Here is a 72,089-nt window from a genome sequence, read left to right on the forward strand (position 1 = left end):
CAAAACCCTGGTAGAGAGTGAATGCTTTTACTGCACTGAAACCATGTCTCAGTAAATACACAAATCTGAATTGTTTGATTTGCAGGAGGGCCTCAAATTCTGGTATCCTCCTGTTTAGAATACTAGCATTAAGTAATGCCACCATGATGCTGTCTGAATTTGAGTTTGAAAACACAGTCATGTCAGAATGTCTATCCCCATGAGGGTATTTAAGATTAGAAAAACATTTGGGCTATGGACAGATTTAGAGTGTGTAGAACTTTATAACAAGATAAAAAGTATATATTTTTTCAGATTTTGTCCATATTGGTCCACTAATAGAGATTATAAGAATTTTAGCTTTTGTAAAGTCAGGACTTTTTAAATTGCTTTTTTGAGATGTCTAGCCTGGTGAAATGTATTATTGCCACTGCACCAGCTCCTTTGGCTGAATTATCTGTTCTAATTTTGTCAAAGCTTGGTGAAATGATCTTTTATTTGCAGTTTTAGCCAGGTTTCTGTGATTACTAGTATGTCTGTAGGGTAGGTTGCTATCCAGAATTATAGTTCAGTTACTTTATTGCATTAATGTTGCATGTCTTGAGGCCAGCCACGTTCTATATAGGACAGGAAGGATTAGTTGTTGGTAGCTTGCTACTAAACAGAGTTTGGGTTGGGATACAGGATAGATGCTTTTGTAGCAGTAGTATTACAATTTGTTTCTAGTTCATGGTGAGTTTAAGTTTGAATTTAGGAAATATCATTTGGTGTTTGGTTTACAGTTATTTAAACTTTACCAGTTGTACGTAATAAGCTTATACAGCTGGGGGTTTATTGTACTGCTATTATTAGTTTGCATCTTTTTTTTTAAACAAAAAAGACTTTATTAAATTATCATGTATGACATAGGCAATCTTACATTTGTATAAACGAAAAACATACCACTTTAACACAATTTTATTTGCAAACATTATGCATCACAAACCCCTTTGAGACAACTGTAGTTGCAAACATTATATATCCAGTCATTGTCAATTAAGTATTACATAGCTCATTCAAATCCTACCTTCTTTAAAACCTGTTCCTCCGCTGCATATAATGTACACACAATTCCCATTTTTTCCTGTGTAGTTTGCTCCTTCCCTTTTCTAGAGATCCCAATTCCAGCTGCTTTATCTCTGTAACTATATTCACTACTACTTCTAATAAAGTTGGTTTAGACTTTGATTTCTATTTTCTAGTAATTGCTTTTTTTGGCAGCGACCATAACTAAACTCCGCAAGGCCTTACTATATATAGGCAATTCTAATTCGGTATCATAACTCAAAAAGATAATTTCTTAGTTACATCAGCTTGCTCAGCCAGTATCTCTGACAGTCAGAGCTGTCTGCTGGGAATCTTTAAAGTCTGCAAACCCATTACACTCCCAGAAAATATGTTCCCAGTTACCTCTTTCTTCCCCATCATACCTCCAACATTTGCTGTCTACCTGAGGAAAAATTATTTCGACTCTACTTGGGGTATAAAAATACCTATGTAAACACTTAAACGCAAGGATCCTAAACCTTCTAAACTTTGCTGTGTGTGTATATATATATATATATATATATATATATATATATATATATATATATATTGTCTGTCTGTGAATTGTATATCCAATTTCTCTTCCTAATCCTTTCTAAGCTCCTCTGATTGATTTTTATAGTTGTCATACAATATGGTATATGTCCTAATTATTCCTTTTTAATGGCAGCTTCTGTTCTAGGTTCTATTAAAAGCTCTACCACTGCTGGTCTTTCATTTAAGATACCCCAGTTCTTTCTCTTTGCCTATACTCTGATACAATCCTTGATAGGGAAGGCAAGCTCTAGCCTGCAGTCCAAATAAATTCTTGGCCTCTTCCCATTCTATTACCTTTCCCTCTCTAGTTATTTGCTCCCAGTACATTGATTCATTTGCCAATTTTCTCCAGTAAATTCCAGACCCCTCTTGCCTATTGTCTGTATCCCTAATTGCAGTCATCCCTATCGGCAGAATCTCTTTTCTTCATTCTCATGCTGGCTTAATTCATAAAATACTTTCTGCTACATTATGAATACAATATTCTGTATGATTACTGTCATTCTCCTTAAGGGTTTGCATCCCAAATCCCAGTCTCTCTTTGTTTCTTGAGATTTTCCCCATATCATCAGCACCACTTTCCACTTTGAATTGTAGTTTTTTTTGCTTGTACTACATATAAGAGTCGCAATTGTGTTGCTCTAAAATGACCCTTCAAATTGGGTAATTCTAGTTTTCCTTGTTCTATTGGAAGAATCAACGTATCCCACTTTGACTCTTGCCATCTTTCCCTCCCAGATAAAATCCTTCATTTCTTTTTTAATTGCTATCCACAACTTCTCCTCTGGTTGATAAAAATATATCTGATCTGTGTGTAAAACTAAAGGGACTAAAAATTTTTAACTGCTTGTATCTTACTATCCATATCCATATAACAAAGTTTCCAGTTTCTCAGTTTTTGTATTATCTTCTATTTAATCTCCTTCCACATATCCTTACCTGCCACAATGGAGTCATTTTTAATCTTTACTCATAAATACTTCATTCTATCATGTCCCCATAAATATGGATATTGCTGGACCAATTTGTTTCTGGATATGTAATTTACCGTTATTGCGTTTGTTTTAGCTTCATTAATTTTGTATCCCAAGAAGATTGGAAACTGTCTTTAAATGTTCTACAACACTATAATGTCCCTTTCTGGTTTTGTCAGGTATAAAATGATATCATCCACAAATAGAGCCAACTTTTCTTGACTAACATATCAGTTATATCCTTGAATTTCTGAATCGCTTATTTTCTTCGCCAATGGTTCTAAATATAATGCAAACAAAAGGGGAAGAGGACACCCCTGCCTGGTTCCTCTGTTCAAGCAGAAATTACCAGAGAGGAACCCACCCACTTAAATTTTCACCTCCAATTCCTCATATATACTCCTAATAAACCTTATAATTTTATCAGGGAAAGTAACTATTTCCATTGCCCTGCAAACAAAGTCCCAGCTTACTCTGTCAAATGTTTTCTCTGTAAAAAGACCCACCAACAACAGTGGTATCTTCTTACATTCTGCTTCTCTCTGTATCATCAGTGCTCTGTAAATGTTATTAAATGCTTCTCTCCCCTCCACAAAACCACATTGATCTATATCATTTTTGGCATCACATTCTTTTAGCCATTATAGACATAAACACTTTATAATAATGGTTTAGTATTGAAATAGGCCTGTATGAAACTGGATCCGATGGATCTTTACCCTGTTCAGTTAGTACAGCTACCACTGCTTTCTTACAGAATGTAGGTACTTCTCCTCCTCTTAAAATACTGTTAAACAAAACCTTCCAGATCTTTATAAGTTTTTCCCTCCTAGCTTCCAAACTTCCACAGGAATACCAACTATTCCTTGGGGGACTTTCCTGTAAATTGGTTATATATCACCATTTTTATCTCATCTCCACCTATCCTGTTAGTAATTGAGCTTCATCTACTTCTGACCTTGGCATATTTAATATTAGTTTGCATCTTGAGTTATGTGAAGATATGATGATAAGCTGTGTACTAGTACAGACTAGAAAGGTAGTTTGCGAAGTCTGTTAGGAGTAATAGTAAGGTTAATTCTCTTATGATGTGACTGCAGCTCTCCTGTAAAAAACAATGTTTTCTTTTTACTTTTGTTTAAAGATTTTTGTATGCACCAAGACTGATGCTTGGCGCATGCATAGTAGACTGGTGACGTGAGTAGTTTAAATATAACATTCTGCTTGTGTCATTATATAAACCTTAACTGTGTAGCTGTAAAATATCTCTTCATATCAGATAACTCTAAACCACCTTGTTCTATCGAAAGGATCAGCTTACCCCACTTAACTCTAACAACTACTGGAACCTTTATAAGCTTAGCTATGCATCCTGTAAGTTCTTTTTAGCCTTAGATGTTATTTTAAGGGGTATATATAAGTCAGGGTATGATTTACAGACTGTCTCTGTCCATTAGAGACATAGGTGATAGACCTGAGGTGAACTAATTTCCCATCCATTGGTCCAGGTTATGCTTGAATAGGTTTCAGAACTCTGGTCACATGGATGAGAAGCCTGTTTCAGAGGAGAAAATTCTCTGAGACATGTACCCGTCCCTTCAACATGTCCTATTTATGTTGCAAGCAAAGCTCCACTCCCAAGGTCGAGTAGTTCTGTTGCTACTGGTTTTAAAGATGTGCAAAAGGTGCATTATAGTGGGATCCAACAATGGCTTGTATGCCTGGCACAGATCGCTTCTCAACAGTCTGTGGGAAACAGAGTATAGAGACTTGGCTTTGAGGCAATCTGCTTAAGACATGTTGTTTGCACCCTGTATTCTTTTTGTGAAGAATTTCTGTAGATTTTCCAGTTGCTGTATGTGCCTGGTTAGGTACACACCGAATGGGGGTATTGTACTCAATGATGGGTCTGATGAGGGCTGACTAGAGAGGAAAGATGACCTCCTTGGACCTAAATGCCATGCCGTTCTTTATAAGTTGAGCAACTAAGAATGATTTCTTTACTATTTTAGATGCATGTTGTTTGAAATTCAAGTTGCTATCTACATATGATAGAGGTTGGGAGGTTAGCCTAATGGTTAAGGTGTTCACCTTACAGACACAAGGTGCAGGGTTTGACTCTCGCATGAGGTAACTAGATAGGCTTAAAATGGCCCACAAAGACAGTTAGCCTAGTACTAATCTATGAACCTATGAATATATGTCCTCATATCCCTGACTACTGGGTCCATCTTAGGGACATGTTATCAATGAGGTAGTTTCCTAGCATGGCTGACTTTCTAAAGGGTACAAGTATGTATTTCTTGGCACTGAGTTTTAAGCAGTGGCTTTGGTACCAGTCATTTGTCTGTGTTATGCCTTCCTGTAGGATGTTAGTGTCTTGGGGGATTCTATGACTGCTCTTAGTTTGCAGTCATCTGCAAATGAGATCAGCCAGAGGCCTTTGGCATTGGCTTTGACATACAAGAACTAAACACCAAAAAGGAGTGAGCCCAGCACAGATCCCTGAGGGACTCTGCTAGTGATCGGCCACTTTGTGAATGGGGTCTCCCCATCCTAATTTCCTGGTTCCTATATGAGAGCCAGCTGGTTATATAGCATGTAACATAAGGGTTAATGCTTAATTCCATGAGTTTGTTTACAATGCCTGAGTCGAGTATTGTATCAGCTGCCTTAGCCATGTCAAAGTATGCAGTATGCACCACCTTGCCCTCATCCATTGCCTTAGTAATACTTTAAAAGAAGTTCTCCAGGTTGAGTAGGCATGATCTGCCTTTGATGAAGCAAACCTGCACTGGATCCAGTGTCTGAATGTTTCCCATGTCATTAATAATCAAATCCATGATAATTTATTCCATGGCTTTGCATATGAGACTAGTCAAGACATATGGGTCTTTAGTTCCCAGGGTCCATTGCTGGACCGCCCTGATGACTGTTGTGGTCCTCCATTTACCTGGCACAAATCCTGTCTGAAAGCTGTGGCTAAATAGTGACTCTATTAGGTCATACTTCAAGCTATTTAGGAAACATCCTGAGATATTATTGGGGCCCATCGATGAGGTGGTGTTAATCTTAGCAGATGTAGGACCTAGTCTCTAATGATAGCTGGGGATTATGTTTGAAGGTATTACTGGGGGATGGGAGAAGGGGGTAAAATTATGGGGGGGGTAATTTTAGGGGATAAAGTTAAGAGGATAAAAACTCTACCAGAGCGGGTCTTTAACTTAGGATTACCATATACTTTTTTCTTTGCCTCTACTCTATCAGCCCTTGGTAGGGAAGCCATTTTGTAGCCTTCAGTCCAGATGTCTTCTTGGCCTCATCCCATTCTATTAACTTTCTACTCTAGTTATTTGCTCCCAGTATCTTAGTCCCTTTGTCAGTTTTCTCCAGTAAATTTCACCCCCCTTGCCTATTCTTTGTACCTCTACTTGCAGCCATCCCTATTGACAAAATCTCCTATCTCCATTCTTGTATTGGCTTAGTTTATAGAATATGTTCTGCTACTTGATGAATATAATATTCTGTATGGCTGCTGTTATTCTTCTTCTTAAGGATCTGCTTACAAAAACTGGCAAAATGAACCAAGATACTGGGAGCAAATAATTAGAGAGGGAAAGGTAATAGAATGGGAAGAGGCCAAGAATTTATTTGGTCTGTAGGATAGAGATTACCTTCCCTATCAAATATTGATGTCAGAGTATAGCCAAAGAGAAATAAATAGGTGGATCCTAAGTGAAAGCTGAGTACTGGTAGAGTTTTTAATAGAATCTAAAGCAGAAGTTGCTGTTAAAATGGGATATATAGTAGATCATCTAAAATATTGCATGATAACTATAAAGAATCAATCAGAGGTAGTCTGAAAGGATTGGGAAATGAGACTGGGTAAGTAATTCACAAAAAAACAATGGGGATATATGGATGATTCCCTAATATGCAACAAAGTCTAGAAGATTTAGGATCTTTGCTTGGATGTGTTTACAAAGTTTTTTTTATACCCCAAGTAGACTCCAAACATTTTTTCTCAGGTAGATAGCAAATGTTGGAAGTATGATGGGGAAGAAAGATATAATTGGGAACATATTTTTGGGGAGTGTACTGAGTTGGCAAACTTTAAAAATACCATGCAGACTACTCTATCAGAAATACTAGGTAAGCAAATTGGTATAAGTAGGGAAATGTTTTGTTGAGCTATGATACAGAATCAGAACTGCCTACACATAGTAAGGCCTAGCTGAGTCCAGTTATGGTGGCTACCAAAAAAGCAATTACTAGAAAATGGAAATCAAAGTCTAAATCAGCTGTACTATAAGTAGTGAATGTAATAACAGAATGAAAACCAACTGGAAACTGGATCTTTAGAAAAGGGTGGGAGCAAATTACATAGAAAAAATGGGAATTGTGGGAAGAATACATGCAGAATAATGTTTTGGAGGAGGAATGAGGTTTAAAAGAAGGCAGGATTTGAATGGGCTATGTAATGTTTGACTGGCAATGACTAGATTATAAGTGATGTATAATGTTTGCAACTACAATATGTCAACATGGGTTGTTTTCATTTCTATAAATGCATGGTTGACTGTCATTGGTGATAATTTAATAAAGATGTTTCTTGTTTAAAAAAGGATCTGCTTACAAAATGCCACTCTCCATATTTCTTGAATTCTGCTCAGCTTCATCATCATTCCTTTGCATTTTGAATTATAACTTTCTGCTTATGTTATGTATATGAGCCTTAATAGTGCAACTCAAACATATCCTTTCAAATCAGGTAATCCTACTATACTTTCTTGTATTGGAAGAATCAACTTATCCCGCTTAACCCTTGCCCTCTTCCCCTCCCAGATAAATTCCTTCAAGTCTTTATTAATTATTGTCCACAACTTCTCCTATAGTTGATAAAAATATGCCTGACCTGTATATAAAACTAAAGGGACTAAAACATTTTCACTGATTGTATTCTACTATCCATATTCATAAATAAGAAATTCCATTTTCTCAGCTCTTGTATTATTTTTTGTTTTTTCTCATCCTACATATCCTTAGCTGCCAGAACAGAAGCCTTTAACAAAACACCTTTATTGAGTTATTGAGTTATCACTTGTGACATAGACAGGCTTACATTTATATGAGTAATTAAACCATATTAACAAGTTTACATTTAAAAACCTACATCATATATATTGTTCTATGCAATATAATAAAATCAACATTACATAACTTGTTCAATTCCTGCCTTCTCTTAAACCTCATTCCTTCTTCAAATAATTTTTCGCCATGCATTGTTCCCACAATTTCCATTTTTCTATGTTATTTATTCCTACCCTTTTCTAAACATCCCACTTCATGATCTTTTATCTCTATTACAATATTCACAATTTCAAGTATAGCTGGTTTAGACTTTGATTTATATGTTTTAGTATAACAAAGCCCTTTTTAATCCATACTCCTAAATACTTCCTCTTCCCGTGTTCCCATAGAGATGGATATTGTTGAACCAGTTCATTTGTGGGTAAATAAGTTATAGCTATAGCCTCTGTTTTATCTTCATTAGTTTTTGTACCCCAAAAGATTTGAAATTGTCTAAAAATGCTCCACAGTATTGAAATCTCCTTTTCTGGATTTATCAGGTACAAAATAATATCACCTGTAAATAAAGCCAGCTTTTCTTAATTACAATACCAATTATATCCTCAAATTTCTGAGTCCTTTATTTTCTTTGGCAGTGACTCTAAATGTAAAGCAAGTAACAAAGGGGAAAAAGGATACCCCACATGGTTCCTCTTTTGTGACACAACTTATCAGAGAAGAACCCTTCTACTTTAGTTATTGCCTCTGATTCCTCACATTACCTCCTAATTAACCTTATTATTGTATTAGGGAATACAAATGCTTCCAATGACCTACTCATAGCATTGCAGTTTACTCTGTCAAGTGGTTTCACTGCATTAAGACCCACAACCAACAGCAGCATTTTCCTAAATTTTTCTTCCCTCTGGATCATAATTTTTTTAGTTAATATTGTCAAATGTTTACCTCCAGGCATCAAAACCACATTGATCCATATCTATCAGTTTTGGCAACATCTTTGCCATTCTTTTCACTAGTATAGATATGAACACTTTGTAATCATGGTTTAAAATTTAAATGGGTCTAAATGAAGAAGGTCTGATCAGTTATTACCCTCCTTGAGTAAAACAGCCACCACAGCTTTCTTCCCTCCTGCTCCTAACTTCCACACTTCAGCAGGAGTAGCATTTATTCCTCAAGATTGATTATACATCATTTTATTTTATCTCCTCCTATCTTAACTATTAGTTGTTGATCCTCAATTTTTTCTAATCTTGTCATAATTAAGTCTTCCATGAATATGTTTGTATTCTTTCTTGGTTTCCACATTTCACTGCTTTATACATATTTTTATAAAATTTCCAAAATATCTTATTTTTCTTGTCATAGGGTCCCTAAACTTAGTGACAGCCTTCTGTTGCACAAGTCACTATGTTAAAAGTTTTGTGCTCTGGAGTTATCAAAATATTTCTTAACAGTAATCCTTCTAAACTCCTGCATATTATCCAAATACTCCCTTATTTTTAAGACCAACAACCTATTAAAAACTGAAGACTTAAAACAGCAAAAGTATTCGGAAGATAAAACACCACTCCTTTTCAACGATAAATTACTGAAGTTTTTTAATGTGAACGCTTTCGTCCTTTGCAATGAAGGAACTTCATCAGGCACTTTGTAAAAACACTATGCAGTTTAAATAGTCATGAATAAGCAATGACATCATAACCCCTCCCACTTGCATTTATAAAATGTAAAATATAAAGAATAAAACGTTCTATATGTATAAATTCAAACCTATCCATATATGTAACATGTTTATATAATATGCAACAAAGGTAAAAATAAATGTAAGAATAAAATGTTTTTCATCTCAGTAAAGCTTTCAATTTCAGGACACATTTCAGTGAGCGACATTCATTAAGTCCTGGATAGGCAAATGCATTTGTTTTCAGTTGCCATAGTAACTCTCTCTCTTCAAGTTTTAAAGCCCAAGGGCCCCCTCTTGGGTCAACTTCCAACTTTTCAATAATTATAAAATGGAAAGAATGGTAAACACATTCCAGGGTATGTTTTGCCAGTGCATTATTTTTTTCATGTCTCATCATGCTGTAATGATGTTCATGAATTCTTTGTTTTAATGGCCTTTCCATATTTCCTATATAGAATACGGAACATGATTTACATTTTATTTTCCCTAAGAGAAAGAGGAACCTACAGAAATGTATTTACAATAAGGGCATCTGCCACACTTTCTCATGCCCTTATTTGGAACATAAGGTTTTATGTCCTTTAAATTAGGGCCTCTTCTGAAAGTAATTTTAGGCTCCAAACCCAACTTGTCTTTCAAATTCACTCTTTCATTCATTCTTGTAATAGGAAGCAATATATAAAAAACTTTACACACCCAGAATTTCAGAATATTTCAGAATATTATGGATTTGAGAATGTCTGGCACCAGGGTAATGCACCCAGATAAAGGGGTCAGTTTTGTATTTATGAACCAAGGTGATTATAATGTAAAAATGAAAGTTTTGCTAGATAATGTGACATATGAACATGTGTCTTTGAACGAGATGAATGGGGCCTATCAGAGATTTAAAAATGCTATAAATGACTTGTTCCTGGAAGGATATATTAATACTGATGAGTTCAACTATCAGAACATGCCTGCACCCATTACACCTATGCTTTTTGGGATTCCCAAAATACATAAAAATATTAATAATCCACCTTTTAGGCCTATTATTGATGGAAGAAATTCCATATCTTATGCTTGTGCTAAATTTGTGGATTGTAAACTAAAGAAATATCTTATTACAGAGGGGCAAATATGTAAAGACTCTTGGGGGGTTTTGCAAGCGGTTAACAACCAGGAGTTTAACCAAGACTACAACTTTTTGATGACTGACGTCAAAGACGTCTATACATTAATTCCACAAAGCACAGGACTGGATTAGACAAGGGTGCACCAGGAGAAGAGATTGACTTGACATTAAATCTATTAGATCTCATTTTGAGTAATAATTATTTTCTTTTCAATGGTGAGTTATTTCTTCAAAAAACAGGGGTAGCGATGGGGTCCCCTTGTGGGGGCACTTTTGCAAATTGTGTTATGGCTCACTGGGAATCAAATCCTATTTAAACAAGAATTTTTCAGCTCAAGAGTCCAATGGTACACAAGGTACCTGGACAATATGTTCTTACTTTTTAAAGGTTATTTATCAGAGGTTGAAAATGTCATGAGCATACTAACTAACTTGACACCTTTTTTGGAATTTACATACCAATTTGAAACAAAAACTATCGCCTACTTAGACGTTTTGCTGGATAGAGATGTTCTGAATAATAGATATATTGCCAAGATTTTCCAGAAGCCAACATATTCCAATAACTTCCTTCATTTCAGTAGTAATCACCCCCTTCAGCAGAAGAGAGCCATTGTGAAAGCACAGGTAGTCAGGGCAGCAAAAATTATTACAATGGATTCAGATTTTGAGGGGGAGTGTATGAATCTGAAAGAAATGTTCTCAAATAGAGAGTACCCAACCCCTCTAGTGGATGAGATCATTATAGAAGTAGGGAGAAAAAAGCAAACAGATAATTTCCAACCAATTTTACATAAAGGAGTAGAAAGGCCTGAACAACTTTTGGATTTAAATAGAAACCTTACAGTAAATAATGCTAAGTCAAATTTTAGTACAAGCTTTACTACAGTATTTTCAAATGATGCTAGAGAATTAAGGGTTATTTTGATAAAGAAATTGGACCTTTATTAATGAAGATGTGAATTTGAGAGACAAGTTGGGTTTGGAGCCTAAAATTACTTTCAGAAGAGGCCCTAATTTAAAGGATTTACTGAATAGGAACATAAAACCTTATGTTCCGAATAAGGTCATGAGAAAGTGTGGCAGATGCCCTTATTATAAATACATTACTGTAGGTTCCTCTTTCTCTTTAGGGAAAATAAATTATATTCTGACAGGGAAATATGATTGCCACACTAAGAGGGTTGTCTATTTACCAGATGTAAATCATGCCCAATATTCTATATAGAAAAGACGGAAAGGCCATTAAAACAAAGAATTTATGAACATCATTTAGCATGATGAGATAAGATAAAAATAATGCATTGCCACACTAAGAGAGTTGTCTATTTACTAGATGTAAATCATGCCCAATATTCTGTATAGAAAAGACGGAAAGGCCATCAAAACAAAGAATTTATGAACATCATTTAGCATGATGAGACAAGATAAAAATAATGCACTGGCAAAACATACCCTGAAATGTGTTGACAATTTTATTTATTTTTATTTATTTTATTTGAGGTTTGGTTGCCAGGATGGTCCATTGGGCCGAATGAGCCCGTTTCAATGGAGTCCTGGGGAGAAAAGCTCCAAGGATACAATAAAAACATAGTGAAATACAATATCTAAAAACATAGTAGAATGCAAGGAGAGTACATTTAAGCCAAAGTAAATCAAAGCAGAAATAGAAGGTAAAGGATTTTTTTTTTTTTTTTTAAGTCACTATAATCACTAAGATAGATATTTAGATTAAGACAATAGTGTGAAGGTGTGTACACGGAATTAAATGTAAGTGTTTATTTACTGTATGTAAGTTCCTGTAGAGGTGATCTGGTTATTGGCTAAGGGATAAGATAGTGGCTGGGAAAGTTAAGCAGGATGGGAACATGAGCAATCCCACAGTGTTTGTAAGTGTGAGTGAAGGAGAGTTTTAAAGGAGGGGAGACTGCAGGTGCTACGAATATGAGGTGGGAGGGAGTTCCAGAGACGGGCTAGGGAAAAAGAGAGTAGGAGTTTGCCTGCTGGACGGGTTGGTTTGTGGAGTTTGATTAAGTTGTGAGTGTTGGTTCTTAGGGATTGGCTGGGTATGTGAATAGTGAAGGTTGAGGCAAGAGAAGGGCAGAGGGAGGGCTTGAATATGAGCTTGTGGGCATGAGTTAGTTGAGTGTAGATGAGGTAATTGGGAAGTTCTAGCCAATTTAGCTTGTGAAGAGCAATGTAGTGATGAGAGGAGGATCTGTGGCCAGTGATGAATTTGGCGATTTTATTATAGCAGGAGGAGAGTTTTGTTTTGGTAAAGGTTGTAGATTGGTAAAGAGTGGGGCACCATAAATGAGGGAAGGGATGAGATATGTGGAAGCAAGGAGGAATCTAGTGGATGGGGTGAGGAAGCAAATATGGTGATAGAACATACCAAGTTTCTGGTAAGTTTTTTTTATGTTACTTTGTATATGGGTGTCAAATTTAAGCTGATTATCAATATGAATGCCTAATAGTTTAGCACTGGGAACAATTTCAAGGGTAGTATTGTTGTGACTGGTTATGGAGAATGAATTTATGTTGATAGTTAAGGTTTTGGATGAGGTAAATATCATGAGTTTAGTTTTTGATGGATTAAGAGCTAGATGATTATTTAGCATCCATTGTTCTTCGGTAGAGAAGGCATCTTGTGTTAGCTGTATCAGGGTGGGAATGGAGTTAGCAGCACAGATAATTGTTGAATTGTCTGCATATTGGATGATTTTAGTATTAGGAATAGTGTGGTGGAAGTCGTTGATGAAAATGGTAAACAGTAAGAGACCTAATATAGAACCGTGGGGTACACCAGTGGCAGTGTTAAGAAATAAGGAAGTGGATTTCTTCCATTTGACAACTTGTTGCCTATTGGAAAGGTAGCTAGTAAACCAGTTAATAGAATTGGGTGAGAGTTGTAAATTAGAGAGTTTAGTCAGAAGGAGATAGTATTGAAAGCCTTAGAAAGATCCAAGAGGAGTGTGGAAACGATACAGTTAGAGTCACATGCTTTATTTATGGTTTCAATGAAGGAGAGTAGAGCAGTAGTAGTGCTGTGACCAAGTCTGAATCCATGCTGTGTGGGAGTAAGTAGGTGATTGTTGATGAGGTGGGGTAGAAATTGAATATGAATACATTTCTCAAGTAGTTTAGAGATGGGGGATAGGATGGCAATAGGTCTAAAGTTGGAGATATTATTATTGTTTCCACCTTTGTGGAGGGGAATAATATATGCTTTCTTCCAGATATGGGGTACATAGCCTTCTTGAATAGACCGGTTTATAAGAATACAGATGGGGAAGGCAATGGCATCAGCAGCTGTTTTTAGGAAAAAGGAAGGGATATTATCAGGGGCATTAGAGCATGGTTTTAATTTTAGGAGGAGTTTTTTAATAGTTGACACGGGGATGGGTTTGAGAGAGAAGAGAGATTGGTGGGAGGTGGAAGTATCTGAGGAGGGGGGGATTGTGGGAAGTGAAGTTGGATGAGTAGAATTATTTTTGAAAGATGATGTTAATTTGCTTATGGAGTTGATGAAAAAGCTGTTAAATTGGGAGGCTAGGTCAATTTCAGAAGCATTATGTTCTGGTTGAGGGTTTTCCTTTTTCCCAGGGTTGAAGAGGGTGGAAATGGTATCCCAGAATTTTTTAGGGTTGGTTTTGTGATCATTTTGGAGGGTAATATAGTAGTATTTGCAGTCGGAAGTAATGAGTTTTTTTACTCTGTTACGGAGTGTTTTGTATTCATTCAGGGTGTCAGGGGTTCTGCTTTTGTAGTGGTTCTTTAAGGCTTTATCACGGAGGCGCATGACAGCTAAGGTATTTTTAGTTAGCCAGGGGATGGTTTTGCTCTTAATTCTCTTAGTTCTCAAAGGGGCCAAGTTGTCCAGTAGGTTTAGAAATGTTGTATTAAAATAATTGACAGCTTCGTCTAAGGGAAGAGTTTTTAGAGGATTCCAGTTTAATTTTTTAAGTAAGTCAGAGAAGGAGTTGGGGTTGAAGTTCTTTAAGGAACGCAAAGAGATGGTGGTTTGTGGTAGTTGCAGTGAGGGAGAGTGACGACGAGCGAAAGTAGGAAAGTGGTCGCTGAAGGAGTCTGGGAGGGTGCCACTGCTGGTAATAAGATGAGGGTGTGATACTAGGATCCAGTCAATAGTGCTCCCAGAGGAAAGGTCTTTTGATGGTCTGGTTATGGAGTTGATGAGCTGTTGGAAGTTATAAAGGTTTATATTTAGGGATTTTGTGGGGGATTGGACAGAGGGCCAGTTAATGTTAACGTCACCTAGGATATAAGTCTCGTTTGTAATATTGGAGGAGAGCCAAGAGAGTATGTCTTCGAGAATAGGTAGGTTGTCACCAGTAGGGATGTAGAGGGAGGCTATGCATATGGTTTTATGCTTGTTTAGGTGAAGTAAGGCTATAAGTAGTTCGGCATTGGCAAATTGGGGAATAGGCTTAGAGTATGATGTAACTGAAAGGGAGGAGCAATAGAGTAGAGCAACTCCACCTCCTTTTTTATGGGTTCTATCTTTCCTGATGATATTGTAGTTGGGGGGAGCTATTTCAGAATCTTTTATGGAGGGTTTTAGCCATGTTTCAGAGATAGAGAGTATGTCGGGATGGTTATGGAGAAGCCAGGCATGAAGGTTGGGGATTTTGTTGCATATACATTGAGTGTTTAATGCTGAGAAGGAGAGGGTTTTTACAGATGGAGGGGTGTAAGATGGTGTATATGAGGAGTTGATGGGAGAGGGACCTGGGTTGGGGTGAATGTCACCAGAAAGAAGGGTGTTGATTAAATGGTGAAGTTGGAAATAAAGGTCATTGGATAGTTTTGTGTATAGATTGTGGGTTGTATATTTGGTGCTAGTTAGGGTTAAGGTGGTGTGTTTGTGGATGGGGAAGAGTCTGAATGGGAAGAGAAGGGAGGGGTTATTGAAGTAAAGATGGGGGCTGATGAATGTTGAAGAGTGTTGGTTTTCTTCAGTGATTGAACTAGTAGTGTGAAAGTGGGGTGAATGGATAGTATTGAAGGGTATGGTAAGGTAGGTTAGATAGGATAGAACAAGAAGTCGTAGATGGGTTATAAATGAGGATGATTTTGCTAGCATAGTTGTAATTTAGGGTTTTAGTTGGGAGGAGGGCTTAAAAAGAGTGGAGTGTATGGTGTAGGTGTAAAAGGGTTGTGGTATGAGTTGATTGGGGAGTGGCTAGGAGGGTGAGGTGGTATGAGTTGTTAGGGGAGGAGCTAGGAGGGTGAGAGGTGGGACAAGAGCTAAGTAGGGTGTGGTCAATGGGCTATAAAGCTAGAGGTAGTGGGGGCGGGTGGGAATAAGGGGCAGGGTAGGGGAGTGGAGTGAGCCCATAGGGCGAACGGAGCGGGAAGAGCTAAGAAAGGAAAACCAAGAGATGAGTGAGCTATGAAAAACAATCAGTGAGGGCAGGAGTAGAAACACAAGGTAAGTAGCCACAGAGGGTAGGAGTAGGGCACTGAGTCTAAGAGTGGAATGCAGACATAGAATTCATAAGGGTACAGAGGTAGGATAGGCAGCTGGAGGATTAGTCAGAAAGTTCAGAGCTAAGTAAGAATGAGATGTAAGTTAGTTAGTGGGTGGATGCTGTCACCTGCAGACTAAAGTGGGTAATTTGCAGATGTTTGGGGCAGCACAGGGGGGAAAGGATAGAGTATATGGAGCAACAGGTGACTGGGTCAGTGTTGGGCTGCTGGCTAGCGCACGCTGGGTCAAAAACATCAACCAGTGGCACAAAAGACTATGCAGTTTGGTACATACACACGTTAGATGGTTTAGATTCTTGTGGGGAGGCAGAACAGTTTTCCGAATGCACCGCACGATGTCTGAGATAGTTCTTGCTGGTAGGGAACCAGGGTGCTATGCAGCACAGTTGGGATGCCTGGGGTATTGCAGGTATAGACCACAAGCTATAAAAGGAAGCATGTATTATTACTACTATGATGACACAGCCAATTATTAGGGAAAGGCTACAGTGGGATAGAATGGATTATGCAGTATGGGTGGCCTAGGGATAGTATGTAGTGAGGGTGTGAGTTTATAGGAGGTATAGAGTAAGGGAAGACTAAGTGGGAGAGTAGGTATAATTACATTAGCGATTAGGAGCAAAGGAGTAACAGTACCACAATACATTAAAACTTCATTTTATAATTATTGAAAAGTTGGACGTTGACCCTAGAGGGGAACCCTGGGCTTTAAAACCTGACGAGAGAGAGTTACTATGGCAACTGAAAACAAATGCATTTGTCTATCCAGGACTTAATGAATGTTGCTCACCGAAATGTGTCCTGAAATTGAAAGCTTTACAGAGATGAAAAACATGTTATCCTTACATTTATTTTTACCTTTGTTACATATTGTATAAACATGTTGCATATATGTATAGGTTTGAATTTATACATGCAGAAAGTTTTATACATTATATTTTATATTTTATAAAAGCAAGTGGGAGGGGTTATTATGTCATTGCTTATTCATGACTATTTAAACTGCTAGTGTTTTTACAATGTGTCTGATGAAGTTCCTTCATTGCAAGTGGATGAAAGCACTCACATTAAAAAACTTCATTAATTTATCATTGAAAAGGAATGGTGTTTTATCTTCTAAATACTTTTGCTGTTTTGACTCCCTTATTTTTATCTTTTGCACTCTGCAGTTGCTCCCCCTCTTGTTCAGTGAGACTCCCCTATACTGCAATACTGTAACTTTTGTCAGCCCCTCTAAATAATTCCTATTATTTCTTAATTATCTCGCTTTCTGTTTCATTTCTACCCTATTTTAAACTCAGTTTTCATTTCATCCTGCTCACTAACTATCCCTAATACCTCTCAAATAATGTTCACTACCTTTTCCTTAAATTCCTCTCTTTTTAATGTGTAGATGGGAAAGCACCATGTCTTATTTTTACTGTATTACCCTATATTTTTATCTTAGTTTTATTGGTACATGATCTGAAATAGTTATTGGATGCATGTTGAAGCTTCCAGTTTAATGCATGTGTTCCTGTGAAAAATATTTTTTATCCAGTCTAGCCCATTTATTGTACTGTGGTGAATAATATGTAAATTCTGAGTTCTTACTACTGAATTCATGTTTTCCATACCAAATATTTTCACAAATGTCTTGAGAAATCTACCCTTCCCTTTTTGGTATATTTCCATTCTAGGTCCCCGATACATCCAGACTATTCAAATCAAGTTTCAGTCCCAACCCATAAGTAACATCCCCTGCTAAGAGCTTATTATTTCTCCCAACATTTTATAGTTAATAACAGTTTTTAGTGGAATATAACTACATGCCAGTGTAATCTTCCTCCCTTGCCAATAGCCCTTTACTGCCACAAATCTACCATTATTGTCTTTTATTTCCTCGTCTATCATTGTTAGAGGTCCTCTAGCAACCAGTATTATTTATTATTCCCTTTTTCTTTGTACCTAAAATTTTGCTAAATATCTGTCCTGAAATCCTTTTGTTGTCAAACTGACGTGCTCATTTCTTTCCATATGTGCCTCCTGCAGCATTGCTATTTGCACTTTGCATTTCTTAATGTAATTCAATACTCTTTCATTTTTGCTTATACTTGTTAGGCCATTTACATTGCAAGATAATATGGATAGCATAGCCCTTTATGATCAAAAGTAATTGTTCCAACCTATTGTACATGACAGTTGTTTTTTAAATGTGTATTTCCCAATTTTTGTCGTACATCCACTCATTAATGTTTGGCAGGCTGATATTTTATACATTTGTTTCTTCTCATCTCCATTTAAACCTATGCCACATTTCACAAGAATGTTTGCTTTAATGAAAACCCTAATTTTTGTCTTAGCACCTGGAAGCTTCTATGGTCAGAGCAGTGCCCCAAGGCTTTCCCTTGCATGCATCTTGTACTGATACCACCAAACCAATTTAGATGTGTGTCCAAATAGCTTTAAGCTAATCAAGCCAGCAGGTCGAGCTCTGAGCTTAACATAGATCTTAAGAGATTTTTATTTTTCAAAATGCTGCAATTCTCCTGTACAATAAAAAAAATGACACAGTGACTTAGTCACTCTTGGATGTTCATCGTGCATACAGCTGCAGTCACCACACTTGGGTTATCCTGCCGTCAGGCGGGTCCTCGGTCGGCTGAATTCCAAAGTCTAGGTCCAGCGTCAGTTGTTGTCGCTTCTTCCCTGACATCAGTGCGGCAGGGGTATAAAAGAGGCAGCTGACACCATTTTCTTCAGTCTTTCTTGCCGCGTGGTGCCCGAAGCAGAAGCAGTTCGCAAGTGCCGGTCGGCCAGCTCCTGAGATTTACGAACAGTATTTCAGCTGAAGTCTTCTTTAAAGCTAAGTACCCCATTGGGGAAACTTTTCTTGCCTCAGACCGATGTCAGACAAAGTTAATAATTGCATTTCTTATGGGAAGCAAATACCGCATAAGGATTTTCACTCTTTCTGTATACCTTGCTTAGGGCCAGACCACGACGTCTCGGCCTGCCATTTTTGTGCTAGGTTCAACAAACGCACTATTAAGCGCCGGGCGGAGTTCGCCCTTCATTATTTTGGCAAAAAATTTAATTATATCATGTCATCGGATATACCGACGCCAGTTTTAGGCAAAAGACGCAAAGACAAGGACCGACATCCGAGGTCTGCACCGAGTACTGAGACCACGCTTAGGCCGACTACCGGTTCCCCAGTTCTCAGTGAGGCACCTACGCAGCCCCTGACTACCGATGAAACTATTTTACCAGTGACTTCAGTACCCGAGGTCGCAGGTTCCTCGGTCTCCATTCCCACTGTGGATACCGATGCCACTCTTGGCGGGGAAACCGAAAATTTAGTGAGGCCTGCCATTTCTGAAGGCGTCTTCAGGCCTACCACCTTCTCTATTAAATCCTTTACTAAATCTAAAGCTGCAGTGAAAACTAAAAAACAGGGTCCTCAGACCTCCTCTCAAGGCCCCATGCCTAAAAAACAGATGCTTAAAATGGCTGAGGATTTGATAACCCTCATCAGGGGTTCTCAACCCCCCTCAGACAAAAGACCCAGACTGGAGGAAGACTACCCTTCCTCAGACCAGGCTTCTATTACCTCAGACCATTCTGAGGACCAGGATTACGCTTATTCCCCTTTTGAAGACTCTGATGCTGAGGAGTCTATTCCCTCGGTCTCCCCCCTGAGGACTACTCTTTTGGGGAAACCCTGCATACAATGAGAGAGCACTTCCACTGGGAAGGCCAAGATTACTCAGATTCCAAGAAAAGGCTCAGGGAATTTCTACGGCTCCCCCAGCATAGGCCCCTGGGTATCCCTCCTGTTTTAGATATTTTGGATGATGTGTACGCAGAAGCCAGTCTTAATCCAGACTCTTTACCTCCAGCCCCTGTTAAACCAGACAGGTATTACCGGGTTCCTGATTCTCACCAGTTCCTTTATAAAAGCCATACTGCTGACCCAGAAACAATTTCACAGGGTCCCAAGGGGATTAAGGCCTCTACTGCTAAAAACCCTTTACCTTCAGAGAGAGATTCCAGAGCATTAGAAAGGTGGGGGAAAAAGGTGTATACATCAGTCACTTTAACCATGAGGGCATTAAACTGTCAATTTCATATGTTAAAGTACCAATAGTTTTTGTTATCTTAGCTGAAAAGCAAAATGACACAAACAGAACAACCAGATTTGAAAGAGTTGCAGGATTTGTTGCATGGAGCAGAGCAAGTGGGTAAACATACCTTGCAGTGTGGTTTTGATGCTTTAGAGGCCTCATGTAGAGCTGCTGTCACGGGGTCTGTCATACGTAGACATGCTTGGCTCAAAGAGCAAATCTTACCAGATCATGTCAAAGCAAAGTTATTAGATGCACCACTTCAAAAAGATGTATTGTTCGGTGTTAAAGCTGAGGAGGTACTAAAGAAAATGGAGGAAAAAGCGAAATCGATGCAAACAGTTAAAGATTTCTTGCAGGTGCAACCTCCATGCTTCAGCAGAAACTGGCCTTCAAAAATTGGTCCTTTCCAGCCACGGACAGACCTCAAAGGGGCAGATACAGATGCCCAAGGGGTAGAGGACAACCTCAAGGATCTTACAGAGCTAGACAGTGGCAAGCACCAACCCCAAGAGGTGGAGAAGATAGACCACAGTCATTTAGAAAACAGACACAATGACTTCCCCCTATGCCTGCCAAACAAAGCTATAATGGCAACACCTTTGGGCGGAAAACTGGCCTTATTTTCAAAAAACTGGCACATTGTTACAAAAGACAAATGGATTCTGGAAATTATAGACAGAGGCTACAGGTTCCACTTTCACACCCTTCCAAAAATGAGAGGCATGCCAAACCTGCCACAAAATCAATGGGCAGAGGCACAAAGACAAATTTCCACTCTCATGGATATGAAAGCAATTCAAGAGGTACCTGCAAAAGAACAAGGTCAAGGTTTTTATTCCAGACTATTTCCGGTACCAAGGAAGGACAAAGATTGGAGACCCATCTTAGACCTATCTATCCTAAACACATACCTAGAGGTACCAAAATTCAAGATGCTCACATTACAGCAGCTTCTTCCCACACTGGGCAAGGACTCTTGGCTGGTAACGTTGGACCTCAAGGAGGCATACCTGCATGTCCCTATCAGACAAGATTGCAGAAGATACCTCAGATTTTTTGCAGGTTCAACCCAATATCAATTCTCTGCATTGCCCTTTGGCTTATCTACTGCACCCAGAGTGTTTACGAAATGCCTGGCATCAGTAATTGCCTTCTGCAGACAACAAGGAATACAAATCTACCCATATCTGGACGACTGCCTGATCCAAGCGGACAGCAAGGACATTCTATTGCAGCATCTGGCGTTTGTAATAAAACTGTTAAACTACCTGGGATACACAGTGAACAAAAAGAAATCAAAACTAATACCTTCTCAACAGATAATTTTCCTGGGTGCCAGCTTAAATGCAACAACCCAGATGGCCTACCTCACGCCAGACAAATAAGGGCAACTGTCTCAATACTTCAACAAAATGGCAACTTTAACCAGACTAACTGCAAGGAACGTCCTGCAGGCTCTGGGGTTCATGGCATCTTGCATCCTACTAATACCATGTGCAAAGCTGCATATGAGGAAACTACAATGGTACCTAAAAAACTTATGGTCTCAACACAGCCACAGCTTGGAAACAATTATACCACTCATTCCATGCCTTCAAAAGGAATTCTTGTGGTGGGCTCAAGCATGCCAAAGAAATACAGGTCTCCCTTTCAGTTTACCTCAAGCAACTCAAATCATCACAACAGATGCCTCAGACTACGCCTGGGGAGCACACATGGCAAATCAGTACATACAGGGAAAATGGTCCCATAAAGAGAAGCACCTACACATCAACCAGAAGGAGATGCTAGCCATGCAAAATGCTCTTATGACCTTCAAAGACCTACTGCATCCAGGCCAGCTATTAATAAGGACAGACAACACCACAGTCATGTGGTACATAAACAAACAGGGAGGGACTCATTCATACCCCCTGTGCAGGTAAGCTATGACACTGTGGAACACAGCACTGGAATTACAAATTCAACTACAGGCTCAATTCCTGCCAGGGAAGGAAAACTCACTGGCAGACAATTTAAGCAGAAATATGACAGACCCACACGAATGGAAGTTGCATCCTCAAGTCTTCTCAAAGATAACTCAGGCATGGGGACAGCCAGACATAGATCTATTTGCTACCCACAGAAATTACCAGTTGGAAAAATTCTGTTCAAGGACCTATCATCCACAGTCCTGGAAAGTGGACACACTCTCTTTCAATTGGACAACATTGACAGTCTATGCCTTCCCGCCTCTTCCTCTACTGACCAAAGTTCTACTAAAAGCCAGAGCAGAGAGGCCACAAATGATTCTCATTGCTCCAGACTGGCCACGACAACACTGGTATCCTCTCCTAAAGAGCTTGTCACACTCACCACCCTGGATCCTACCTCTAGTTCCTCTTCTGTTGTCCCAGCACAACTACAAAACCCTTCACAGCCAGCTCAAAACCTTAAATCTAGCTGCATGGAGAATACCTTAATTTCCCAACAGACTCTTCTCTCCAAGGAAGTGCAGGATGTCATCTTGGAGGCCAGGAGACCCTCTACGAGAAAAACCTACTCCGCCAAATGGAAACGATTTTGCTCCTGGAATCAAGAAAAGGGCCAGAATCCTTAGGTAATAAATATACCTCAAATTTTACAGTACCTAGATGAGATGTTAAACAGTGGCCTTTCCTTCTCCTCCATCAAGATCCACGCTTTAGCCATTTTAGCACAATACAATACAGATCCTCCTTTATTCTCATATCCTTTATTAAGGCAGTTCCTCAGAGGGGCAAAAAATATAAAACCCCCACGGAAACCACCAGTCCCAGCTTGGGACCTCAACTTTGTATTGGAAAAACTGACCCTGCCTCCCTTTGAGCCGGCTTCTTCAACAGAGCTACAATACTTGTCATGGAAAACAGCCTTCCTTCTGGCTATTACCTCAGCATGCAGGGTTTTGGAGCTACAGGCCCTCATGGCTGTGCAACCATTCCTCATTTTCCATCAGGACAGGGTTTCCTTACGAACCAACCCTACCTTCATGCCGAAGGTAGTATCCAGTGTAGCTATGAATCAGACTATTCATTTACCTTCCTTTTATCCAAATCCACAGAACAAAGGAGAGAGGCTACTACATTCCTTGGACATTCACAGGCAACTTCGTTACTACTTGGACAGAACAAAGTCATTCAGGAAATCTGAGCAGCTCTTTGTGTCCTATGCTACAGGTGCTCAAGGAAAGGCTATTTCCAAACAGACTATTTCAAAATGGATAGCCCACTGCATACGCTTTTGTTATTCATTTCATGGAAAATCAGTGCCTGTATACATCAGATCCCACTCCACCAGGGCTACAGCTACCTCTGCAGCTTTCCTCAGGGGGGTCCCTACCAAGGACATTTTGGAAGCAGCTACTTGGAGTTCAGTGCACACTTTCTCCAAGCACTACCACCTTCCACTATACTCAAAATCTAGAGCAGGCTTTGCCACAGCAGTCCTGCAGGGCATCCTAGCCCCTCCTAGTTCCACTTAGTACCTACCACCCTTACTTAGCTTTGGGAATCTACCCAAGTGTGATGACTGCAGCTGTATGCACGATGAACAAAGTGCAGTTTTGTACCTACCATAAATGTAGATGTTCGAGTGCTCATACAGCTGCAGTCCAGGTTACCCTCCCTCCATCCCCTCTTAGGACAGGGCTTATGACAAACACCTTTATCATACAACCTTTTTGGGGTATTCCTTTATGGTGTATTTGCTTGCAACTATTGTTTTGATTTATCTAAATTGCATGTTTGCATAATATTATGTTTTGCCATCCTTCTGGGGGCACCTGACATCTGGGGCAAGAAAAACTGAAGAAAATGGCGTCGGCTGCCTCTTTTATACCCCTGCCGCACTGACGTCAGGGAAGAAGCGACGACAACCGACGCTGGACCTATACTTTGGAATTCGGCCGACTGAGGACCCGCCTGACGGCAGGATAACCCAAGTGTGATGACTGCAGCTGTATGAGCACTCGAACATCTACATTTATGGTAGGTACAAAACTGTACATTCTTCTTCTTCAAGTGAGAAGAACCACCACCAAGAGTCGCCATATCATTTGTTTTGATTGCACAGGAGAATCCTAGAATCCTTTGCAGCATTTTGAAAAATAAAAATCTCTTAAGCTCTGTGTTAACCTCAGAGCTCGACCTACTGGTTTGATTAGCTTAAAACTATGCAGACACACATCTAAACTGGTTTAATGAAAAGCCTCAAGAAAAAAAACATGCACACACACACACACACACACACACACACACACACACACACACACACCTCCCCACTCAGAGATACATACAAAAACTGTGTACATTTTCAACAAATAAAGTTTAACTCTCTACATAAGAACAGTTGTCCCAAATCAACAGTGCACAAGCATAACCCAAACTAAAATTAAGATTACCCATGCTAAAACATAAGTTACCGCCTGCGTTCTAACATTGATTGCTGTCTGTTCTTTTCTTAACTCTTTTTCCCCTCCCAAGATGTGAAAAATAGCTTGTATAATTCCAGAAAACATTGTTTTACTCTAAGAAAAAGTACACTGGCTACATGTAAATAAAATGAATCTGTGCATAGTTCCAGGGGCGGCTCGTGGCATAGGGCTGCCGGACTGCAGCCCCCTCAAAAATAAGAAAAGAAAGAAAACTGAAAAATAAAAAAAAATATTTTTTTCAAAATTCGCGGACTTCGCGCATAGACCGAGTCCCGACTACTGTCGGTCTATGCGCATGCTCAAGGCAGTCCGGCCGTCCCCATAGGGGGACACAAGGAGACGTCTGTGCACTTTTACAGTGCACAGACTCGCCAGGATTATGGGTCGGGTCCGGACTGCAAGAGGAGCAGCAGGGACTCGGGACAGAGCATCTCGTCGGGAAGGAGCATTGGGATCTCGCGTCGGGAAGGAGCATTGGGATCTCGCGGGTCTTCAGTATTGCACGGGAAGGATGTACGTTAGCTGGATGTATTCAGGTAAGGTGCCTTTTAATTTACAATGTTTATTTGTATGGAGTTTGTGCTTTTTAATTTACAATGTTTATTTGTGTGTGTATGGTGCTTGTGCTTTACTGAGTTTGTGTATGGTGCTTGTGCTTTACTGAGTTTGTGTATGGTGCTTGTGCTGTACTGAGTTTGTGTATGGTGCTTGTGCTTTACTGAGTTTGTGTATGGTGCTTGTGCTTTACTGAGTTTGTGTATGGTGCTTGTGCTTTACTGAGTTTGTGTATGGTGCTTGTGCTTTACTGAGTTTGTGTATGGTGCTTGTGCTTTACTGAGTTTGTGTATGGTGCTTGTGCTTTACTGAGTTTGTGTATGGTGCTTGTGCTTTACTGAGTTTGTGTATGGTGCTTGTGCTTTACTGAGTTTGTGTATGGTGCTTGTGCTTTACTGAGTTTGTGTATGGTGCTTGTGCTTTACTGAGTTTGTGTATGGTGCTTGTGCTTTACTGAGTTTGTGTATGGTGCTTGTGCTTTACTGAGTTTGTGTATGGTGCTTGTGCTTTACTGAGTTTGTGTATGGTGCTTGTGCTTTACTGAGTTGTGTGTGTGTGTGTGTGTGTGTGTGTGTGTGTGTGTGTGTGTGTGTGTGTGTGTGTGTGTGTGTGTGTGTGTGTGTGTGTGTGTGTGTGTGTGTGTGTGTGTGTGTGTGTGTGTGTGTGTGTGTGTGTGTGTGTGTGTGTGTGTGTGTGTGTGTGTGTGTGTGTGTGAAAATGCCCCAGGTGCTTATGGTGGTGTGGTAGGGAATGCCTCAGGCTTGAACCCTGTACCCTGTATGCAGGTGTTAAAGACTTGAGTTCCCTACCCACCACCATTTGTAAAAAATTTCAGATTTTTGCCTCATATTCGATCTGATCTGTTCCTCATAATATCTGTGGTTTGTAAATGTTGCAATGCTTGATATTTGATGGTGTAGTAGTAGCATTGTTGCCTCACAGCTGCAGATTCTTGGGTTTGATTCTTGGCTGGGGTTCCTTCTTTGTGGGGTCTGTATCTTTTCCCTGTGTTTGTGTGGGTTTGCTTTTGTGTCCTCCCATGTTACAAAGACATGTCTGCATTATTTCTTCCTGGGCCTCTGCTGAAAATTGTTTATTTGTTCCAAGTCAGACTGTCCTGATTTAAAAAATGTTAAATAAAATTGACAGGCATTTGAATTTCAGACTTGAGGGTTTCTGAATGTTTAATTCCTTGCGTATTTGGTGGTGCAGTGGTAGTATTGTTGCCTCACAGCTATAGGTTTTCTGGTTTGATTCTTGGTTGGGGTGGCTTCTGTGTGGAGTCTGCATCTCCTCCATGTGTTTGTGTGGATTTGCTCTGGTGCCCTGCCATTTTACAAAGACGTGTCTGCAGTTTTAATCCCTGCTGAAAATTGTTTTTGTTCTGTCCGCAGTAAAATTGACAGGCATTTGAATTTCAGACTTCAGGTTTCTGAATGTTTAATTCCTTGCATAATTGATGGTGCGGTGGTAGTATTGTTGCCTCACAGCTATAGGTTTTCTGGTTTGATTCTTGGTTGGGGTGGCTTCTGTGTGGAGTGTGCATCTCCTGCCTGTGTTTGTGTGGATTTGCTCTGGTGCCCTGCCATTTTACAAAGATGTGTCTGCAGTTTTAATCCCTCGTCTCTGCTGAAAATTGTTTTTGTTCTGTCCGCAGTAAAATTGACCGGCATTTGAATTTCCAACTTCATGTTCTTCAGAATACATAGTAGCACAACCTTTTTTTTTTTTAGAAATTTTCAAAGTTTATAAGAAGAATATTTTAAATATGTCCCTATTTTTGGGACTGTATTCCCCATTATTGGCTTCGTCCAGGTTTTTGTGCTAAGGTTGACAGCTATGGCAAGAACTGAATTCACTGAATATGTTTGAGGGCTGTATTCCCTCATTACTGGGTTTGTCCAGGTGTTTTGTACTAAGAGGTTGACAGCTATGGTGAGAACTGAATTCACTAAATGATAGCCATTTAAGTTTCAGTCTTCCTCTTTTACAAAGCAGCTGATGTGGCGTAGTGGTATGTTACTCTGACTGTTTTTGCTCAGGGACCTTGGCAGTAAAATATATGGTGGCAACACAACATTTTATTCTAGCAACTTTCCAAGATTATACAAGCAATGTTTAATGTGTCCCTGTTTTTGGGCTTTTGACCCCCAATACATTTTGGCTTTTCCAGTTTTCTTGAGCTGCGAAGTTGAGATGCAGTTGAGTATTGAGTAGATTTTACAAGGAACTGAGAGCTGCAGGGGAATAGAAGTTTAGTGCTTTGCCAAGTTAATACTATAGCACAACAGGCTGTGTACTTGCTTTTGATGCAGAAGGTTGTGGGTTCTACGCCCACAAGGGGTAGATGCTGCCGTACTGAGAATGTTCTCCTTGGTGAAGATACTAACTATGAGTTCGTTATCAGTTTGCCATCCATTTCCTCTTGCAATATTATTACTAGCTTATCATTTTTTTAATGTAATATAGACAATTTATTCCTGTGGGGCAACAGACACTTTATTTTTCGATGAAACCATGAAATATAAAGGTGATTGCTAGCAGCAACCACTTCATTAGTTACAGATTTCTTTAATGTGGAATTATTTAGATGACTGACTTCAGAGATTGTGCATATTTACTGATAATGGACTGTAGAATTGTGCATATTTACTGATAATGGAGGACTGTAGAATTGTGCATATTTGCTGATAATGGTGGACTGTGGAATTGTGCATATTTACTAATAATGGTGGACTGTGGAATTGTGTATATTTACTAATAATGGTGGACTGTGGAAGTCTGAGTAGACTTTTTATGATAAATGTTCTCAACTGGGCAGTTTTGCCATTATGGGTGCATATGGTTTGTTTCATTGCTTACTGGAAAAAATGTTCAAAACAAATTTAAAACATCCTGTAACAAGTGTACTGTATTGTACAAGGAATATAATTTTAGTACAATGAGGAAGGTGTATCAAAGAGCACATGTATGTTTCATATGCAAGGAGCCTATGATTCGAAAACAGCCCAAAATTAATCTTTATCTGCCACTGGCAAAATGTATTTTCTTTGAATGTGGGTTTCAATGCTGTTTCAATGAATGTGAGTTTCAAGGGCAGAGAAGTTTTAATGCTAAGTTTTCATTGTGAGACTGCATTGCTTTGTTTAACAGATGACTTAGTGTTTGTGCTGTAAAATACAAAATAAAACTTTCAAATGAAGTCCAACTCATCATAGAAGTAAAGCAGTATGCACATTAGTGTTTATGGTAAATGGAGTGAAATAGCCAAGTATAATGGTTCATTGGAATGGCTGCAGAGGCTCCATTCAACCATTATTTTGTCAGGGGAAGGGCAGCAAACTCAGACAGGCCCAGCTGAACTATACCTCCCAACTGTCCAGATTTTCAAAGAATGAATAGATTTTTGCTTCTTATTTTTGGTTTGTTCATAAAATTTGTAGTTTTAATTCCTAAATGATTTGCCAGAAGTCACTCTAAGTTTCAGACTTCATAACCTTCAGAAAAATGCATGTTAAAGTAAGAGCTGTTCTATCAACTGTCTCAATTTATACAAGAGCAATTTTTAGTACTGTTTATATGTGCCCCCAATATATTTGGCCTTGTTCAGATTTACTGCATTAACAGGTTGAGAGGTACATGCAAATAAATTGCTTTATAGAATTAGGCATAGCCAACCTCTCAACTGTCCCCAATTTTTGGCTCAAAATGTTGCTCTTCCCCCTTATAATCCCTCCGCAAAATAGCAATTTTGGAAGAAAACATGGAGGGTTTACAATTAAGAAATAACTGTAATAATCAAAGTTATAGATTACTTGAAATGCATGTAGATTCTCTTATACTTTGTCAGCTGCTCAAGGTAGCAGTACTAATATTAAAGTGTCCCTTCTTTTGACAGGTAGCAGCTGTATTGTGTGTCTATTTTATATTTTTGCATCACGTTTTTGTCCATTTTTCATAAAATTGTGTTTTTTGGCAAATTAGTGACATCACTAAAGACTGAAGTTAGAAAATGACAGACATTTGAGTTTCAGATTTTATACCCTTCAGAAAATTCATACTAATGCAAGACCTATTCTATTATCTTTCTAAGTTTATTAGAGCAATATTTAAAAATTGTCCTTATTGTTGGGCCTTTGTCCCGCTTCTGTGTATGGCTTTGTCCAGATTTCTTGCTCTTGAGGTTGAGAGGTATGACAAATGTGTCAGGGCCATCACAGTCAGCCAGTGAGATTTCAAATTGTGACATGCTTGTTGCACCCCACTCCCCCATGTAGTGACTGGATGTGTCCAAGCAAGGCAAGGAGTAGTTGTATCTACCTTGGATGGGGAGGACACACTGCATAAGTACTACAGTGGCTTTTCATCTGTCCTTGATTTTGCAGAATGGTCTGGTTTCTGTCATATTTTTGTACTGTTGATTTATGCTTATTACTGTTGCTCTGTGTTTTTAAGTAGCAATGCTTTAATGACCATAAGGTAAGCTTGTCTGAGATCGTAAGATGCAAGTAAGCTTTAATAAGCATACTGTTAAAGAATTGTCAACATTGAAAGCCTTTCTGTTGTTGCCATGCAGAGAATACTTGACTAGATAATGTATAAGCCTTGGGTATTAAAGGACAGGATTCCATTATTTTAAAAAGCTCATTACACTTGTTGGAGACTTCCAGTCATCTCTACAGACTTTACCCGTAAACTAAACAGAATGCCAATCATGTGTGGTCCATAACCTGTACAGTAATCCTTTAAGCAATGTATCTTGAGCTTGTTTCTTGTTTGCTTTTCATTTTTACTTTTATCATGTTTTCCCCATGAAACAAGTTGTCAGGCAGAAGGTCTTTTTGGATAAGAAACATTTTTACAAGTGGGGGCATCACATAGATTTCTACTTTCAGCATGTTACTTGGTACTTTAATAAAGCTGAATATATTATAATTAGGACTGCAGTGCAAGGAGAAGTGGTTTGAGTTGAGTGCTTCTGGTTTTTCTTATACTTGATTTTGACTGGCATTCCAGTAATGTATTTAAAAAGTAATTTATTTTTTCATGCCTCACAACCTTTTGTTTCCATCTAGATATTAAGTAAGCTGTCATGCAGCCAATGCATTGAAATATTTTTATTCTTCTACACTTATTTTTGTCTTGATTGGACTTTCATAATGATGGTTTGCCACCCAGGGCAGCGTATTTAAAGTTAGTTTTTTGTGGTTTTGTGCATAGCTCCTCCCCTTTCTGGTTGACCACACCCCCCTTGACCCCACCCATTCAGCTGTCTCCTGCAGCCCCCCTGTGATTTGAAGTCACCAGCCGCCACTGCATAGTTCTGTTAAATGCATTAATGCATCATGGCTGCTGGGAAGGCTAATATTTATTTTCTTCACTTGATTTCATACTTTATTTTTTCACTGAACTGCTTGTCATTGTACCTTTAAATTGTCAATTCTCACAGCAAATAATGCTCAGAACTCTCAAGATTAGTTATTTGTTCTTGCAGACAGCTCATTTCCATCTAAATGTAGTAAACAGTGAGAAAAAAAATCTATCAGTTTTGCAGATGCCTGAAATAAACTTTGTAAATTTCATTCTGAATGAAATGTACAGAATTCCTCTGGCCAACTGCTTTCAGATGCAGACTTCTTGCCACCTGTTGAGAGCATTTGCTAATACAAAAATAAAAAAAAAACAAGCTAATATCTTTGCTGATGCAAGAAAATTAGCATTTTTCATGGCCTTTAGCATTTTGTCTCATTTTTCAAACCTATTTGCTTACAAGAAAACTTGTTTATAGCTTAAGCCAAGGAAGTTAATTTATGTATCCACCTTTGTAAAACAATGGAAATTCTTATCTTAATTCTACATATAATATAATCAGTACACTTTTACACCTATCAGATAACAGGATTATATTAACTTAAATCTGCTTCTATTTAGTATTTCTTCTCTTGATATACTGTAAATCCTATATTTTTTACAACTAAAAAATACTTGTTTACTTTATTATCTTTAACTCATACAACAGTCACTAAACATATTCCATCAACATTTGCAATACCTGACTGCACACTATACAGAGCTGCTTTACAGTACACACAGTTTACATCATGAAATACTAATAAGACCATTGTTTTACTTACAGTTACTTCTTTTTTTCTTTTAGTGAATTATCACTTGTAACATAGGCAAATTTACATTTTTTTGTAAAAGCCATCAAACCATATTAACAAGTTTACATTTACAAACATTACACAGCACATCTATTGTTGTATATCATATAATCTAAGTAACATTACATAAATGATTCAATTCTTGCTTTCTCTTAAACCTCATTCCTTTTCTAAAACATTTTTACATGCATTTTCCCACAATTTCCATTTTTACATAATTTAACCATAACCTTTTATAAAGATCCCACTTCCTGTTATTTAATCTCTGTTGCAATAGTCACTACTTCAAGTATAGTTGTTTTAGATTTTGATTTCCTTTTTCTAATACTTTTTTTTGGCAGCCACCAGAATTAAACTTAACAAGAGCTTACTGTGTTTAACGATTCAGATCCTGCATCCCAGCTCAAAAAATAATTTTCTTAGTTACATCATTTGCATGCCCATTTTTCTTGACACTTGTCAGGAATTTTTAAAGTCTGCCAACACTTTACACTCCCAAACATATGCTCCTAGTTACCTCTTTCTTCCCCAATACACCTCCAACATTTTTTTATCTACCTGAGGAAAATTTCTTTGGAGTCTTCTTGGGGTATAAAAGTATCTGTAAAAACACTTCCAGACAAAAATCCTAAATCTTCTAGATTTTTGTTGCATATTTGAGAGCCATGCATAATCCTACCATTGTTTCTTTGTGAATTCTTTGTGAATTACATATCTAGCCTTTTCTGATCTCATCTGATTGATTCATGCAGTTATTGTGCAATGTTTTATATGCCCTACAAATTAACCTTTTTTAAACAGAACCTTCTGTTCTAGATTCAGTTAAAGACTTAACCAATACAGGTCTTTTATTTAGAATTCCCCTTTCCCTGTCTCTTTGTGCTCCAATATCAATCCCTGATAGGGAAGTCAGTCACTAGCCTGAAATCCAAATGTCTTCTTGGCCTCTTCCCTTTCTATTACCTTTCCTTCTGTAATTATTTGTTCCCAATACCTTGGTCCCTTTGCTATTTTCCTCCAATAAATTCCAGCCTGTCTTGTCTGTTCTCTGTACCCCTAATTATAATCATCCCTACAGACAGAATCTCATTTCTCCATTCCTTTGTTGGCTTAGTTCTTAATATACCTTCTGCTACTCATGAATATAATATTCTGTATGATTGTTGTTATTCACCTTAAGGATCTGCATCCAAAACCCCATTTTTTCCCTTATTTCTTGAATTACCCCACTGCTTCATCATCATCCCTTTCCACTTTGAATTGAAGCTTTCTGCTTGTGCTTTTTTACAAGCTTTAACTGTGTAGCTCTAAAATATCCCTTTAAATCAGGTAATCCTAAACCTCCCTGTTCTTTTGGGAAGAACAGCTTATCTTACTTGACTCTTGCGCTCTTCCTCTCTCAAATAATATCCTTCAATTCTCTATTAATTACTATCCACAACTTGTCATCTGGTTGATAAAAATATGCCTGACTTGTGTATAAAACTGAAGGGACTAAAAACATTTTACTGCTTGTATCTTGTTGTCCATATCCATAGGCAAGAGCTTCCATTTTCTTAGTTTTTGTATTATATTTGTTTAATCTCTCCAAACATATCATAAGCTGCCACAACAGAATCTGTTTTAAATGACATTCCTAAATGCTTCCTTTTATCATGTCCCCATAAATATGGGCATTGCTAAACCAGTTTATGTGTGAGTACATATTGTATAGCTATAGCCTTTGTTTTATCTTCATTAATTTTGTATCCTGAAAAAATGGAAACTGTCTTAGACTGTTCCACAACGCTAAGGTGTCCTTTAATGGTTCCATCAGGTATAAAATAATATCACCTGCAAATAAAGCCGACTTTTCTTGAACACCATAGCAATTTTATCCTTGAATTTCTAAGTCACTTATTTTCTTTGCTAATGATTTTGAATGTAACTCAAATAACAAAGGGGAAAGAGAACACCCCTGCCTGTTTCCTCTGCTGAGACAGAACTTATCAGAGAGGAACCTCCCACTTTGATTTTTACCTCCAATCCCTCATATATCCTTCCAATTAACTTTATTATTGTATCAGGAAATGTGAATGCTTACATTGCCCTACTCATAAAACCCCAGTCTACTCTGTCAAATGCTTTTTCTGCATCAGGAACCAACAGTAACAGCAGTGTTTTCTAACATTCTGCTTCCCTCTAGATCACCATTGTTCTATGAATGTTTTCAGATGTTTCCTTCCCCTCCACAAAACCACATTGGTCTATAGCTATCAATTTTGGCATCACCTTTGCCATTCCTTTAGACATTTTAGACATAAACACTTTATAATACTGGTTTAAAATTGAAATGAGCCTTTATGTAGTTGGATCAAATGGGTCTTTATCATATTTAGGTATTACAGTCACCACAGCTTTTCTCCAGGATGTTGATGCCTCCCCTCCTTTTAAAATACTGTTAAAAAATCCTTCCAGATCTTTATCACTTTCTGCTCTCCTAGCTTCTAACCTCCCGCCGGAATGCCATCTATTCCTGGAGACTTTCCTGTTGATAAGTTAGTTATATATCACCATTTTTATCTCATCTCCTCCTGTCTTGACTGTTAGTTGTTGAGCCTCATCTATTTTTAAACTTGGTATATTTAAGTCTTCCATAAATATTTCCATTTGTGCATTTTCTTGGTTTCCTCACTTCTCTGCTTTATACAAATTTTCATAAATTGCCAAATATTGCTAATACCTCTACAGGATCTCTGTTTATTTTTCTTGTTATAGCCTCACCTAGCTTTGGCATCAACCTTTTCTACTTTCTGTTGCCTAAGTCATTGTGCCAAACATTTTTGCGCTCTGGAGTTACTATCAAAAAACAGTTGCTTAACAGCAGTCTTTCTAAACTCATGCATATTATCCAGGTACTCCCTTATTTTGTCTTTAGCATTCTGCAGTTGCACCTCTTCTTGTTCTGTGAGATTTCTCCTTATTTTGTAATGCTTTAATATTTGTCAGTTCCATTAAATAAGTATTACTACTTCTTAACCAGATCTCTTTTTTCTTTTATTTCTACCACTTTCATTTTATCCCACTCATTAGCTATAACTTTTGGAATACTTTCTATTTTCCCTTATAACTTCTGGATAATTTCCACTAACCATTCTTTAAATTCCTCTCTTTCTAACAGGTAGGTGGGATAGTGCCAGTGTCTCATTTTTATGGGTCTATATTAAATAATCGAAAGTTGAATTCAATGAACGGTATTTCCATCAAAAATACAGTCCAGCGAATTCTGGATATTGCGATCGCAATACAGTGAAGATCAGAAAATTTGCCCTTTCCTCACTGTAGTGCGATCTCTGAGTTGGTATGTATAATTAGTGGGGGGGGGGGGCACCCCCCCCCCACAAGAGAGAATTCACTGAACAGTATTTTTGATGGAAATACCATTTGGTGAATTCAACTTTCGATTATTTAATATAGAACCAATTTTTACTCCTTACATCTTTCTACTTTTTTGACTGGTTAATTGTTCCTTCGTCCCCATCTGTTGTTTTCAAATTCTTTTTTTTCCCCTTTTTGTTATTTCATATTGTTCTAGTCAAAAATATTTGCAGGATTTTAATGCAAGTGATGAGAAGACTCAAAGTAATGCAGTATAAAATAACTCAAAGTTTAATTTCTCTGCAGAATCTTATGGAAGGAAACATGCATTTCTACTGGTTCATTTTTGTAGCAAAAAGTCATTACCACATAGACTCTTGGGAATCCAACATTTTTGAGTGTTCTTTTTATCCATAAACTAGAATTCATTTCCTCTTTCAGATGATATATTTGCAGTTTAATCAGTAGAGGTCTCACCTGCTTTCTCAGTTTCAGGTTTGGAATATTTAATCAGTGTAATATCCCCAGTCAAAAGTCCAGTTAATGTATTGAAGCATTTTCTCATAAAGTCTTTACAGTACTTTCCTTCAGTTTGTTCTGATACTGCTTTAAACCTCCAGTTGTCACTTCTTGACCTGTCTTCAAGTTCAACCAGTTTTTGGGTCATTTGTTCATATTTTAATTGCTGTTAAGCTATTTTTCTTTCATTTCCTTTTCAGCAATTAGTTATTTCCTCTGAATGCCTGGTTAAAACATCTATATCCTGCAGTCTTCTGTTATGTATTTTTACAGGTAGCCACTTATCTTGAAACCTCAGAGTGCATTTGATCATTCTTTATCTCTCTCTCTCTCTCTCTCTCGGATGACTGTGGGATTTTCTTCTTCAGCTTTTTTGGTATACATATTCATCCTTTCTCATAATTTGGTGTTAACTGTGGAAACAGAAACGTGCATTCCAGATCCTCTGCAATACCCCTTTATAAAGACACTGAAAAGGACCAGCCCCTATCCCAATGAACCTTGTGATACCCATCTGGTCACCATCTTTCATCCGAGTGAACTCAGTTAACTCTGTTTCCTATAACCTCCTTTTTCATATTGTCTAGTCAGTGCTTTACCCATTGTTATCACCTCCTGGATCCATTCCAACTCTGTCTGACTTTCTACTTGGGTGAACAAACACAGGATAATGCAACCCCCACCAACTTCATCTACATTTATACTTATCTAGTTTTTTTCACCTTTGCTCTCCACCCAGTCCATTTCAACTGATAGTAAGCTGATTGGATGAAGACTAAATACCACCCCACTAAACTTTCTCCAAGCAAACTCGTTCCCCCTTGTACAACTTTCACTCCCATCAGCCTTCCCATACTCCAGCATACATTACAACAAAATAATTTTAACCCACCACACACTGTCACTATGTATTTTATTTATTTCTGTATGTTTTCCAGCTTAGAGTACTGATCTCCACTGACGTTTTTCAATCTCAGCCTTGGAGTGATATCTGGTTAATTGAATTGCTCGGAGTCACGCATTTAGGGAATGCAGGCTGAAGGAATCAAACCTCACACCACTGGACCACAGGAAACAACGCATTAACAGCTCCTTAATCCTATCACCAAACATAAAAATTCTGCATCCCATTCCTAATCCCTTCACACTTACCATAGAATACCTCTTTATTCCACTCACAGATTCTCCTTAACTAATAAAATATTTACATCCTATTTATCTACACTACCTTCATTTCCCAACTAGAAACAAAGATATACTTACAATGACTTGTTCTAATCTCACTTGCAGATATCAAAAGCTTTTATACACACACACATACCCACACAACAACTCACCTACTGCTTACAGCTCACATTCATACTTAAACAAATCTCATGTCTCCCTCATATCACCTGAACTCATCCCACACTCACTACTATGCCTGCATGCACACAAACACATAAAAACAACTATAATAGGCCCCACACAATACTACTTAACATAACCAAATCCACATATGACCACCCGTTACATAATACCATTAGCTTAAACTCATTGTTGACATTCTTTTCAACCCTGGTCCCACCCCTATCCCACAACCCAAACCAACTACCTATACTCAAGCAACCCTATCTCACTCTCTTCTGCACATTAAAAACCCCAACCTTCTCTTATTTGACACAAACTTCCAAAGCATCTGCAATAAATATATAGACCTCCATGAATGCCTAAAACACTACAGCCCTGACGTAATAGTAGCAACCAAAACCTGGCTGAAACTCAAAATAAGAGAGAATGAAGTATTCCCCCGAAGATATAATATAATCAGATCTGATAAACAATACAAATGGGTGGCACAGCACTTATATTCAAAAACTCCCTAGAAATAACTGTATATCGCCACCAACACCTACAGTTCCAAAATGATGGAAGTTCTAGCCACTTAATAAAAATCAACAAGAACAAATATGTTTATACTATAGGACTCTGTATTCTCCCAGGTAATAATGCAGTCACACTCGAATACATCCTCAGCTGGAAAAATTACAAAATAGCTCAGAAAACCATAAAAATGCAAGATACAAGCATTGACTAGAAAGAAAATGACCTAACCTCACCCAGAATAAACTTATTTAGCTTCTCACAGCTGATAAAAACACCTTTCAAGTACACAAAAAAAGAAAGAGACTGACTTCTCACAAATAAACCAGACACAATAACCTCCAACGGTGCTCTTCCAGACACTATTAGTGACCACTTCCCAACTTATACAACTAAGACAGAGACAAAATATTTCTAGGCAATTACTCTATAAACAAGTTTGGAACAAAAAACAATTAAACATATATCAGTTTAACTCAATCCTCTCTCAATACAACTGAAACCTACTAAAATGTCTTCTACTAGATGAAGCAGTCACTGACTTTAACTGGGTTCCTATTACCTAATCAAACGTTTAGGTTAGCTAATACCTAAACGTCAATCTGGTAATAGCGAAAGCAAAAAAAAACGCAAACAGCCAATTTAACACAGGGAAAGAATTCTCTTGGCCGTTATGTGGATTTTGCCCCTTTCCCCACTGTAGAGCGATTTCGGGGTTGATATAGTTAGTTAGGGGGTTGGGGGCAAAGCCCCCCCACTTCATTTTGGTTTAAATTTTTATTTTTTTTTTTACAGCTGAGAGAATTCATTCCCTATGTTAAATCGGCCGTTCACTGTTTTCATGTTTCGATATTACCAAATCGACGTTTAGGTATTCGTTAACCTAAACTTTTGATCAGGCAATATAGACGCACTTTAACCTGATATTCCTAAAAGTGCAAAATAGCCTGGCACCTCTTGAGACCAAGCGGGTCAGATCAAACCCAGCTCTATGGTTAGGAAGCAAAACCAAATATATAATGACTGAGTGAGACCATACCTGAAAACAATGGTTCAAAACCAAAAATTAAAGAGCCCTACAGGAATATAAAACCCTAAGAAACTTATATAAGCAGCAAATAACCAACAACAAAAAATCCTATTTCTCAAACCACCAAACCTCACATCAAAGTAAGGCCACTCTCTTCTGGTCATCCATTAAAAAAAAAAAAAACACCCAGGAGAAACCTCCACTCCCTTTCCAACAATCAGTAAGAACTCAGACAGCATTCCAATTCAGTTTAGCTACCACTTTATTAACTCAGTCTTAGCAATCTCTAAACAAAACTCCTACCATCCATCATCCCAAAACGCCATAATATTCCACAGCCACACTAGTCACTAATGCAACAATAAAAACATATTTACTAAAATTAAAGCCATTAACCCTTTCAGCTGATGATCCACCAACAGAATACCTAAAAATTGCATCTGTATCCATATCCATGGCATTTCCTATCTCTATCCTAATCAGCAGATCCATACATGAAAACCATGTCCCAAAAATCTGGAAAAAATTCATTCATAATCTCCCTCCATAAAGGCAGCAACTCAACAGGCATAACTAGTTACTAATCTATAGTGATCCTGTCACTCCTATCCAAAATACTGGAAATAAGTATGGATTCCCAGCTAATCAAATTCCTCAAAGAGCATAGCTTACTTTCTCCCACACAACAAGGTTTCCAGACAAAACACAACATCAGAACCACCCTCCAGCTTTACCAACACCTTTAATCAACACAGAAACAATGGGGGCCTAGACTCATGTATTTTTCTCGCCCTGACCGAAGCCTTTGACACTGTATCTCATCAGAAGCTATTATATGACCTATCTCTTGGATTAAACAAATCACCTTTAACCTGGTTCCATCTGTCAAACAGGCAACAAGCAGTTAAGTGGAAGCAGGACCTCTTAATTTTCCTGCCATTTATAGTCGGGGGTTCCCCAAGGTTCAGTACTTGGGCCTCTCTTTTTTAAGATATTTATCAACAAACTCTATACCACTTCTCAACAAACAACCCTTATTCAATATGCAGGTGATGCAACACTCATCTGCTTTGCACAGTCACTACATAGCCTACATGCTATCACTCAGCAGGGTTTCTTATTGACAGAATCCTGGCTCAACAATGCAGACCTGCTCCTTAACCCCCAAAAGACAAAAATAATGCTCTTTACCCTCAAAAATCTCATAGAATAAAAACACAAATTCCACATCCTGTCATCCAACAACATAAAAATTGAATGTGTACTACAAACAATGCTACTCAGAGTCTTACTTAATGACAAACTTAAATTTGAGCAACACCTACTCAGGCTATCAAAAAGACCCACTGGAAACTAAGATCACAATACAGAGTAAAACATTTTCTGACAGAGTCTGTAAGAAAACCCACAGCCACAACCTACCTACTTCCATCCCTTCTGTATGCATCCACATCTTTACAAATCTTAACACCACCCTTAAAACTAAACTCAATGCATGTTAAAATAAAATAGTCAAATTTGCAGGAAATACCCCGCTAAAAAAACACCACCGTGTAGCCCTTACATATTTGCACTGGCTAAAACTCAAGATAGTCCACAACTTAATAATTTCACTGAAAAATTCCCACCACTGAAAAATGTGCTCTAACCATATTTAATTTCTATGCTACTACAATCAAGTAACAAACCTCTCCTCTCCAGACAGAGTACCTTATACAGACAGACAAGACACATACCTTCAATTACTGCTACAACAATGTGTAAGCAAAAATTGGCTCTGTTCCTGCTCAGCTCTCAGCTAGAATAAATGTTGTGGCCACACCTACCTTTTCTCCAAATTCTTTTTTCTCAATAAACATCTTTATTTAATTATCATGTATGACATAGGCAATCTTACATTTTTATAAATGAAAAACAAACAACATTGACACCACTTTAGTTGCAAATATTATACATCACAGACACCATTGAAACAACTGTAGTTGCAAACATTATACACCACTTATAATCTATCTAGTCATTGTCAGTTAAGAATAATATGGCTCACTCAAATCCTGCCTCTTAAACCTCATTCCTTTTCTGCATATATAGTTCCCACAGTTCCCATTTTTTTCCTGTGTAGTTTGCTCCTTCCCTTTTCAAAAGATTCCAATTCCAATTGTTTTATCTCTGTTACTATATTCACTACTTCTAGTAAAGTTGGTTTAGACTTTGATTTCCATTTTCTAGTAATTGCATTTTTTGGCAGCCACCAAAAGTAGACTCAGCAAGGCTTTACTATGTCTAGGCAATTTCAATTCTGTACCATAGATCAAAAAATAATTTTCTCCAAATTCTTGTCTTTTCCACTTCTCCCTTTTTCTCCATTTGGCCAGAATGATACTCACTAAACCAAAAAGAATATTTTTGTTTCCATAAATTATATCAATCACAGTCTCTAAGTGACAAGACTCAAATTCTTTTAATTAGATCAACCACTGCCCCCCCCCCACCACCACCACGGTTTCACCACTCTCTCTATCCAAAACTAATACTCTTAATAACAGTCCAGATTATCCCAACCTTTCTTACTTTCCTAATTGCTTTATTTCAGTCTTAACTGTAACAATAGATTCATAGTTGCTCTATGACGAACATGTCATAGTATATAACATTATCAACAACCTTTCTAATATTTCCATAGTTAAGCTGCCTCTTATTTTCATTATTTTAATTTCCTAGAAATCACTGGTAATATTACAGTATCTTTTTCAGAGTAACATACCTAAACAGTTTACATCATTGTTGCAAATTGGGATAGCATTGAAAATGTTCACAATTGATGAGAACTGGAGTAAAAAGGTAATGGTTTGAGAATTTAGAGAAATAGATTATGCTGAGCTGGGGGGGGGTCAAAAAATTAAGGCTATAAGGGTACAGTGAGGGAGTAAACACATTATAAGAATGAGTCAATGATGGAATACTCAGGGTTATAAATAAGGATTTGAAGAAGCTGATGAAGGAAAGAAGGCCAGTGGCCCACACAGGAATGTGAAGTTAGAGGTTACGGCAAATTCAATGGCATACAGAAATTGACAGAGGGTCCAGGGAGATGGAAGAGGCATAGTAGCCAAAAAAGCAGTGAGGATGCAAAGGTACACACTGAAAGAGAGTTGACATAAGTGATCAAGAAAGGAAACAACAAACTTTTTGGGCTGAGCAAAACTGAAAGGGGATTACAGAGTATATGGGGAGTAAAACGGGGTATTGAATAAATAAATTATAACAAATTAAAATAGACAGTCAAATCCTTAAACTGATTTATTAGCCCTCTAGAATTTTGGCATTATTAATAATTTGAAGGTTTTCAACAAGGTACCAGAGAGTTAATAAAGCAGTTGTACAATCTGGGTGCCTATTTTAAATTATTGTCTGGTATAAGTTTTCCCTTGCTTCTAACTTCTCCCCTCTTCCATCCCACTGTATTTGATTTCTTCTTTGTTCCTCTATGGTTAAGTATATGCTTGTTGCATTCTAGATGTATTGGAATATTAGCATAAGATTTATGTGTTTAATTTTATATTTGATTATATTTATGCTGCATGTATGGAATATTAGTATAAGAATTCCATTATTAGTTGTATTTATGATATGTGAGTTTGAATGTAGCTGTACCTTTAAATGTTTGACACTCATTACAACTTTGTATATAGGTAGGTTTGCTTTATTAGATTAGGTTTCGGTTGCATGAAGACTTTACCAGTGTGTTAAGGAAACTGGTAGCACTATATGTCTGTATTCATTTTATAAACTACATGTGCATTATATCTAAAAAGTTGAAGTGCTGACAGTTTTGCTGTTTTTGTTGCAGTATTTTCTGGACTTTCACCCTGCAGTCTTTAAGTAGGGAAATGTGAGATTTAAATTGCACCGTAAGTTAACATTTATCTTTTTTTTACATTAATGTCTTTCTAAGTTTCATGCAGAGGTGATTTTGAAATGCTAGAATGCTTAGCAACTGCCAAAAGGGAAACATTCTTATAATGATTAAACTTCTAGGCTCTTCCTCAGATCTAAACCTTAAGAGTGAATCTGTAACACATTTCTTGCAACTTTTATCAGCAATTAAAATTTAGATTTACTAAGCAATGCTACACTAGAATCCATGTGACTTCAAAAGTAAAATAACAGCATCTGTTAATTTTCTTTCAGTTCTGTAGTTAAATAGTATCCTCCTCTATACAAGACCTTAGACATAACCATACCATACCCATCTAATATATCATCTCATCCTTACGTCCACGAGGAATAGGCCAGATTTCAAAAGAGGTGCTCTCAGTTTAAGTCTGCCCTGATTCTGAAAGACCTGGTCTCAGTGTAAGTGACTTACATCATGTAAGGCCTATCTATAAACAGGCTTCGGGTACCAGATTCCAAAACACCTGCTCTCAGCCTACTCTCAGTATAAGTGGTCACACACTGAGAGAAAGTCTTTTGAAATCGGGGCCAACATCACAGACATTTCCATATTTTCCTTCATCAATTTGAGCTAAAAAAATATTGTTATAAATCCTGTTCATACTCAGTTATGAGATATGCTCAGTTCTAGTTAATTTAAATAAAGGAGTAAACAAATATATCTTTTTTTTCTTTTTAAACAATAAACATCTTTATTAAATTATCACATAAAACATAGGCAATCATACAGTTATATAAATGAAGTCAAACATATTGACACAATTTTAGTTGCAAACATTATACATCACTTATAATATATCAAGTTATTGTCAATCAAACTTTACATAGCTCATTCAAATCCTGCCTTCACAAACTTAGAAAGTTGATAGAATAACAGGTTTTATGTTAACATACATTTTCTGAAGGATATAAAGTCTGAAACTCAAATATTTGTCATTATTTAGTGAATTCAGTTCTCAGTGGTTTGCTAGAAAACCATAATTTTTTTGAAGAACAGGCCAAAAATATGATACATAAATCATGACAGTTGAGAGATATGCAGGGAGGGGTAAGCATTTAATATCAGTAAAGGTTATCCTTTAGGTTGCACTGCAGCTTGACTGAGACATATTGGACAGCCTACAACCTTGCTTTTTTGTAATATGTCTTTTTTAAGGATTTTATGTTCTGTGCGTTTATAAATGTAGAATAGGCTGCCTGAACACGTGTGGAACAAGCTGGATCTAAATTGAAGTCAGTGCTCAGATGTTAAAGTGACACATGTCTTTATTCACTGGAATGGCAGCTCCTACACTGAGACTGCTTATGCTGAATGACAGAGGCAGGGGCATAACATGCAATTTTCATATCAATATAAATTATTTCCACAACTTTTAATGAGTATGCTGAATGCCTCTTCATTATGTTTTTCTTTATTCCCTTCTAAATGCTTTTGCACAGACCCTTATGACTTATTGCTTTCCTTCTTATAGCAATGCTGCATTTTCCCAGGATGGTAATCTTGTTTACAAATATATTTGAACTTCCTTAAAAAGCTTCAAGCCATCAGGTAATGTTACAGCACTATGCTAAATCCAGCAATCTGTTTTTCTCCTTTAAATCCCCTAAGGAATTACACTTGTTTGAAACATCTCTCTGCTTTTAGGATATATGTCAAATAATCAGTGAATGTGGACAGTTACAGAATGGTTGACAGGTTGATTTGATTAAGGCAGAACATGCAGCTCAGTCTGTATTCTGATTAGCCCTTGTTATAAGAGAACAGAGGGCCATGATAGCAAGGATGCCCCATTGATCTGATTTTGCACTTCTGTTTCCTTTTGGAGAAAGTGCCTTTGGTCAAATCTTTTCCAAGGCTATAAATTGTTTGCATGCTGAAATGCAGAAGGCTGTTATTGGACTCAGTAGGCTGTATTAGTATCCGAACGCTCCATGCAGCCTGATGTTGGCACCAAGTAGGATGATGCATTGATCACATTTTAACAAGAGGCTAGGTCAACTTGAGAACTGGTCATTAGCTGCCATCTCATTCTTTGGGGAGTTATTAATCGTTATTACCATTTCACACAGACTGAGTTTTAATTTTGCTCTAACAAATTCTGCTTTGGCTAATAGGTACTACTAGATGGCACTGTGGCATCATTTCAAACTCAGCCGTTTCTGGAACCCTGCATCTTTTTTTTTTTTTCAAAAATTCAAACATTTCTTTATTGCAGTTTTTAAGGTTACAACATATGACATTTGACAATAAAATACACATACAACATACAATAAACCATAACAACCTATATACAATTTATACAAAGAATTCACTTCAAGAATCCAATTTTTTTGTACTAACCACTTATTCTGCAGTGATAAGAATAAAACAGTAACCATTAGCTGTTTAGGGGGATATTACAAATACGAGGGAAAGATAAACTAAAAATTTTACATAGGGTGCATCTATTTGTGATCAGCTTATCAACATAAAGATTTAGAAAGTGAATACGGTTCTAAATATATCCTTATTGACTTTCTTACATATATTGAATATTTCACTTCTAAAATTAATATTTTTACATCTTGAGAATGAAATCTAATATGTATTCCCAATACTGTTGGTAGTATTTACGTTTCTTAGTAACATATAGTAGCTTGTGGGAGGAGATGTATTTGATTGCTAAATTGCTAAAACCTTCCCATGAGAGTGGGGTTGCAAGGGTCCAATTCTTTGTAATATAGAATTTGACAAGCGCACATATGGTGATGTGGACATGCTTTAAGACTCTTGGAAGATTATTTATATTAATGTGCAGTATAGCCGTTTCCCAGGATAAAGTACTTTTTTGGTAGCCCATTTTCTCTAGTCTTGCCCTTAATGAACACCATAGGTTATGAACTTTATTACATCCCCACATAACATGGAGAATGTCTGCTGGTTGCTTAGTGCAGTGAGGACATTCAGGTGGATATTTGTTATTAAATTTACTAATTTTTTGAGGGGTAAAAAATGCATTATTGTTAATCATAAGTTGGGTGTAAAGCAACTTTTTGAACGGACTGAATTTGAGCATGTTTTCAATGGCATCTTTTTTATTTTGTTCAGTAATTTGTGGGTTTTTCTTTTGCCAGTATGAGGAAAATAAAGTACAATTCTGATGTTTTATATCAATTATAAGTTTGTAGACTCTAGAAATTGTTTTCCCCTTGGTTGCTAGATTTTTTTAGAATTAACTGGGATAAATTAGTGTCTTACACAACAACGAAAAAATACTCAATTTCGGACCACTGCACAGGGACAAGATTCGTAGGTATAGAATAATCCTTTAATACAGACTTAGCGCTTTCACCATAAACATATGGCATCATCAGAGTCAATCCTAAAAACACATCCCTCATTTTATATAAAATACTAATTAGTTAATTGAATAATGACACACCCTTGCCAATGAGTCCAAAGCATTACAAATTCAAATCCTACATATTTGATACTATATGAACAATAAAAATAGAAAAATAAAAATAATAAAATGATAAAAATAAACACCATTTCTAGTTTATATGATGGTAAACAACTAGATAAATGAAAACTAATACAAAAACTGAATAAAATTCCCACCAACTAAATCTTGTATGATTTTTGCTTTAACACAGGTTTGAGCGAGATGTAATCATTCAGACCAGGCTCGCTCATAGCATTCAGCCTCAATTGCCACTCCACCTCAAGAACAGCAACCCTATTACCAACATCACCCCCTTGATCCATATAGACCCGATCAATAATAAAAAAGACAAACTTTTTGAACTGCAAGCATTTGAGACTATGCAAAAACAGAGCATTATGCACATCCTTGTTTTTAATTGCTCTTACATGCTCCATGACCCTGTCTCTTAATCTACGAGTGGTCATCCCCACATAGAATGCATCACAGGTACTGCAGGAAGCCACATATACCACGTTCTTACTGTTACAACTACATAATCCAGGACAGGCCAAAGTACATGTAAATCCTGCCACACATACATAAGTACCCTCAACAATAAACCTGCAGCTTCTACACGCTCCACACTTACCCATCCGTGATTTTTTTGGCCTACTTTCCCTTTCCAACAAACTCTTGAGATTATCCCCCTTACTAAACACAGTCATTGGCACTTTACCAACTATCCCCTTAATCTCACGGCTCAAACAATGGTCCCATGCATGCCTAACCACTGCACACATTTCACTAGCCTTCTCACTATATTTCAAAACAAACGCTGAGCCAACGTTGCCACCTTCAACTTCACTTTCATGCCCACTTTTCATCACAATGGGCAGAACTCCTTCACCTACAAATTTCTTTAAAATAGAAATATATATGGTCCGTCTCTTTTGATAAACCTCTCTTTTAACCCTCAACAAGAGATTTAAAGGATAACCTCGATCAAGCAACATACCTATTAGGTTGTAAATCTCCTGCCTGAAGATGTCATCATCACTCACCAATGTCGAAATCCTCACCATCTGACCTTTTGCAACCCCTTTCTCTGATGAAAGGGGTGACAGCTAGTGAAATGTAACATTGAATTAGAATAGTTGTCCTTTCTAAAAATAGTACTTGACAGTCCACCATTATTCTTAGAAATTCTAATATCTAAAAAATTGATACTGTCCCTATTCCATTGATGTGTAAACCTCAAAAATCCAGTGGTACCATTTAAATAATTAACAAACTCAATGGCCTCAATCTCATTACCATTCCACAGGATTAATAAATCATCCAAAAATCTGTTATAAAGAACAATCTTAGAATTAAATCTGGAAGGAAACACAAACTGCCTCTCCCACGCCAACAAGACAAGGTTGGAAAAATTAGGGGCACATTTTGCCTCCATCGCAACACCAGAGGTTTGATGAAACACCTCACCCTCAAATTTCATAAAATTTTTTTTAAGAACAATCTCCATTAAATCATAAAGAAAATTCAACCTACTCTTGTCAATCCTATAACTAGCATTAAGACTGTCATGAAACATTTCTAGCCCCTCATAGTGAGGGATAACGGAAAAAAGATTAACCACATCAACTGTAAGGAAACTGTAAGAGTCAGAACTTGTTTGAACCTCCCTAAGCCTCTCAAGACAGTGCCAAGAATCCCTCAATATGTGGGAAAACTCAGTAAGAGCTGGTTTGGATAAAACATCCACAAAAGCAGCTAGGGGTTCAGTTTTCGAACCCCTCGCAGAGACAATAAGTCTAAAGCATAAATTGTCAACACCTTTGTGCACCTTTGGAATACCAAAGATGCACAGCAAAAGAGGATATTTAACCGTTAAAAAATCATACTCCGTTTCGCTAATTGCACCTTGAAACAAAGAGTCCAACAAGAACAAATCTATTTTTTGATACGCCCTATTCACTTCATTGATGGATACTCTATTATAGGTAGTCTGGTCCTCCAAAAGACTCATCATTGAGGCAATGTAATCTATTTTGGTCATAAGTACCATGCCGCCACCCTTGTCCGGCTTCATACATCTTACATTTTCAGTTGCTCTCAATTCCCTTAAAATCAATCTCTCATCCTCACTCAAATTGTCCTTAAATATGTACCTCTGTGAACAAATCCTTCTAAATTCAAACTCCACCAATTTTTCAAAAACTGAAAATTCAGAACTAAACGGCGGGATAAAGGTACTCTTCCTTTTTAAAGACACCAATGATGTATTGGAATATTCACACTCATTCCCAGCCTTTCCTTGAAAAAACACCTGCAAATTAAGCTTCCTCAAGAACAATTTGAAATTAATCAAAACCTGTGCTATATCAAGCCTAAAATTAGGCACAAAATTGATTCCCTTAGAAAATATACCGAAATGTCCATCAATGATTTCCATCTCGGTATAATTATAAATAAAAAAAACATGTTTTTTCAACACAGACCTACACATAACACCATCAACATCAGAATTACAATCAATTAAATTTTCATCAAATTCATTAGACCTTGCCAAGAAGTGTGACTGCTCGTCACCTTCCACAAGATTCAGTTTATCATTTTCAAAAACATTACTCTGTCCATTGGTGGTCAACATTGCATCACCCTCACCATAGGCAACATCACTCATGGTGTACAAAACTGGACTGTGTAAAAAATTGTTATCACTGTATTTGTTTAGCCGTGGGTGGAGCAAGAGCAAGTCCAATTTTCCATGAAATTTTCATCAAATTCATTAGACCTTGCCAAGAAGTGTGACTGCTCGTCACCTTCCACAAGATTCAGTTTATCATTTTCAAAAACATTACTCTGTCCATTGGTGGTCAACATTGCATCACCCTCACCATAGGCAACATCACTCATGGTGTACAAAACTGGACTGTGTAAAAAATTGTTATTACTGTATTTGTTTAGCCGTGGGTGGAGCAAGAGCAAGTCCAATTTTCCATGAGATGCATTTTTACGACTTTTTTAAAAAGATTTGTGTGAGGAGCCTATTCTTATAGGGAATGGAATGGTATTCTACATTTTTGAGAACTGACAAAAGACTGGAGAGTCTGCTGCTGAGTTATTTGATTTTGCCATACTTAGAACCATACTTAGAACATCCTTTATCACTTGACCATAGATTAGAATGTCCTTTATCATTTGATCATAGGTTATATTTGGAATATACTGAGTAAGAATATTCGCAAAGTTTGAGCATTTTTCAAGGTTTTGGATTAGGATATGTGTCATACTCAGATGAGGGGAAAGACAAGCAGTGAGGGAGTTCTAACCAGAGGAGCTTTTATAGGGCCAAGCAATTATGTAACCTGTATGGTAGGTTCACTGCAAATTTTGCAGTTTTGTTATAGCTGTGTTCTGGTGGGTTCAATTGGGTGTGTTGTAGATTAATAAGTATGGGGGCCCCATACAGAAAGTTTGGAAGTAAGTATGCTGTGGCGATACATATTTTTGCTTCTTCATTTAAAAAAATAAGTTAATTCTGTAGAGGAGACCGAGTTTTTGATTTTTTTTACTGTTTTCTTATATGAAGATCAAATTTCATATTTTCTTCAATTACTACTCCTAAAAAGTTGTGAAACCATTTTTGAGTGTGACACTATTGGAAGAGATTACAGTGAAATTGGGCTTGTTCTTTTAGAATGTTTTAGGAGTAAAGAGAAATTTGTTTTGGGGGGGTTACAATAGAAGCTGGGAGTTATACAGCTAAGCCTCTTAGTTGTTACAACTTTTCTATACTTTTAGCTGAACAGATGAGAGTTAAATCATATGCATACTGTACTACAAAGGTGTTTTTGGTAGATTTGTGTAGGTCATTAATGAAAATATTAAATAAGAGTGGTCCTAGAATGAAGCCTTAAGGAACCTCTACAGATATAGGAAGAAAGGAACAAGGAGGTTTCAGTAGTCCATTTGACTGGTGTCTGTGAAACAAGTACCAGAGAACCATAACAGGGATGGACTTTCTACTACAAGGAAGAAGAGTCTGTTAAGAAGTTGAGGATGGGACACCATTTCAGATGCGTTAGACATGTCAAGGAATACAGCTGATACTAGTTTGCCAGTGTTACCGTGCTGGTTAGTATGAGCACAGAAATTGAGGAATGAAGTGTTGATACTATGATTTTGATGAAAGCCTTGTTGGTTAGGAGAAAGTAAATTATTTTCAAGTATAAACTTGACTTTAGTAGTTGGCAATGGATGCATTTCTCTAGGATTTTGGCTAGGTGGGAGAGGATATCAATGGGGCAATAGTTGGTGAAGTCTGTAGTGTACCCACCTTTGTGAAGTGGAAAAATATAGGATTTCTTCCACAGCAGGAGGACACAGCTCTCTTTAATAGAATGATTGATTAGAATGCTTATTCGGTAGGCTACTGGATCTGTGCGTTTATATCACGTTATCAAAAGATAAAAATAGCGAACGATATTTCATCAAACCTAAAATATCTAAACCACATAATATCGAACAAACACATACATACAACACAAGCACACCTAAAAAACATCAATACACACACATACACTTCTAATCATAGAACTAACCCTACACTAAACTATACATACACTACTATCTATCCACTTACCTTAACCCAAACCCTAACCCTAAGGTCCGTCACTATCACACACTCACCTAACCCGCGCCCTAACCCTAACTCACGCGCTAATCCTAACAGCCACACAATTGCACACTTACCTGAATCCGACCTGTAAATCTCCACCACAGCTCTGAAAATAGCAAAGCCACAGAACCGGCCAACCAAATTATTTTCCTAGGAAAGAATTTGGTGTTCTGCAGCTTTGCTATTTTAGCATTCTATTAAAACGGGTCGATATTAGAACATTCAAAGTTTTAAAACTTTGATGTTCTGATATAGACCCGAATCAGTTGCTAGCTTGATATATTCAGGAGGAAGGTTATCTGGATTGAGTGGTAGGTTTAAGTTTGAGGAAAAGTTTTTTTGATGCAAGAAGTTTTTATTGGTTTGAGAGATACTGTATTTGGTTGTTGAACAGACTCTTGTATAGATATAGAGATAGTTGTGTCTTTCATGAGTGAGGCAACTGTTTGAAAGAAGAAAGTGTTGAAGTAGATAGTTATAATTTCTGTGAAGGTGGTTGTTGTGGGACTTAGTTGCATTGTACATCTTGGGTGGATGAGTTTGTTTATTGATGACCAAAATATTTTCGAGATAGTATGACCTGAATTTTGTTTTATGGTGTAGTAAGATCTTTAGTCTGATTTGATCTTATTTTTGGCATGATTTCTAAGCTGTCTGCAAATCTGGAGATTGGAGTCATTTTGTTTTGTTTCCATTTACCCCAGGCTTTGTATCTGTTTGTCATTAGGAGCTTTGTTTGTTAATCAAGGAGCTGGGTTGAATTTATATTTCTAACTGGGGCACCATTTTTAGTATATCTAGGAAAGTGCTGTTGAAGAAGAATGCAGCTTCATCTAGTGGAAGTTGTTTAGTAGTTGCCATTTGATTGATTTTAAGGTACTGGTAAAGGTATTTTTATCTAAGTTATTTCTGTTGCAAGATTGGTTGATGTGGTATGTTTTTAGGGTAGATGAACAATCCTTTGCAATAAAGGCAGGTAGGTGGTCACTTAAGATTGTTTGGTAGGAAGCCAGTGGAAGTAATTTTTTCTGGAACATTTGTGAGGACCCAGTCCAGGGTGCTTTTGCTGTATCTTATTGGGATATCTGTAAGTTGAGTAAATCCATAGAGGTTAATGTTTGTGTTGGATGATATATATATTTTTTACTGTTAGCCAGTCAGTATTAAAATCTCCCATTGTGATTATTTCTTCATAGGTACATTAAAAAACCCACAAGGGGAGTTTCTTAGTTGTGTCAGTATTATTTCCAGAGGTGAGGAGATATATACTCCTACAACAGTTATGTGTTTATGGTTGTTTATTTCCAGACTAGCCATCAGGATTTCAGCCTTTCCTATAGCTGGGGGAGGGGGTTGTTGGATGAAGTGAGAGGTTGAGAGCTTGTTTATACGTGATGGCAACCCCACCTGATTTTCTTTTTTTAATCAGTCTATGGGTGTTATAGCCTGGGGAACTATTACTGACAGTTTGTTACAGATATTTTTGAGGTTAACATTAAACATGTTTTAAATATGATAGGTGAGGGGAGAGATTGTGAAAGGGAGGGGAATTTTGAATGACTTCCTGGGTTAGGATGGATGTCACCTGAGAGTTTTTACTCTTAGAAGGTGAGGTTGTTGTGTGTGGAGCCACTTGTATTTAAGTTCTGACAGGATTGACTGACTTGTGATTGGAATTGCAACTGTAGTAGACATGTTTGTTTCCGAACAGGTAGACATAGGAAGGGTTAAAAAGGATTGGGTTATGAAGATATTACTATGTTTTAAATTAGTTTGGTAGTTAATTGAGGTAGAAAAAAGGTAGCTGAGTACTTTCAGGTAGGTTCTGTGGTGAGGATAAGTAGGCATGTGCAGTCAGGAGAAATAATACAAGAGTGTTCACAATTGGCATATTATAGTAGGAAAGGAGGAGAAACCAGGTTAGTTTAAGGTTAAGGCTTATTGCTGGATAAACAGAATGTTCAGTAAGAGGAGGGGCTAGTTGAGGAAGTGGATGCTGTTGGTGTAAAATTATGTAATTTTATTGGGTGGGTATGGGTGGTAGGTGGGGATAGTAGAGTATAAGAGTAGAGCTGGTCGGGGAGGGTGGCATTGGGAGTAGGTTAGGGGAGTGGATTGAGCCAAAGCATAGCAAGGGAAAACAGAAGAGGCCAAACTATGATGGGGGATTAAGACAGGAGAGAGAAACTATATCTCATGGATTTAAGTAATGGTAAGATTATTTTTGTGTAAATTTGATGGTAAGAATACAAATAGGGAATATTTAGCAAAGCAACAGGTTTGACTTGGGAGGCAGTTAAACTAATCAAAAGCATAAAGCTTCCTGTGTTTGATTAAGGAAATTGAGTTATAATGAGTTATAGGGTGCTTGATACAGTAGAAAAATACTTCTTACAGGAGTTAATTTTCTTTTTTGGGGGGAGGGAGCATGTACCAGAGGACTGCTAACTTCACTAGATGGATGCTGATTTTATAATGTGCTACCTTGGTGGTAGGCCAGCCCATTACAGTATTATTATTTTTTTTATCTGAACTTAAAATCAATGGAAATTTTAGCTTTTTGTCTCTACTGTACATGTTTTCCACTAGATGGGTTATATATCTGTTTGTTTGTTTTATTTATTTATTTTGCCATTGTTTACCGGGTTTGTCTGACAAGGTTTAGTCAAAAAGGTTTTTCATTGGAGGCTCAGGGAGAAAAACTCCAATATATTGCAAACATTTTTAAACATTCAGTAATATATATGAACAGCCATTAAGTAATACACATTAACAATTGCACATATAGTTGCTAGTTAGATTACATGCATATGAAATAAATGAAACTACTACAGTATAAGTGATACTCATTTATTAGATGTTGAACAGTTAGAATTTTTAGAGGTGTATTAGTGGGTTTGTCAGATAACACATCTTCTAATTAGTGATTGAAAAAAACAGGGGAATAGAGGGAAGAAACTTGTTATGACAGAAATGTTAATATTACAGTTACGAGGAGAAGGTATGAAGCAGTTTCAGAGAAAATTATATATGACTAACATAACATTTATATTAGAATTACACAGGTGAGGTGGACAACAGTGTTGCAAAATTATGTATATGGCAGGGAGATGCTAGTAAAATATTCAGGTATTGACGAAAGCTGATTGTGAGGAATTTGAATGAAGATAAATTGTTTGATGATATGGCAAGCTGAAGATTGCAGTGGCATTTATCCTGGAGGTATACAAGAGCAGATCTATTGATAGGTGAAGTTTTACTTATGTTTTAAATTAACTGCACTTATGATATAAACTCTTGCATATTATACCCAGGTTCACATTTATTTTAACTTTGTGTAATCTTGATCTAATTGCTAATAGTTGCCTCTTCTTTTATTTTTCATGTAAATCTTATATTGTTAAATTGTCTGTATGATTTTATATTTTTGTGTATAATTTTCACATTGTTATTATTATTGTCATAAGTTCGATGTTTCAATGGAGCTTTTTTCCCCGGGCCTCCACTGATAATGGGCTCTTATTGGCCGAATGGATCATCCTGGTAAACAAATGCCAATAAATAAATTAATTAATTTACATTCTGAATGGATTTCAGTGGTAGTAGGATGTGGCTCCAAAGTTTAGCTACACCATTTGAATATAGAGAGTCACCTGCAGTATTAGAGGATTTGGTTATAGTGTTAGCAATTTTTCTCTGGTGTGTAACATTCTATTTGGGTGAGAAGTGTTGTATTAAGTTGCTACAGGCTGGGCAATTTTTATGGCATATAAAGAGGTCTTTGTACTGTAGTTAGCGTAGAATGAGCTATGTGATGTGATAGTCCTAACCAGGTTAATTCTCTGAGTGAGGTGGTGGCATGTTCATTTTTATAGTTTACAGCAATTTGGGCATTGCTCAAATCTGGAAAGTTGTGAGACTTAATTAGTGAAGATTGGGCGGCTTAGAGGAAAGATGACAGTAAGAAAGTAGTCATGTCATTGAGGTAGGTTTTTACTTTGTATAAATAACGCACCTAGTTTTTGATGATTGTTTTTTTAATCATATGTGATACATGGTGGTCACATTTCAACTTATCTTTGATGACATCCAGAAATGTTATGTGTTTACTTGTTTTATTGTGGTGCTGTTGGCAGAGCTGATAGTAAATACTGTTGCTTTGGTAGAAATATGTTTTGAGGTAAAGAGCAGGAATTTTTTTTTTTTTTTAGGGTTTTGAAGTAGTTGCAAATTATTTAGCCATGTTTTGATCCAATCCATAAGGAGGGTTGTTATGTAAGATCTTTGTGTTTTAAAAGAGTTTTAACAGGGAATATTACGGTCAAGTCATCAGCTTATTGAACTAAAGTCACATTATTTGTAGCAGTGTCGAGGATATTGCTGAATATGTTGAAAAGTATGGGGCCTAGTATAGATCCTTTTAGGACACTGACAGTCACTGAAAAGAAGGTGGAAAAATCATTTTTCCATTTTGCTGCTTGTGCTCTGTTTGAGAGGTAGTCATGGAATGACTGCAGTAAAAAGCTAGAGAGCCCTTAGGATGAGAGTCTATGTAAGAGTTTCTCATGAGAGACGGTATCAAAAGCTTTTGATAAGTTTAGGAAGATAGTAGAAACTAGGCTTCTCATATTTTCTGGTTATTGACAGTATTAAGAAAATAAAGCAAAGCAGTAGTTATGTTTTGATAAGGAAATATGCTGTTTTGGGTTGGAGGCAGAAGCTGATATAAATAGTGAAGAAGTTGCTTATGAATATATTTTCCCAATATTTTTGATATGAGACATAAAATGGTAATTGGCCTGTAGTTTAAAAGATCTACATTTATTCTGCCCTTCTCCTGTGGCATAATGAAGGACTTATTCCATAGCAAGGGCACTTTAATTTCAGATATGGATCAGTTTAACGGAGCTGAGACTCAATATGCAATAGCCCCAGCTGCAATTTTAAGATATTCTCTGGGTAAATAGTCAGGGGAGGTTGTAGTAGGCTTTAATTTGTTGATGTATGTTTTGATGTCTGTGGGAAATGGGTGGATTAAGAAATGTTTAAGGGAATATTTAATGAAGAAGGAGCTTGATTAGCCACCTGGTCAGTTAATGACAGTACTACCTGTACAAAATGAGTATTACATTATTTAGCTATGGTATCATTTTATTTCTGTTTTCTTGTTATTGGCTGTATAGCTTGCTCAGGATTTGACATTTTATTGAACAAAGCCTGGAGTAATTCTTAGTTATTAGTGTGTGTTTTAATTGGTTGAGTAATATGTTTTCTTATCTTTGGTGTTAAGTTGTTTTGTTAGGTTTCTTAGTTGTCTATATGCTAACAAAGTAGGAGCTATTTTATTTTTGCTAAGACTGTCTCTTTGTTTAATTTTTAAACACCTTTATTGAATTATCACTTGTGACATAGACACATTTATATAAAAATAATCAAATTAGCACTCTGCAGATGATCCTTTTCTGGTCTTGTGAGATTCCCCCTATTCTGCAATACTTTAACACATTTGTCAGTCCCTCTAAATAATTATTGTTACTTCTTAACCGTAGATACCTTTCTTTTATTTCCTGTCTATTTTTAAACTCCACCTTCATAGCTATATTTTCAGAAGAAATTTATGTCTTGTCTAATAGCTCCTGAATAATCTTCAGTACCCATTCCTTAAATTCCTCACTTTTCAGCAGATAGGTGGGAAAACACCCATTTTTATTTCATTACCATGTGTTTTTATTTTCGTTATTATTGGCACATGATCTGAAATAGTTATTGGGTACATATCAAGACCTTCAATTAAATGCCCATGTTCTTTTGAAATGTAAATTCTGTCTAACCTAGCCCAGTTTTATATCTTGGGGAATAATATGTAAATTCACTCCAAACTCCTTTTACTAAATTCACATCTTCCACGCCAAATATTTTCATAAATTTCTTCAAACATCTACCCTCCTTTGTTATACTTGCCCTTCTGGGCACCCCAGACACATCTTAACTGCTGCAAATTACACTCTAGTCCCCACCTATACATTATATTCCTTACTGAAAATTGATTATTTCTCTCTGAATTTTCTTAAGCTCCATTATAGCAGTTTTAGGTAGACAATAAATACATGCCAGTGTAAACTTCCTCCCTTGCCAGTAGCCCCTTAGCACTAGAAGTCTGCCATTATTATCTTTTTATCCTCTTCTATCACTATTGAAGCTCCTTTTGCAATTAATATAAGTATTTCTCTTTTCCTTTGGCCCATTTATTCCACTGAATAACCATCCTGAAAGCATTTCCTTGCCAAATTCACATGTTCATTTCTAATTGCGTCTCCTGTAACATAGCTATTTGCACTCTAAAGTTATAATATAGTTCACTACTCTTTCTTTTTTATATTTATCTTTAAGACTGTTGACATTTAAAGGCATTACAGAAAGCATCATTGCATTAAAACGTTATTATTCTCATCTTTTATGTATAACACCTTTTTGTTAAATATCTAGTTCCAGCTTTTGTGTTACATGCATACACTGGCAGGTTGAACGTTTATACAGTTGTTTCTTGTCATATCCATTTAAGCCTATGTCACATCTTACAGAAATTTTGATTTTATTGAAAGCCCTCAAAAAAGACTCAACCCCCCCAAAACCTGTTAACTTAATACTAACAAACAAAACTTTGTACATCTTCAAATATTGATGTTTTACACTACTAATAGGAACAAAAGTCCCAAACTGACAGCCACACTCACAGATATGAGTTAACCTAAAAGAAAGGTTATGCATGCTAAAATGAATGGTGCAGCCTGTGCTTTCTACTAAGTGCTAATTGTTTTTTTCATAGCTCTACAGCTCTCCCAGCTGGGAAAACCGCTGAATGCTTTCAGAGAACATTATGTCATAGCCAATTTCTCTTTTCTTTTTTTTTTCCTCAGACAATCATGCCCCACCAGACTATAGCTAGTTTCTCTTTATCATATTGTTTCCATGAAAACATGACAACCAGGTGCAGAATTGCTACTAACCAAACATGTATTTGCTAGAAAAAAGCCTCATAATATTTAATATTCTTTTTCATTTACTTTTTCTCTCTTAAAACTTGTTACCAAATCAATCTACAGTCATTCCTCTATGCAAGAATGAGAAAAAGCACATTAATTTTTCTCTTGTCATGTTTTTTTAACCAGGCTTTTTTCTTTTACACTGCAGTGCCTATATTTCTTAAAACTGACCAAGAAGAAAGAGAGTAGAGGGGAGAAAAAAAGAACATCAGCACCTGTTTACAATAACTGTTACACTTCACTATACTATACTTTATAACATGTAAAGAAAGCCACACACCACAAAAATAGTACTATTTAAGAAAAAAACTTTACTTACAGTTAACTTTCTCCCTCCTCTTCCCCTCCCCAAAGCACTTTTCCAAACATTAATGACATGAAGTAGGGCATATGCTTTAGAGTCCCCCACAAGTCTAACAAATTCTGAAAAGTCCAATATTTCCAGATTTTCTTCTGTCATATTTCACAAATATAATTATTGCATTGTAAACCCACATTAATTTACTTGTTTTATCTCCCAAATTCTGTCTCTGCTTCATTTCCAACATACTTTTGACTCTTCTAGTCAACTCTTGTGCTCCCTTCCTCCTCTCCAACATTTTCCATTGAAACATTGAATAAGGTTTCACAGGTACAATCTCTCTGTGGTCTTTATTACCACAAGAACAAGAAGCAGAAATTCCTTCTGTTTCACGGCTTAGTTTTTGTTGGACAAACTTTTGTATTTCCTCCTTAGCATGTACTTCATCAAAAAAATGATTTTGTCCCTCCTGGGAAGAATACCTTGAAGACAGTTGGGTACAGCAGTTTGAATCTCACACCTGCATCTCGATTTATAGTGGAATAAATTTGCTCCTCTTCTGCCTTGTGTACAATGAGTAACCATTCTCCACAAACACTCTGCTGTCTCTCACTTTTAGTACTTTGTTCTTATGCCACAGTTTTGTCAGAATCAACTCCTTTTGGCAGTAGGATTGCATCTTTACTATTAAAGGTCTGTGTTGCTTTCTCATAGCCAGGTTTGGAGCATACGCATGATATGCCCTTTCAACTAATGACTCCTGCTGTGGAATACCAGTCCAGTTGCTTATTTGTGCTTTCATAAAATTAATGCAGTCTGTTCCTTCCAGCTTGTCTGGTATAGCAGAAAATCTCAAGTTTTCCCTACATGCTCTGTCCTCTAATTTTATTACTTTTTGAAGGATCTCTTCCGGAACAGTCTAATATTCAGCCAGCCTTTTCTTCATTTTGACCTCTGTGTTTTGCAGCTTTATCACCTCATCTGAATATCTGTTTAAAGCTTCTTCCATTTTTTTCCAGCCTTTTGTTGTTTGTTTTGATATACTCCATCAGTGTTTCATTTATTTTAATTAGGTCTGTGTTCAGTTATCTTATACCTTCCTATAGGTTACTGGAATTAATGACTGGAGATTGCATTGCTTTTTGCTGAACAGCTGCAAAACTTTCCCCAGTTACTGTATCTTCCTCCCTTTTTGCAGTTGATTTTTTTCAGGTCCTCTGTATTTCTTTTTTCCTGGCATCCAGGCAGTACACTTACTAGCCATTTACTGAAATTTACCCATAAACACAGGTCTACTGGCCTTCTCTGTTGAGTTTCTGTTTTCACACTGGGAGAGCTAGAATTAAGCTGTTACTCAATCTGCAGCCATATTTGATGCCCCTCTCTCCTTATTTCATGAGTTTTTTAGTTGGTAAGGATAGTTATGCATCAAGGTTGGCTTTGATTTTTTTAATCTAGTGTGTTTAGAATACCCAGAAGATTTTATTGAACTCAGACATCATCAACTATGGGGATAGTCTTTAGTGACTCATAGTTAAGCCAAGCTAAAGTTTTCACTGTGTGATACCTTAAACCTCCTGTAATAGAGGCACACGGGATATATGAAAATGACCCATTAAGGGTTTCAGCTATATGGCTTTTGAATGTCCATGACTTTTTACGTTTTCTTTTTTTTTAAGTATTTATTGACAGATTCAGGCCAATAAAGCCAAACCCCACTGCTGGAGGATATACTTAAGGTGTGATTACGAGATGAGGTTTAGAGGTATTATGCTTGAAGGACACACTATAAGAGGTTTTGTTACAGCTGTGAGGGTAGTGGCTATAAAGTGTGGAAGAAGGAGACTAAGTACTAGTAAGAGGACTTCTAGGAGAAGTGTGTTTCTGAAATGTAAGAAGCAGAAGGATTTGAAGGACAGAGGATCAGAAGGATTTGAAGGACAGATGATAAGTATGTTAAGATAAAAAGTCAGGAACGTTTATTTGGGGAAAGTAAAAGTTAATATTTAGAATACTTGTTGAGCCTGTATGCTTATAGGTAATTTTGAGATGTGTGGTTGTATAAAAGTATAGGAGTGGGAAGTATTGATATCAGTGGGGATGAGTGAATGTGGTGAAAGGTCTATTGAGGTTGTATAGTAAGTACAGGTAAGGAAAAGCAAATTACTGATTTAATTGATGTAGAGAGGTTGAGGGTACAGGGGTATAAGCAGATGTTCAGAAGCCAAAGAATTACTATAGATTTAAAGAGATAAGATAAATATTACTGTGATTATAGTATATGAGAGGATCAATGGGATGAATGGAAAACTGAGTTTTGTTAATGAATTGCTTAGAGGTACTGTTGTGTTCCTAAGTAGGAGTGGATAAAGGGTAAAGCAATATGTGAGGGAGAAAGGGTGTTGAAACTTATGCTAATGTTAGATAGCAGTGGAGGATAGGTGAATAGAAAGAGGAGTGATTCTATGATAGTAGTAAGGTTGCTTGGGGAAATACAGGGATTGAGTGACAAGGGTGAAAGGTATAGATGGATAGTATAATGCTATAGAGTAAGATGGAGTAGGTAGGAACTGGGAGTAGAGTTGCAGAGTTTCCAAACAGATGACTAATTTAATGTCCACTGGCTATTGCACAATGACAATAATCTCAGTCATCTGCTGCTCACAGGTGCAGAGTTTGCACAGTGCCAGTGTGGTGTGCAGAGGTGTGGCTTGTGGCAGAGCTCTTGCTATGTAAGGTACATAGGACCAATGTAATGTTCATTGGCCCTGAAAGAAAAACAGTCGCACAGTGACAATAATCTCAGTTGGCTACTGCTTAAAGGTGAAGCTTTTGCACAAGGATTGTTTACAGAGAATAATTAAATATGCCAAGATTAGAGGGAGATGAGGCTCAATTACAACAGGATAGGAGGAAATGAGAGAAAATGGTGATGTATAAACAATCCACAGGAAAGTCCCCAGGAATAGATAGTATTCCTGTGGAAGTTTGGAAGCTAGGAGGAAAAAAACTGATAAAGATATGGAAGGTTTTAACCACACTTCAATGAAAATTAGTATCACGATCCATGTACCAAAAAAACAGTGACACCTTGTTTCTTTCCATAAATAATAGTCTATTTATTCCACAATGAAGTAGATAGCAATGAATTCCACCATAAAATCTCCTAGCACCTTGGCCATAAACAGCCTTTACAGAGTCTGTAAAGGCTGTTTATGGCCGAGGCGCTAGGAGATTTTATGGTGGAATTCATTGCTATCTACTTCATTGTGGATTAATTGGACTGTTATTTATTGAAAGAAATAAGGTGTCACTTTTTTTGGTACGTGGTTTGTGATATGGAAGGTTTTGTTTAACAATATTTTAAGAGGAGGAGAAGCACCAAAATCCTGGAAGAAAGCACTGATGGCTGTAATACCCAAAGAGGGTTAAGACCCATTAGATCAATCTTCATACAAGCCCATTTCAATACTAAACCATAATTACAAAGTGGTCATGTCTATAATGGCTAAAAAATGACAAAAGTAATGCCAAAACTGATAGATATAGATCAGTGTAGTTTTGTGGAGGGGAGGCAAACATTTGACAACATTAACAGAACACTGATGTTCCAGAGGGAAGCAGAATGTAAGAAAATACCACTGTTGTTGAATTTGACAGTGTAAGCAGGGCAATGGAAGTATTTGCATTTCCTGAAAAAAGATAAGGTTGATTAGAAGGATATATGAGGCAAAAATTAAAGTGGGTGGGGTCCTTTCTGATAATTTCTGCTTGAGCAGAGGAACCACACAACAGTGTCCTCTTCCCCCTTTGTTATTTGCAAATTTGCATTATATTTGAAACCACTGGCAAAGAAAATAAGGGAGTCAGACATTCAAGGATGTAATTGGTATGGTAGTCAAGAAAAGCTGGCTGTATTTGCAGATGATCTTATTTTATACCTGACAAAACCAGAAAGAAACATTATATTCTTGTGGAACATTTTGAGACAGTTTCAAATCTTTTTGGGATACAAAATTGATGAAGCTAAAATAATGGCAATAGTGGTAAATTATGTACTCACACATGAATTGGTTCAGCAAAATCCTTATTTATGGGGACATGATAAAATGAAGTATTTAGGAGTATGATTTAAAAATGATTCTGGTGTGGCAGCTAAGGATATGTGGGAAGAGACTAAACACAAGATAGAAAAAACTGAGAAAATGGAAGTTTTGTTATATGGCTATGGATAGTAAGATACAAGCAGTCAGAATGTTTTAGTCCCCTCAGTCTTATATACAGATCAGGCATATTTTATCAACTAGAGGAGAAGTTGTGGATAGCAATTAATAAAGAGCTGAATGACTTTATCTGGGAGGGAAAGACAAATAAGCTGATTCTTCCAGTAGAACACGGCAGATTGGGATTACCCAATTTGAAGGGGTATTTAAGAACTACACATTTAAGGCTCCTATACATAGCACAAGCAGAACCCTATAATTCAAAGTGGAAAGGGATGATGTTGAAACAGGCGGGAAGCTTAAGAAACAAGGAAAGACTAGGGTTTTAGATGCAGGCCTTTAAGGAGAATAACAATAATCATACAGAATATTATATACATAAAGTAGCAGAAAGTATTCTAAGAAATAAACTAACACGGGAATGGAGAAAGGAGATCCTGCCGATAGGGATGACTTAAATTAGGGATACAGACAATAGGCATGAGGGGGCTGGAATTTACTGGAGAAAACTGGCAAAGGAACCAAGGTATTGGGAGCAAATAACTAGAGAGGGAAAGATGACAGAAGGGAAGATGCCAGGAAGTTATTTGGACTGCAGATTAGCAATTGCCTTCCATATCAAGAATTGATAGAGTATAGGCAAAGATAAAGAAATGGGCGGCAGGGTCCTAAATGAAAGACCAGCAGTTGTAGAGTTTTTAGTAGAATCTATAACAGAAGCTGTCATTAAAAAAGGAATAATTAGTAGAGCATATAAAATATTGTATGATAACTATAAGAATCAATCAGATGAGGTTAAAAAGGATTGGGAAGAAAGATTGGATAAGCAGGTCACAAAAAACAATGGGAGGATATATGTATGTCTCCAAAATTAGTAATACAATCTAGAAGATGTAGGATTTCTGCTTGGAAATGTTTACATAGATATTTGTATAACCCAAGTAGACTCCAGAGAATTTTTCCTCAGGTAAACAGCAAATGTTGGAGGTATGATGGGGAAGAAAGAGGTAATTGGGAACATATTTTCTGAGAGTGCAGTAAGTTAGTGGACTTTAAGCATTCCCTGTGGGATGCACTGTCAAAGATGCTAGGTGGGCAGATTAGAGTGACGATGGAGATGATTTTTCTGAGCTATGATACAGAATCGGAATTACCTAGACATGGTAAGGTCTTGCTGTCTCTAACTATGGTGGTCGCCAAAAAAGCAATTACTACTAAATGGAAATCAAAATCTAAACCAGTTAGAAGTAGTTTAAAAGAAGGCAGGACTTAAATGAGCTATGCAATGTTTGACTGAAAATAATTGGGTAGATTATGTATGATGTATAATATTTGCAATTGGGAGTGTGTCAGTATAGTCCGCAATGTAAAATGCTTTCAACTAGGATTGTGTTGGTGTGATTTGTTTTCATTTATATAAATTTATGATAGCTTATGTCGTAAGTGATGTTTTAATAAAGATGTTTCTTGTTTTAAAAAAAGGGGCATGAATTGAATTATTTATGTAATGTTGCTTAGGTTATTTGATATATAGCAATATATCTGATGCATAATGTTTGTTAATTTTAACTTAATAGAGTTTGATTAGTTTTATACAAATGTAAATGTGCCTATGTCAAAAGTGATAATTCAGTAAAGGTGTTTAAACAAAATATTATGAACGTTATCATTAAAACAATACATTTCATAAGATCAAAAGGATTAAATGACTGCCGGTCTGAAGAGTTTCTAAATACTGCAGTAAGGTGGTTAAGTGGTGGTAAAATGCTAAAAACATTTTTGATTTGAGAAATTAAGTATTTCACAGACTCAAAAGGAAAACCTGTACCCAAATTTGAAAATGCAAACTGAATGCTAATTTAGAATTCTTAGTGGATATCGCTGCTCATTTAGATGAACTGAACATGCTTCTCCAAGGTGAAAATCAATTAATAAATGATATGTTTCAAACAGTGATGGCATTCGATTAAGAGCAATAACTTAATTCACTTTGAAACACTGTCTGAACAAGCCCACATAAATAACAAAAAATATGTGCCATTAATTGCTATTTTATTACAGGACTTTAAGAATAGATTTCAAGATTTCAGAAAACAACCACATTTCATAATTACTACTCCATTCTCAGTTGACATCAACATGTTCCCTACGAGCTTGCAAATGAAATGTACAGATTTGCAATCAGGTATACAGCTTAAAGAAAAATGTATCCATTTGTCTTTATTGCACATTCACAAGTTGTACCTGCCTAAAGAAAAATATCTGTCACTTCACGGACATACACTTTTCATGACGTCTCTTTTGGGGAGTATGTACATTTGCGAGCAATTTTTTTCCCATATGAAGTATACAAAAAGTAAAATCAGAGCAAAAATTTCAGATGAGCATTTTAAGAGTATTCTTAGCATTACTGCTACCTCTATCAAAACAGATATAGATTCAAAAAATAGAAAAAACAGGCTCAGTGTTCACATTAAAATTGTTATGATCATAATTTTTATGTTTAAAAATAAACATTGTATTATTATATTCACTGCTATGTTTGCATTTTAGTCAGAAATACATATTAAATTCTATATGTGGCCCTTGACAAATTATTGATGGGCGATGCGGCCCAGAATATCCAAAACATTGGACAGCCCTGATCTTGGCACACAAGGTCAGGAGGATATATTTTCATAAGAGCAAGATACTTAACATGAGAAACAAAACAAATACAAGAAATGGGAATAACATTGAACTATAACTTTGAAAGCTGAAATAAACAAATTAAACACAGTGTGAGACAAAGGACCAGATTTCATAAATCCTACACTAAGTGTTAACGATATGTATTCAAAAACATTCTTATCACTTTTTATGTGCTTTCTAGTCACTCAGAAAGATCGGACTAAGTGTACATGTAGTCTACACTTTGTGGTAACCTTTATGAATCCCTGTCAATATTTAAAGCTGCAAGGATATCAGTGAGAAAACTAAAATTAGGAGGAAGAAGGTGTGAGTTATGTCTGTATTGTCTGTTCACTTAGAACAGTATCCACTAAGTGTACACTTAGTGTAAGCATTATTGAATCCTGCCAAAGATCAAGACGATTATGAAGGACATTTATATAAAGATATTTTATTGAGTATAATAGGAAACCATTTTATAGATACATAAGTTTTGGCAAGTGTAAAGACATAAAACCTGGTAAACTGTATGTAGATTCTAAACATAACAGGTTATAGATATATTTACAAAATCTTAAGCAAAACAGTTTGACACCACAGAGGGTTAATAAATTATTCTAGTAACATCCAGGTAACTTTAGATATTGAAATTAAATAAGATTTTATTGGAAAAGAACTATAAAAACTGGACTCAAACAAAGGACAGGGAGGAGACGGAATTAGTAATGACCCGAGAATACTTCAGCATGAATTTATAGTAGTATTATATCTGTTATTCACTCTGTCATTTAGGGGAGATTCTTCAAGGCTGGATACATGCAATTGTTAAACTCATCTTTAAGGGAAAAATGGACTAGGGCAAACAAGAGTCATACAGACCCATAAGTTTCCTTTCCTATTGTGGAAAAGTATGGAGAAAGGTATTCTGGATAAATTATTGTCAGACTTGGAAAGGTTGGGACTTGAAATCATACATCAGCATATATAAATCAAAACTAGACCTATAACAACCTGTATGATATGATGTTCTACAGCAATATAATGACAGATATAAATAAAAATATTGTTCAGTGATGTAATCCTTTTACGATTTTGCTCTGTCACCTTGTTTTATTGGTTTTAGTTGGTGACTTTTGCCTTGTTTTTGGTTCATAGATTTAACTTCAGCCTTTCATACAGTTATACACAAAACACTGATCAATAAAGTAGAACAACTATTTACTGATATAATCTTGTTAAGATGGATAGTTGGGTGACTTACAAATAGAACATTGCAAGTATTATACAGCAACAGGACATGTGAAATTCAGAGTTATAGTTAGGGTGTCCCACAGGGTTCTGTCCTAGGTCTGTACTTGTTTATGTTGTATCTCTCAGTTCTATCTTTTTCATCTGAGGTGTTCTGCAGTTTGTATGCAGATGATCTGAAAATGTGTAAACTGATTAGATGTTTTACAGATAAGGCATGTCTGGAAAAGAACTTGACTAAATTGACCATTTGGGCACAGGAGAATAATATGTTAAAAAATACAACAAAAAGTAAGCATATGAGATTTGGGAGAGATAGATTTGAAGGGTGAATATTTAGTAAAGCACACATTTATTGAAACGGCATATTAATTTAAGGGTTTGGGTATATAGATATATTAGTTTTGAGTTTTTTGTAATCATAGCAACCAAGTGGTTAGTGATAATTATAAAACTGTAGGTTGTATACAAAGAGTTATAAAGTCTAGGAAATCAGTAATTATGAAATCTTTGTATAAAAGTTACATCGGCCGAAACCTAGGTATGGAATAACAGTATGGAAACTTTCTAAGAAAACAAGCATGAGTAAATTGGAAAAGTACAGGGGAATTATACCAAAGGCATTCATGGATGTCAAAATTTAAATTATTATGAAAGACTAAAATATTTAAATTTGTACAGTGTCTCATATAGATATTTATGAGGAAACCTTATTAAGGAATGTATGGCATTTATCGATAACTAGCTCTGGGAATGTAGTAGAAAATCATCAGACAATATATGCAGAAGATTATATAGGAATGAGAGATGTACTAATTGACTCTCTGAGACAGTGTCTGATACACCAAATAGATTATCAAATTATATTAAAGCAAACACTAGTTTAGATATTTTTAAGAACAATTTGGACACTTATTAGGCAATATCTCTTTTGGTATATTGTCAGGCTTGAACAGCATTATTGCCTATGCCTAAATATTCATATGTATCTACGTATGTGTAACAATAGGAGGTACTGCCAGCCATGCCAGGGAGAAGTAGGGCAGTGGAAGTATGATTTGTGCCAGCACAGCTAGCTGGAAATTTGTAAATAATTGTATGTCATTAGTATACCAAACTGATGTGTACAGATGCATTTGCTGAAAATGTATTTGTGAGCTTTGCTTGTGTTAATTGTGTTAAAGCGCATCAACAGTGCACCCTGCTGAAACGAAGAGAAATGTACATGTATTAGTATCTGATTTAAATGTATACATTTTAAGAGAAGACACTGGCACAGCAGTGGTTAACCAGCTGGCTTATTTTAAGAAAAATAAGGCAAATGTAAATGAGCTGTTAAATCATTGAATGCCACCCAACAGTGCTGAGTAGGATTGGATATGGTAGGTCTGGCAGCAGCCATTATCTGTTAGCTTTTGTAAAGAAGGAGGAACAGTTGTAAATGTTTCTGGCTCCTAGGCATTGCCATAAAAGTTGTAAATGTGTAAAGTAGCAGCCTGCTAAAGTCCTGTCTCGAAATTCAAAAGGAGATATTGTGGGAACCTAGAGTCAGGTGACCAGATGAGGTCATTCTGCAAGTCATCTTGGATATTATATTTTACAGGGAGTAATGTCAGAAGTAAGAGTATTCTGCTTGGGAAGCCTAACTAGAAAGACTGCTCACTTATTTCATCTTGCCATGCCAAAGTAAGTTATTAGGGAGCAGTAAATTTGCTTAGATTCAGTTGGGAATATAGTGAAGTTTAGTTTATAGATTGTTTTTCTTTATTTGTATGAGTCTGTCCATCAAAGTTGTTTTCAGTATTTTCTGTGATTTGAACTCTGTGGTTTTTACTGTAAATATGTATTCAATATTTTCATGTTCTTTTATTATTTATTATTCAATATGTTTAAAACCTTTATTGTGCCTGGTTCTTGTAGAGAGTATCTAACCTTTGAGAGTACTTATATGTATTTGGTGACACTGTGTGGGCCACTCCAGAAGGTCTAGCTATCTTGGTGAACTACTGCCATTTGTATTAGTATTAATATTGCACAATATAATTGAGCATCCTTTGTTAAGGGCCTTAGAGTAGCTGATTGTGGAGTGCCTGATGACAGTGATAACTATCTTATACTCTGGGCAGAAGGGGGCACAGTAGGTAAACCTGTACCAGCCTTTCCCATGTGTGTGTATGGGGAAATTAAATCTGTCAGTATATGTGTTTCAGGTACTTGGGGCAGGGACACAAAGCACTGGGTTTACAGAGAGGGTGCTGGAGGACTTAACTTGGACACTTGGCTGAGGACCTAAACTTACAGCTGTAACAGTGGGGAGTCTTATTGGGGATTTGAAATTATACTTAATGCAGAGAGGTCTGCATCTGGAAATACTGAGTGAATCCATTTGTATTCCAAGTACACATCCCTCTCCAATGTCAGTGGTGAGGATTCAGACTCCTTGATTACTGGCCCAGCATGGGGATGATACATATTGGTAGCAGTGGTGGGAGTCACATTATGTATGTATGCATGTACATGAGTTTTTATTAATCCATACAGATGGATATTATTATAGGGGATTTTATTTTTTTAAGAGCTGCATTTTTTTTTCAATTAAACAAGAAACATCTTTTTTAAATTATCGATTACAACATAGTCATACATTTATGTAAATGAAAACAAACCTTACTGACAATTTTAGTTGCAAACATTATGCATCACTTATAATCTATCCAGTCACTGTCAGTCAAACATTACATAGCTCATTCAAATCCAGCTTTCTTTTAAACTTCATTCCTCATCTGTATGTATGTATTAAACAAACAAAATGAGATGCAGAAGGCTGTAAAATCCAGTATAAAAGGCCTTTACTTCATGCAACAACACAAGCGCTTTCACAAATATGCTTCATCAGGTGTATACAAGCACTAACAACACACCCACCTTTATATCAAAAATCACATGGCAAATAGTCAGATGGATAAAACACTTGTGTTTTAAAAACCCCATATAAATAACACATAAACTTTATTAATTCCATAGACTAATATTGTAAAATAAAAATATATAAATCTAAATGTATAAAAAGTATGTTTGTATAAAAGATACTTCCTATAGCTTATTTAAAACATATATTAAACATTAATTCCTATCTTCTCAAGGGTCTCCTCCTTAGTCTGGGTCTTAAAGGGATACATTCATTCAAGCCATTGCCATCAATGCTCCTAAGTCTGGTAATCCAAATAGCTTCCAAATTCTCTGTGTTATTACTGACATCACCTTGTCTAGCATTCTCATGGGTCATCCCTATAACCCTAAATTTAAACATGTGATTTATATCAGTATCTAAAACATGTCTGGCTAGGGCGTTGTTCCTATTACCTTTCCTCATATTATAGCAATGCTCCCTAATACGTTCTTTCAAACACCTATCTGTCTTACCCACATAGAATTTTGCACAAACCATACAGCAGGCAAGATAAACAACATGCCTACTGTCGCATGTGGCTGTGACCCTAAAAGTATATTCTTTCCCTTGATCAGGATGAAAAAATACATTATTACTTTCTATATAACTACACCAACTACATGAACCACAAGGAGTAGTTTTCTTAGTGCCATCTAAATGCCTGGAGGAAAATAAGCATTTAGATGGCACTAAGAAAACTACTCCTTGTGGTTCATGTAGTTGGTGTAGTTATATAGAAAGTAATAATGTATTTTTTCACCCTGATCAAGGGAAAGAATATACTTTTAGGGTCACAGCCACATGCGACAGTATGCATGTTGTTTATCTTGCCTGCTGTATGGTTTGTGCAAAATTCTATGTGGGTAAGACAGATAGGTGTTTGAAAGAACGTATTAGGGAGCATTGCTATAATATGAGGAAAGGTAATAGGAACAACGCCCTAGCCAGACATGTTTTAGATACTGATATAAATCACATGTTTAAATTTAGGGTTATAGGGATGACCCATGAGAATGCTAGACAAGGTGATGTCAGTAATAACACAGAGAATATGGAAGCTATTTGGATTACCAGACTTAGCAGCATTGATGGCAATGGCTTGAATGAATGTATCCCTTTAAGACCCAGACTAAGGAGGAGACCCTTGAGAAGATAAGAATTAATGTTTAATATATGTTTTAAATAAGCTATATGAAGTATCTTTTATACAAACATATTTTTTATACATTTAGATTTATATATTTTTATTTTACAATACTAGTCTATGGAATTAATAAAGTTTATGTGTTATTTATTTGGGGTTTTTAAAACACAAGTGTTTTATCCATGTGACTATTTGCCATGTGATTTTTGATATAAAGGTGGGTGTGTTGTTAGTGCTTGTATACACCTGATGAAGCATATTTGTGAAAGCGCTTGTGTTTTTGCATGAAGTAAAGACCTTTTATACTGGATTTTACAGCCTTCTGCGTCTCATTTTGTTTGTTTTATATCATTTTCGTTATTGGAAACGTGTGGTGTGGTTCACTTTTGTCAGAAGGACTCTGCTTACTATTTTAATTTTGTATGTATGTATTGTTCACACAATTTTCATTTTTATGTAATTTGCTCCTACCCTTTTCTAAAGATCCCATTTCCAGTTGTTTATCTTTCTTATTATATTCACTACTTCTGTACAGTTGGTTTAGACTCTGATTTCTATTCCTTAATGATTGCTTTTTAGACAGTCAACATAATTAGACTCAGGAAGGCCTTACTATGATTAGATAATTCCAATTCTGTATCATAGCTCAAAAATAATTTCCTTAGTCATGCCAATTTGCTCACCCAATATTTATGACAGAGTAGCCTGCAGAGAATCTTTAAAGTCTGCCACTCCCAGAAAATATGTTCCCAGTTACCTCTTTCTTCCCCATCACACCTCCAACATTTGCTAGCTACCTGAGGAAAAATTTTTGGAGTCTACTTGGGGTATAAAATTTACCTATGTAAACAATTCCAAGCAAAGACCCTAAATCATCTAGACTTTGTTGCATATTTGGGATACATACAAACATCACCCATTGTTTCTTTGTGAATTGCTCTTTCCAATCCTTTCTAACCTCATCTAATTGATTCTTATAGTTATCATGCATTATTTTATATGCTCTACTAATTATTTCTTTTTTAACAACAGCTTATGTTCTAGATTCTACTAAAACCTGAACTAGTGCTGATCTTTCACTTAGGATCCCCGTATTTCTTTCTCTTTGCTTATACTCTGATATCAATCTTTTATAGGGAAGACAATCTCTAGCCTGCAGTCCAAATAAATTATTTGCTTATTCCCATTCTATTACCTTTCCCTCGCTAATGATTTGCCAGTCTTCCTCCAATAAATTCCAGACCCTTCTTGCCCATTATCTGTATTCCTAATTTAAGTCATCCCTATTGGCAAAATCTCCTTTCTCAATTTGCATGTTGACTTAGTTCTTAGAATACTTTCTGCTACTTTATGAATATACTATTCTCTATGGTTATTGTTACTCTCCTTAAGGATCTGCATCCAAAATCCCAGTCTCGCCTTGTTTCATGAACTTCCCCCAACTCATCATCATCCCTTTCAATTTTGAATTACAGGTTTCTTTTTATGCTATGTATAGGAGCCTTAACTGTGTAGCTCTGAAATACCCCTTCAAATTGGGTAATCCCATACTGCCTTGTTCTGTTTGGAAGAATCAGCTTATCCTACTTGACTCTCGACTCATTCCCCTCTCAGATAAAATCTTTTTCTACTAGTTGACAAGAATATTCCTGACCTGTGTATAAAACTAAAGGGACAAAAAGCATTTTAAATTCTTGTATCTTGCTATCCATATCCATAAAACAGAGCTTCCACTTTCTCAGTTTTTGTATTATCTTTTTATTCTCTTCCCTCATTTCTTTCGCTTCCACACCAAAATCCTATTTAATCCATACTCCTCTAAGTTTTTCATTTTATCATGTACCCATAAATATTGATATTGCTGAACCAATTCATGTGTGGATGCATAATTTACAGATATTGCCTTTAGTTTTAGTGTCACTCATCCTTCTCTATCATAATTGACAAGCAGGTGGGGTATTTTTTTTAGATACTTTAATACATAGAAACACATCAGGATGGATAGCAGAATCATAAAATATAAATAAACTAGTCAACAGACAGACCTGACATACATACATGCTTACAGTCCAACAGCTAACTACAAAATGGCAGTCAGGCTCACACGTGCTCAATATTTATACACTTTTGCAAGCCCTTGGATAACTTCTTAAAGGTACATACATACACACACACATTGACCTACATCTTACCTCTTAAAAAAGATTGCCCTTTGTAAAAACAACATTAGAATTAGACATGCACTACTGTAGATATTAGAAACAAAAGACTATGTTCATGTCCAGGTTACTTTGTATCTGTTACAGGGTTTAGAGATGCAACCATATATCGTAACATAGCAATCTGGACCAAATTTAGCAACAGGGACAGTCTTCAGTGAACAGCTCATATCGGGAACTTCAGGATTTGTCACAGAAATGAGAATGTCCT

This window comes from Protopterus annectens, chromosome 14.part0 (genome assembly GCF_019279795.1).
Source record: "Protopterus annectens isolate FY-2018-M chromosome 14.part0, PAN1.0, whole genome shotgun sequence".
NCBI lineage: Eukaryota > Metazoa > Chordata > Ceratodontiformes > Protopteridae > Protopterus > Protopterus annectens.